The 72089-nt window shown below is 37.7% G+C and overlaps 1 protein-coding gene across 1 annotated transcript; it reads left to right on the top strand.

Moving 5' to 3' along the window:
- Positions 1 to 12731: 12731 nt before the first annotated feature.
- On the top strand, positions 12732 to 52195 carry Chic2 (cysteine rich hydrophobic domain 2). The gene is made up of 6 exons (XM_003471661.5): positions 12732 to 13182; positions 29703 to 29757; positions 29874 to 30029; positions 44669 to 44725; positions 44892 to 44951; positions 49115 to 52195. Exons 1-6 carry the CDS (start codon positions 13064 to 13066, stop codon positions 49163 to 49165), a joined length of 498 nt encoding a protein of 165 aa, XP_003471709.1. The 5' UTR covers positions 12732 to 13063; the 3' UTR covers positions 49166 to 52195.
- The last annotated feature ends 19894 nt before the right edge of the window (positions 52196 to 72089 follow it).

The raw sequence follows: 72089 nt of genomic DNA, 5'->3' as shown, positions 1-72089 counted from the left end.
TCATTGGAAGCCTAATTTTTAAAAATGTCTATTAGGGGGTTTTTTTGTCCAGTTTTAAATCATTTTTTCAATGATTGAGTTACATGAGTTCCTTATGTATTTTGTATTAACTTTTATCAAATATTGTTTCTAAATACATTTTTCCCATCCCTATAGGTTGTTTTTCCATTTTGTCATTCCCTTTGCCCTGCAGCAGCTTCCTAGTCTGATGGACCACTTGTTTATTTTTATTTTTTATCTCTTGTGCTTTTATGTCACATTAAAAAAACTCATTTGCAAGACATTTGCAATGTCAAGGAGACTTTTTTCTATGTTTTCCTTTCAGGAGCTTTATGGTTTCAGGTCTTTCATAAGCCTGTGTTTGTCAGTGTTTTTTCACTATGACAAAATACCTGAGGTAATAAACTTACAAAAAGCTTTAGCTCAGTTCTGGAGATCTAGGCCATGATCCATTACCCTGTTGCTTTGGGATCACATTACTGTGTGAGCATGCATGAACAAGATCCCTGAGCTCCTGGCCAGGAAATGAAAGAGCAAAAAGTGCTAAACAGAAGTGAAACGACTTCAAGGACACACTCCAAAGACCTAAAGATCTACTAGGCCTTACTCCTAATGTTTAAAGCCTTCAATAGCTCCACACCCAGGTCTGAACCTTTAACATATAGACCTTTTGGGGGACATTTAACACCAAAAGCATAACAAAGTCTATAGAGCAGTTTGAGTTAATTCTTATCCGTCGTGTAAGATGAGGGTACAATTTTTTTTTTCTTTCACACTTGGATACCCAGTTTTTTCAGTAACAATTAGTGAATAGACTTCCCTTTCCCCATTGTGTCTTCTAAATTCTTTTGTTAAAGATTGGCTGAAATCAAATATTGTGGGCTGGGGATAGGGTAGAGCACTCCCCTCACATGGACAGGGCCTTGGGTTCAATCCCCAGGGTTGACAAAAAAGAAAACAAAACATGAAACAAAATCCAAAAACCCTGCAAAAAATCTGATGAATTACTCTTATGTAGAACTAAAGTTTCATGAAACAAATTCTGTCAAGTCAATTAATTTAGGGCTTCAACATCCAAGGTATTATGTTGGTCCCAGTGATGTTAAACACATATGAGATGCATGAATTATTGCAGGCTTTGGGGAACATCCAGTAAAACTGAACATGATAGATTTAAAGTTACCAGTGTTGTTGGGCATGATGGTGCATGCCTGTAATCCCAGCACTCAGCAGGCTGAGGCAGAAGCATTGGTGCAAGAGATCACCCTGGGCTACATAGTGGCTAGGCCAGCCTGCACCACATAATGAGAACCTGTCTCAAAAAAACAAAAACAAAAGACTTACCAATATGTCCTTTGAAGGTGTAATTAACTATGAGTTAATCTGGAGATGCAGGAAATAAAATGCATCTTACTTGCCAAGAAAATAATTTAGGCTTGGATGTACAAAATAATTTTCAGTCAACTTTATCAGAAATACAGATTGCTATTATCTTTTTTGTTCTTTTTAATTACAGCATTTGGAAGGCATTTGGATATGTAAAGGAATACAGTGTCTTTATTTAAAAAAGAAAAAAGCACACTCCTGTAATCCTAGCACTTGGGAGGCTGAGCAAAGGAGGATTTTTGTGAGTTCAAGACCAGCCTGGATTACAAAGTGAACTCAAGGCCAGCATGAACTGCATAGCAAGACCCTATCTCAAAAACACAAAATAAATAAATCAATAAGGAGGAAAACCAGGCATAGTGGAGTCTGTATTTCTAGTTATTAAGGAGGCTGAGACAGGAAGTTCACAACTTTGAAGTGAACTTGGGCAATTTAGTGAGACACTGTCTCAAAATTTAAAGACATAACAAAGGCTGAGGATGTTGCTCATATTCCCTAGGGTCAATCCCTAGCAGTGCCAAAACAAACTCAAGAAAAGGGGAGCGGATAAGGAAGCAAAGAAAAAAGCAGAAATAACATCAGTGTTTCCATAGTGCTAAAATATATTCATTGCAATTCTCAATCTCATGATGCGCCAGGGAGGAAACAGGATTATTTCTCCCTCTCCGTTCATTTCAGAGGATCCTAAATTTAAGTAGCTTACTGAAACACAAATGAGTCCTAACAATCTAAAGTTAGCTAAGGTCTAAGATTGCTGGTGTTTCTGTGCGCAAAGATTTCCTCACGTGAAAGAGAAGACAAATACGAAAAAAATTACATAAACTTAATAAGAAAATGAAACTAACCATTTTTCCTCAGGATAATGAGCAATGGCTGAATGGCTATTAAAAAATTAATATCCCCTCCGCCTGGAGCAGTTGACAGTCCCAGGATGATATGTAGGAAACGGGGGAAGTGTTGACTGAACAGTTGTTCTCATCTGTGTCACAGAGCTAATTATAGTACTCATTCATAGAGTTGTGGCAATGATTAAATGAGATAATGTATACGGAGAATGATAAGCACTCACTAAACGTTAATTGTTATTGATGACGTTTTTAATCAGGGAAGATGGAATGCTAGATAAAAATTTGTGGAGATAAATACTAAATGAAAAATACATTTGGTGAGGCATATAGTTCAGTGGCACAGTGCCTGCCTGGCAAGCACAAAGTACAAAAAAAATGTAGTACACGTCATGCTGCATTGTAAACAGCTGACTGTGAACAGTCCTTCTTCAACTCTTTATCTAAAGGATATAGAGATATTTATTACTAACTCCCTCTTTGACAGAAACTGCTCGCCATGACGGATCACATCCTGAACACCTACCAAGCCTTGCAGAAATACAAGTTCTTGCAAGCATCTCTCCCATCCAGTCTGTCCCTTTCTGCCATGACAGAGTTACAGTAGGAATAGTTGTCCACTTAGACTCAGTTTCTGACAATTTAAGAATGTAGTGGCTGAACGGTAAAGGTCAATTTGACTTTATAGTTCTCTGAGAATCAACTGAATAATTCACTCTCTCTGAAAGGTTCATTAAGGTGCTAATGTGTGTATTACCTAAGAGATGGACAGATGATTTATCCAGAGATGAACCTGCAGAGGAGATATGTCTTCCAAATGTGCTCAAAAGGCTGTTGTGGCTGCCCACACTTAGATGTGATCTCAATGTGGCCCAAAAATCTCACTCTAGCTGGATGTGGTGTCACACCCCCGTAATCCCAGCACACAGGAGGCTGAGGCAGAAGGATCCTTGCAAATTGGAGACCAGCTTGGGCTGCAAAATGAGCTGAAGGCCAGCCCGAACTGCATAGTTCAATCTTCCCCAAAAAGACAAAAAAAACCAAAAATCTCACTCTGACTGACTGTAGTTCTGAGAAGTCCCTACAACTTCATCCCCCTAAGCTGCCTTCCTTTCCGCCCCACTGCCAACTTGGGGCCACGTTATTCACAGCCACGTCACATAAGTAGGTGACCATTCTTGTCTGTGTCAGAGCAGTTGATCTAAATCAGGGACCGTCAGGGCTTATCTACATCCTGTGATGCCAGCATATAGTTCTATGCCGGCCCTCTATGTCTTGAGACAATTTTAGGAATGATGAAATTTGGCAAATGAACTCGCAGTCAAAACCTTTTTAGCTAATAATCCTGGAAAACCTGAGACTGATGCCAGTGAATTCGCAAATAAGTGCTTCTTGTGTGTTGACTTTATAGTTAATGCTCATTAATAGAGGTTTTTCTCTATCAGTGAAATGAATTATAGATGTTAGGTAGTTCCAGATCCTACTTCTTACACACGACATGACATTTTGATGAATATCGCTGCCAAAGGGTCAGGTAGTACTTTTAATTCTCATTGCAAGGATGATCAAAAATAGCATTTTGATGGTTATGCTGAACAGAGTGAGCTAGTCAGATTTAACCCACTCAGATTTATGCCATCAAGGAATAACTTTATAAAACTTTTTAATTCTTTGTTTATGGATTGTAATTAAAATAATATAGGAACAAATCTATTAATCTAATCTGAGTTATATTTATCAGTTTTGAGACTTTTACTTTTCTGTTCTCATGGTGAGAATTCTTATAATTTTTTAAGTGTCAACCTTACATATTTTCCTGTATAATATTAAATTATATAATCTTAGAATTTTTTTTTTTACTACTTTCTTTATCAGGTAAATGTTAAGACTCCCTAAATTAACTTTTGTCTTTCCCCATTTTTTTCTATTTTTGCTATATTTTCTTTACCATGATATTTCTTTCCTTTAAACGTAATCATGTTGATCTTTCTTTCTTTTTTTTACTGTTGTTACAAGTATTTTAATTTTCATTGCAAAACTGTGTTAAAAATTTAAACACATGCTATTTTTGAAGCTTAATATATATTTACTCTAACTCTAAATCTAACCCTAACCCTAAACCCTAACCCTAAATCCTGGCTCTATCTTTTTGAGATAAAGTCTCACTGTTTAGTATCGACTGGCCTTGAGCTCACTTTGTAGCCTAGGCTGGTCTCCAATTTGCAAGGATCCTCCTGCCTCACCCTCCTGAGTGCTGGGATTCAGTTGTTTGCCTCCATGCCTGACTGAAGATTAATATTTAAGAAGATTTCTTTGCACTTTGTAACAGTAGACATAAAAATATTTCTTAAAAACAGAAAAGATCTTGAAAAGCATATTTCATCTTCTCTGGAACATCAGTTAAGTCAACTGTCAAAATGAATTTCCAAAGCAAATTTTTCCTTGGAAGTCTAGTCTTGTGAAATAGTTCTAGAAAAAAGAAAAAGAGGGCAAGCTTTTAAAAGTGCAAATTACTTTCAATTCCAATTAACAAAAGTCAAATCAAACTGTCTCAATAAATAAAGGTATTTGTGGGCTTCATTAATGGTTGAAGTCCCGAGATGCAATATGATTAGGCTTCCCCCACTGTATCTTTATAGTCCTATGGGTTCTGTTTATGGCTGGGTGCCAGATTTTCCCCTCTACTCTGTAAAGTGCTTGTATAAAATCCAGCCCTCATATTTTCATATCACATTCTTCAGAGCGCAAGAAAGGATCAGGTTTCTTGAAATTATTCCTAAAAGACAGAGATTTGCTCCTATTAGACCTTCTTGGATCATATGCCCTTTACCAAGCCAATTACCATGTACAGGATAACAAACACTGATCGATGTAACTTAGATCCTATGTTATTCTTCAGAGCAAACTTCCCCAGAATGGCAAAGCTGACTTAAAAACCTATTAATGCATTTGAAGCAAGAAAAAAAAGGAAAAGTATGATAAAGAAATCTGAGAATATTGTCATACATGACCTCTTAATTCAAGCACAGTCTTAAAAATGGGGAAAAAACGAGGAAGACTTTGGACCTGGGGAATAAGCATTAAGAAGATATTGGCCCAGTGGGCTGGAGATTTAGCTCAGCACCCTAAGCACCTATCTGGCAAGCACAAGGCTGTGAGTTCAATCCCCAGTACCAAAAAAAAAAAAAAAAAAAAAAAAAAAAAAAAAAAAGGCCCAGTCATATTTATATATTGTTACAACTTAATACAAGCAATGGTTAGGACATAAATGCATTAGATGAAAGCTCTACCTGCCTTGCTCACCACTTTCCTCTAGCATTTTGAAAAATGGCATAAAATAAGTGCCAAATAAATACTTGTTGAATTAATAAAGCAATGTTTTCTAACAAAGGACCTTTTACCTGAGCATCAGCAAGCTTTGGTCTCAAAAGGAGAATCTATAAAACACTCAATGTGCCTCTCCTGAAAAAATAGGCAAGAGGGAAAATAATAAAGCTCTACGACCCAGGTTTTAAAAAGTGATCAAAACATACTAATCAGTGTAAGTAGAAAAGAAAAAAAAATTGAAAATAAGCATAGAAAGAAAATGATATGAGACAGTATTAGGGGCAACTTTTCCTCCGAGTTCCCAGATGAACTGTGTACTAACTAAATTGTGTACCAGCTAACTGTGTACCAAAGTTAGAAGACCAGAATGATTATAACTATAAAAATCCAACTCTTGGCCTGGGGATATAGCTCAGTGGCAGAGCATTTGTCTAATATGCTCAAGCCTCTGGGTTTGCTCTCCAGCATAAACAAAGTAAAACAAATAATAAATATTTATTTAATTTTTTTGTTTTTTGAGACAGAATCTTGCTATATAGTTCAGACTGGCCTTGAAGTCATTATGTAGTACAACTTGACCTTGAACTTGGGTGATCTTCCTGCCTCAGCACCCAAGTGCTGGGATTTCAAGCATGCTCCACACCCAGCTTATTTATTTAATAGTGATAGGAACCAAATCTAGAACCTTTACATGCTAGGAAAATGCTTCCCACTGAACTGCTCCCCGAGCCCATAAGCATTTATTCTTTCTGACAGTTTCTGCAGGTTAGGAATTGATGAATGGCTTAGAGTGGACTGATGGAGCTCGTTCCAAGAGGTTGCAGTTGAGATGTTATGTGCACCTGCAGTCACCAGGAGGCTTGCCAGTGACACAGCATCTGACTTGGGGTCATTCACGAACGTGAGTGACAGGAGGCCTCAGCTTCCCTCCCTGTGGGTCTCCACAGGGTCCCTTGAGTAACTTCAGGACATGGTGCTGGCTTTCCTTAGATGATTTAAAAGAATCAGTGGGAAGCAGTTATGTCTTTCATTTTATTTTATTTATTTCTTTTTCTGAAATGGCCTTGCTAACTAGCCCAGACTCACATATTTAGCTCAAAGAAAAAAGATATGCAATGGGGAAATCTTTATATAGTCGAGTACCCCACAGGAGTAGCCTAATTTTGTGCCACAGAGATTTGAATAAGAACTAAAAATAAGATGTATTGCATGACTCTTGAGTTGCAGGCAATATTCAAGGGCTTTGGGAAAAAAATAGCCAAGACCTAGTGTTAGATTTTAAAGAATCAAACCTCTTCTGTGAGAAACATAAAATATTTTTATATATGCCCAGTATTCTATGGGCATTTAATTTAATCATGGAGGTGTTCAGTCATGGGAGGAAGCACTATGTGGTTTATCCTGATACACGGTGACTTTTGGACATCATTCTGGTTTATCAGCCTGTGATTCTAGGTATAACCTACAGACCTTTGCAAACTTACAAGACAGTAGCAAGGAGAACAAAGAATCCTGTATTTTGTGTTTAGAGTGTTGGTTTAAATCAGATAATGTTCAAGTATAACTTAGAGTTAGATATTAGTATGGAATCTTAGAGGACTCATAGGAATCTTAAAGATTTATTGTATTTTGGGACAAACTATGAAACTATATATGTATACCATAAATTGATCTAGAAAAAAATGGATGGATGACTTCATATAGGTAGCCATCTATTTAACATTTATTTAGCACTAAATGCTAAACACTGTTGTAGATGTTGGAAAGACAGAAATATAAGACTCAAATAATCAGTCCCTGGTTTCAGATCACATGGCAAAGTGGTGAAGAAACACACCATTTAAGTTCAAATCTTAATCGTACCATTTCTTAGTTGTGTGGCTTTGGGCTAAGGTACCTCACTTCCTTGTGTCTCAGTTTGCATAACATATAAAACAGTAACAAAAATGGTGCCTATGCTGTGGGGGTGTTGTGGAATTAAATGGGTTTATAGGTGCAGAGTACTCAGAGTGGTTTCTGGGGATGCTTTATATGGTATGGAAGCATCTGCCTTTTCCTCACTTAGGCTCTATCCCCAGGACACGCCCAGTCTAGTTCAGATCATCTTCTTGCACTGTCCTTTAGTTGCTGCAGTTTTGTGGGAGCCAAGGAGTATCTCTGTTGCTCCCCAGTGACCTTTGCATAGCGATATTGTGCGAACCTTTCCTTGGTCCCAGGGCACTGGAGCAGCAGTGCTATTTTCTATAAGTTATACAGTAGATACCAAAACTCTAAGCCTGGGGCACATTCTGCAGATTTTAGGCCATTTGTCCACTATTGGGCTTGAGGATATGGTCATCTTAACCCAATTACATGAGCTGGAAAATGGGTAGGGTTGATTTACCACAAATCCTGGGATAGTGACGCAGATGTGTGCTGGACACAGAAGGGGGTGCATGAAGGGTGGGCTGGACTGCTGGATCCCACTGGGGATTATAAAGTGCATCGAGCAGAGTTACTTCCTGGCCTCACATATTCATCATCTCTACTTTTGGGGTGAGTTTCAGACTCATCCCAATAGGCCATCAATTTTCCACAACCCCTGTGACCCCATCTCAAGTCCAGCTCTGCCTTCCTCTCTGACCCAATACACTGGCTTTAGTTTCTGCCTCATTCCAGCCCATCCTCTCTCTGGCCTCAGGAGCTGTAAACATACTACGCATACTGTCTGGAACTTTCTCTTCTGTCTTCTTCCTCACCCTACCCTTAGCTTAACTCATCCGTTTAAATATGTTTTCCTCTGAAAAGAAATCCTGAATTCTCAGAGAGAACCAGATCTATTTACTACTCTCATTGTCTCCTATATTTTTCCACAGATGGATCAGTTATCTAATAGGCATATACTTTTATAATGTTTGTTGTCTCTTCCCAGTGGACTTCTTGTTCCATGAACACAAGGCCTGTGTTTTGCTTACTATCTTAGTATTAAATCTGTAGTTCCTGGTGCATAGGAATCATTCAGAATGTATTTGTTTAATGAATGAATGAAAGAGCATATTTGGATTATATGCCTAGTCACCTTGAGATGTGTTACAAAATAACTTTGATTGTGTCTTAGTCTGCTTAGGCAGCTGTAACAAAATACTGGAGACCAGATGGCTTATCAGTAACAAACATTTCTTTATCATAGTTCTAGAGGCTAGGAAGTCCAAGATCAAGGGCCTGGCAGACATGGTGTCTGGCAAAGGCCCACTTCCTTCATCATAGACAACTGTCTTCTGTGTCCTTACATAGTGGAAGGAGCAAATGAACTCTCTTGGCCCTCTTTTCCAAGGACATCAATATCATTCATGATAGTTGTATTTTCATGTCCTAATTAGCTGCCTGAGCCCTTACCCCCTACTACCATCACCTTGGGAGTTTGGAATACAACATACAAATTGGTTTTGTTTTTGGTATATAACATTTACTCCACTGTAACCAGGTAGCTTAAACAGAAGGCATTCATTTCTCATAGTTCTGGAGACCATCATGTCAAACACCAAGATCCGGCCTGTTTGATTTGTGATGAGGACCCTTCTTGGCTTGCAGTCAGCCATCTTGTTGCAATCTGTCAATGCAAAAAACAAGCAAGACAGTACACTCTTTGGTGTCTCTTCTCATCCTGAGACCTCACCTAAACCTAATTAGCTTCCAAAGGCCCCATTCCAAAGGGGGTTAGGATTATACTGGGGATTAGGTTTTTGGTATAGGAATCTGGAGGAAGACACAGTTCAGGCTGTAGGATATGTGTCGTCTTATTTGATTCTTGACAGCCCCATGATGTAGGTTCCACTTGAGGATGAAGAAAAAGCAACTTAGAAAGTTGAATAGACCCAAGTCAACCAACTAGGTAGTGATAGAACTTGTAGATTTTCATATTTAGGAATAATTGGCTTAAAAGCAATGGAAAATTGCTGCCTGTTCAAGCCATTTGATCTGAAGGTAGATGCAACAGCATGTGAGGCAGCGTGAAGGGAAGCTTGAACAGAGAGGAGTGTTTGTGGGGATACTTAGCTGGGCACAGGCCTGTTCCTGAACATGAGTTTTGCAAAGGTACTGGAGAGCACAGTTCATCCCTACCGGAGACTGGGGGAAGCAGTTTCACAAGAAACTGGACTGTGGAAGGTTGGGGGCGGAGTTTGGAATTATGATGTCAACTTGTACAGGGAAATCTTTGACTCATCTTTCCTCACCCTTTTGGCCTTGTTCCCAGTTTCCACACCCTTTTTCTGGCACTGACTGGTTTGTCAGAACAGGAAGAGAGAGAGAAAAAAAGCAGGCAGTACGAGTTACAAAGACCTCTGTTGAATAGATCTTAAAATGAGAACATTTCTCCCACATAGAATCCGTGTTGAGATAAGGTTGAGATTCTCCCAGACCTCTAGAACCTAGAAAACTCACAGTGTTCTGGAAATATGCAGAAATGTTATAGCTAAATTCAGATAACATTCATAGAACTGCTTCTCTGAAGTAGGTTCTGTGGAAGGTTCTGGAAGCTTAAGCAATTGTGTGCAACTTCGTCTGCCCTTGGAAAGCTGTCAGCTATAGAATGATTAAGGTACTTCAGGACACCAGCCCCTTATCTTGGCCACTGTTTCTATAGAAAGGTGAGTTTTCAGCCATGGCACACTGGGTGCAGGCCATGCTGGGAACAGGCTAAATTTCCTCCCTCTTCTCCTCTTTCTTCTTTGTGTTTGCTGACACTCCTTTGGGTACAGTCACTGTTTTCCTGGTTCCTGCCAAGGAGGAAAATCAGGAGCTTATTCTATTCAGTATGTTGCAGTTGATAGCCATGGGGGCATGCAAGAACCACATGGCATTCTCAAAACTAAGTACTGAGTTACATCCTCTGGCTTACCTTGCTAGGAACTCTGGGGACAAAAAAAGTATATATGTGTGTGTGTGTATTTTTATGTACGGCAGGCTGGTCTTGAGTGAATTTATGTACCCTAGGCTGGCCTCAAACTGACAATCCTTTTGCTTCAACCTCCTGAGCGCTAGGATTATGGGTGTATGCCACCACACCCTGCTCTAGGAGGAATATTAAATGATATATTGTGTGTTTTGTAAACAACACAACATTATATAACAGAAAAAAAATTGGAGTGATTCCTCACAGATTTGACAAGCTGGATAGTGCTCTAAAGATCACCTACTGTCACTAAACATTTGCTGTATTCCAGGCCCTTTTCTAAATACCATAGATATTAAGATTTTTAATCTGCTATACAGCCCAGTGGGATAGGTACTATTATTATTTTTCTTTTGTATTTGAGGAAGAAAGAGGTTAAGTGATTTGACCAGGGTCATATAGTAAGGGAAAGAGCTGAGATTCTAAGGCAGTCATTTCAGAACACACCATTAACATCAGACAAAGCAATCTCTTGCATACTGCATTAACAACCTGGCATGCTCTCTCTCTCTCTCTCTCTCTCTCTCTTTCTTTTAGTTTTGAGACAGGGCTTCACTAAGCAGTTCAGGCCGGTCTTCAACTCACTTTGTAGCACAGGCTATCTTGGAATTTAGAGCAATTTTCCTGCCTCAGTCTCCCCAGTGCTGGTATTATGGATGTACATCACCACACCTGGCCCTGGAATACTCTTTGACACTTAAGTGAGACTCACAACCACTTATCTTACGGATAGGTAAGTTGCTAGAAGGCAGAGACTGTACTTCATTCACACACACACACACACACACACACACACACACACTTGTTCAATGCTTGCCACATACTGGAATATTTGTTGAATGAGTAAACACCTATAGGGAGATATACAACACATCAGCTACATCTACTGTTTTTCCTGCTTTTTTCTTTTTTAAATTTTTTTTTTTTGTCTTTTTCTTTTTTATTGGTACCAGGGATCGAACTCACAACCGCCTGCTTGCAAGGCAGGTGCTTATACCGCTGAGCTAAATTCCCAGCCTCATTCTGCTTTTTTCTTAGTTAACTGTGTCCTGTCTTCTTCTACTATGTCCAACATGAGGTTGTTTGGCACTTCTCACCGTTCTCTTTGGCATTCTTTGCACTTTTTCTGCTTCTTACTGTACTTTTTCTTATCTGGGGAAGACCCGTGTAACCTGACCTTTTAAGATGTGAACACTGTACTTGCCAACTAGGCTGACTGATACTGGTTCAGCAGGACTATCATTTCCTGCCCTGTGGCAGGTCCTCATTACCCCAGACTCTCTCCTCAGGAGCCCAGGCCTGGCTCTGAACTGTATGTAGGCCTGGGCAGGTTCTTAACTATAAAACTGAGGATCTACAATGATCCTTAGGCCTTTACTGGGCACATCAGCAGAATCCATTAAGCCAACACTGTTCTCACACTATTTCTTTTCTTCTTTTTTCTCTTTCTTGAAAGAAACTAGTGTGAAGAGGTTCTCCAAGTGTTTTTTTATTTTTGGTGTTTTGTTTTATTTTTTGGTACCAGGGATCGAACTCATGACCTTGAGCATACCAGGCAGGCGCTTGAGGCACTGAGCTAAATTCCTGACCCTCCAAGGTTTTAATGGAAGAAAACAGATTGTATTTGATGAGGGAGACTGCCAGGAAACTGCTTCTTCTAGTCTGGGGTTCAGAGGGAATCAATTTTGTTTCACAGAGGTGGGATTTCTTGTAAGGAAAACAACAGAACCAACACTACCACCAGCGGCCTCACATATTGGACTGCTAGAGGAAGTAAGGGAAGATGTTTGAATTTGGAAATGCTCTGGAAAATTCTGTAATATAGTACACAGGAATGCCTGCAATGTGTTTTACTGGTCTTGAGTCAGAAAAGTAGCAACTCGTTCTCATCAGAAACTGACTAAAACCGAAATTAAGTTATTAGATAAACCGGCAATCACACGCACGATGAATTCTGTATTGATTCCAGCCAGGGCTTTTGTTTTCAGTGGCTTGTTTGGGTTAGAAATTACTTCGGGGAACCATATGTCCCACTGTATTGTCCCAGCTCGGTTTTGGGGTCTGAGGTCACAACCCCCACCTCTCAAGCGCCACCGCCCTCTGAATGGTGGGCGGGGCCTCCGCGGCGGGATCGCGCACCACAGCCCGGAGGAGGGACGCCGGCCCGGGAGCGCGCGAGAGCACGTGCGCGTGCGCGGCCGCTCGCCCTCCACGCACGCGCCCGTCCGCCCGGCCTCCCGGGAAGTCTCGCGATGCCCTAGCCGGCTGCTCCCGCTGCGGGTGGCTCGGGGTGTTGCTGTGGTTGCCTGAGTTGCTGCGGCGTATGTGGCGCTGGTGGAGGTGCCGGCTCCTGGGCGGATGTTGACATTGTGTTGTTGTTATTGCCGATGGTAATGGCGGCGGCGACCAGCAGGATCCCCTCTCCTCAGTAGCCGGAGCCGAGGGAGTCCGGGCAGCCGAGCCAGCCGAGAGCGAACTCCGCGGCCTCGGAGCCGCCGCCGCCACCTCGCCAAGCCGGTGCCCGGCGCCAGCCCTTGGAGTCAGGCCCTGGGCAGGGGGCTGCGGGCGCAGGATGGCGGATTTCGACGAGATCTACGAGGAGGAGGAGGACGAGGAGCGGGCCCTGGAGGAGCAGCTGCTCAAGTACTCGCCGGACCCGGTGGTGGTCCGCGGCTCGGGTCACGTCACCGTGTAAGGCAGGCCCCGAGGAGGGCGGGGGCCGGGTCCAGGGCCAGGGTGCAGGCTGGGCGGGAGCCCCCTCCCCGGGTTCGCTGCCGCCCAGGCCTTCGGGAGGAGCAGGCCACCCACCACGAGTGAAAACTCTCCTGCTTTCCTGTGTGTGGGTCTCCGAAGTGGGGCAGACCCTGCGCCAGCCCTTCTCCCCTTTAGCAGGCCCTACAGGCCTGGGCAAAGTGTGGGATCCCAAGAGGGAAGGTTTTACTTTGGGGGTCTGCCCTTCTGTTTCGGGGTGGAAGTGTACTTACTCGCGAGTCCTCCCCCGCTCCCCTGCATTTCTCGTGGGTTACCCTGTGGTTGTCTGCCTTAGAGCATAGTGACATAGGGCTCAGACCAGACCTGCAAAGTGTAAGACCCCCTGGAAAGTGACAGTCGGTGGTGAGGTTTCTGTCATGTGTCTGTGTATTTCACACACACCCAAATATTTCCCCAGTTTCTTAACAGTTAATATGTGCGGAACTAACGCAAGTTCCTGAGATTGTATGTGATGGAAGTGTACAGATGAACATAAATTTAAGATGATCACAAAGATACATATACATACTTACAATGAATTTTTAAAAAATCTACACTCTGTATTTTAGTCTGTTCTTGAGGCACGAATTTTCTTTTGGCTTCTTCGTTTAATAAGGGTTCCAGTATTTCTACTGGCAACATCAAAAGACCAGTATTATCTAAACAATAAAAACGAAAGCTTTCTGAAAAGTCATGACTAACAGAGGAACGTGAAGACTTGAACCCAAATAATAAGCTGTCCGAAAGTAGGAAGTTTTGTAATGTTTCTCAGAGAAGTCCAAAGTTTTGTATAACTTACTGCTTCATTTTGGATCTGTTATTTGAATCGTAGATCAGACTTACATGCTTGTCATATATCTCTGTACTTTGCCTCCTCACTCGTAATAAAAGAGCAAGCCAGTCTGAGAGTGTTTGAAGCAGTTTTCATTATACTTTAGTGTAGAGTGGCATGTGCTGTGAATACCTTAGTGAAACTGTTAAGACTTCTCATACAAGGTAGCAAAACCTTTGCACTTTTTAGTGCATTCTGTGACCAGCCATATTGTTGTTTGGATATGCTTATGTAATGCTTTGATTTCTTTAGCATCGTTAGTTTGTACTATATTCAGGTGATTTAATAGAGTAAAGTACTGCATTTACCCTGTCATAGAACCGTGATAAGACAATGGAATTTATTACTACAAGTTACTGTTTTGAGTGTCATCACTACCCTAATTAAGAAATGTAAACAAATATCATAATGAGGGTGTTTTTTTTGGGTTTTTTTTTTTTTTTTTTTTTTTTTTTTTTTGGTACTGGGAATTGAACTCAGGACCCTGTGCTTACCAGGAAGGCGCTGTGCCACTGAGCTATATCCCTGGCCCCCACAGTGCTTTTAATACCTATCACAGAATGTTTTTAGTGGCATAACTTGTCATGTAATTTTTAATATAGTTTAACTTAGGACTTAAGAAAAACCAGAAACTGAAGAGTATGTAGGCACTTCAAGGAGGAATTTCCAAACTTTCCTCCTATCTTTTTTTTTCTCTTACTATGTCAAAGACAAGCTGGCAGAATTTTATTTTTAAAGGTTCAAACTAGGCCTGGTGATTTAGCTCAGTAACCTGCTTAGCAGGCCCTGGTTTGATCATTAGTACCACAAAAATAAATAGATTAATCAATAAGTTCAACTATAGGTATCATATTTCCTGTTTTGAAGAAGAAACTTAAGCACTTTATTGCATAAATGGAAAATATAGGCAAGGTGCTAAAAAAGTACCAAATGAGTGGTAGGTTTGCACTTGGCTACTTGGGGTTAACAGTGAAGAATTACAGTAGTAGTGATTTTCAATCTTACGTGCCCATTAGAACTGTCTTTTAAAAAAAGTAACATGTCTTTGCCCTTCCCCAGGTAACTGAAGGTCCAGTTTTCTAAGTGAGGGTTCCATTCCCAAGTAGTTGGGAAAAACATCCCACAGGTGATTCTAGTGTATAGTCAGGATTGAGAAATACTATTCCAGGATAGGAGGAGCTATCTGGTACTGATAAACAGTATGCCTTTCTACATTGGCAGCTATTATCTCTGTGATCTTCTTTAAAACTTCCTTCTCCTCCCAGTTACCTTGGTTGTAGGTTATGGGTTCAAATCTACCTCTGCCACTCCTTAAATAAATTATCTGTATCTCTTCAATTTATGTAGAAATAGTTATAGTCCCTACTTTGTAAGACTGAGGATTAGATGAGATAATACATGAAAAGAATTCATCAGAATATGATATTGTGCTCAGTAAATACTAGCCTTTACTAATCATCCTCCTCAGATACGTTTTCCACTATAAGAAATTATAGGTGTAAAATTTCAATATTCAGTCAAGTATAGTGGTGCACATTTGTAATCCCAGTACTCTGAGATACAGGGGTAGAAGATCCAAGGCGACTTGGTAAAATCCTGACCCAAAATTTAAAAACAAAATCTAGGGATGTAACTCAGTGTGAAGGCACTGGATTCAATCCCCAGTTCTACCCCCCCCAACCCCCCCCAAAACAAAAAACTTCTATTTTTAAATCCGGCAGTGATTTATTTTTTTCACATGTAGACAATTTGAATTTAAATTACTATGTGAAGTTTTTCAGTGAGGAAAGAATCTGTACACTTTAAACTTAAGCCTGTTTTGTAGTGACTCAGGTATAGTAATAGTAATACATGTTTTTACATGATTCTGTCATGCATAATTCTCAGGTATAATAGAATGAGTAGCCCAGTTAGCACCTATAAACAGTTTTGAAATTGGTGCTTACATGCTGTAGTAACTGTTGAACATACTTACTTTTCCTTGTTTTCAAATAGGAAAAGCTAGTAAAGCAGTCATAGTAAGGCTGTCTAAATAAACTTTTATCACCCCGTCCTTTTTTTTTTTTTTTCAATAAGGACCTGCTCAGGAGTAGTCTGCCCATACCACTGTGAACATAAATGGTAATGTAAACTGAATAACTGAATCATCTGTAATCCAGGTTAGCCTAAAAGGATATAGAGCCGTCTGTAGGTTTTTCACAGATTTTTTGAGTTGGCCTTGGGGTTTAATATTTCTACTTTTTTTCTACCTTAATATATATTGGCATTTCCCTTATTTTAGATATTACTGTATTCTCATAGGATATGAATGGCATGTTATTGTGATATGAAGAAATAGATTGCTTTCTCTTCTCTATCACATAGACAGGTATAGGTTAGTTTTGGAGCATAATCATATATAAATAATGCAATCAGCATATAAAATGTTTCATTTGCCTAAACAAAGTCTACTTTAAAGTGGTGTTTAATGCAGTATTTTTATATTGACCTCAAATAAGCCATTTACTTTGTACTTGTGTTATGATGAATATTTTTTCTAGACACTGTTCTTTTCCATTTTTAGATTCATGTGAAGCAATATGGAGAAATCTTGAACGCTTTTGAGGAAAAGTAGTATTCGAAGGGAAGGAAATGATAAATTGCTCACGAAAAAGTCACTTTTAAGGTAGTGGTAGCCAGAGTAGTTAGTACTTTTAAATTATGATATTTTTTTACCCCATAGAATAAATTTATGGCATGTATTTGGCATTTTTTGAAGACTTCAGTTTTTCACAAGGATAGTTGCTCTAAGGACTATGTTAATCCAGAAGTTAGAATTTAAAAAATAATTTGGGGTCATATTTTCCAGCCTACTTACCATCTAACTGCAGTTATTTGCTCTGATCTTCACACCTCTCCTATGTCAGAATCAAACTTAAGGCTTTTCTAGAATAGGTATAATCGTTGACGTTTAATTTAAGTCATGTCATAGAGCCAAGTTATTTTGCTGAGGTTTGTTTCTAATGTCATTCTATCTGATTTCACTAAATTACCTTGTCTTCTTCATATATTCTCTTCTAAGGTACTGTCTTCACAAATAATATATTATTCTTAGCTCTAGTTTTTAGTAGTGGCTATGGTACATCAACTTGCTTGTCTTCATCTTAGATATTCCATGGAAAATGAGAGATTTAGAAGTGTGACTTGAAGTGAAAAAAATTTGGAAACAATTTTGGGGTGTAGTATAATCTGCATAGAGATATCAAAGGAACACTGTAGTGTTTTAGATATTTCAGATGTAGAGACAGTAAAATATCTGTCTTGAATGTTTCAGGATCTCAAGACAGCTACTAGATTCTGTAGTTAGCAGTAAGAGAACAGGACATGATTTACCTGAATAATAGAATCACTTCAATTAAATGATGTTTTAAAAACTTCATAATTCCCATCTCTTTCATTCAGTATGATTAAGAAAAGATACATTCTTTTCAAAAAATATATTAAGAAAATAAATATTTTTGAGATGAAACTTTGCTGTGGTCGCCAGGCTAGACCCAAACTTTTGTGGTCTCTAACAATCCTACTTCCATCTCCTTAGTGTTAGAACTATAGGTACATACCAGAGTCCAAGTGTTGGTTACTTTCTCTCCTTGCTAAGACAAAACACCTGATACCCCAAATTAAGGAAGGAAATCTTTTATTTAGTTCACAGTTTGTGGAGGTTTCAGTCCATAATCAGCTGGCTCCAAGCCAAGGTGCATGGCACAGGGGCGAGAGTTCAAGGTGGCAGAAGACAACAAAAGCAGCCAGAGCAAGGGGGGGGGGGGCGGCAAAGCGCTTTTCCTCCCTTATATTGTATCCAGGCTATGCCTGTTGGGTGGGTGTAGCACTCATACCACCCGTGTCCTCTTCTTACACTACCTGAGGATATTTACAAAGTGAGGACTCTAGTCCCCCGCTGAGCTGCTGGCTCAAACTTGTAGATTGAAAAAGAAAGAGAGAAAAGACTTGATTTTGACAGCTACTCTTGAATTCCAACCTAAGTTTAATAATGTTACTAGGATAAAGGACCAGGAAAGTAAAACATCTATATTCTCTGAAAGAAATATTTTTTTCTAAAGTGGAGGTTTCTAATCTGTGTAGGTTTTTTTTTTTCCCCATTTTGACCAGACATGGTGACTGTCACCTGTAACCTCAGACTAGGCAGATTGAGGCAGGAAAATTGAATCGGATAATGAGTTCAAAACCAGCCTGAGCTACACAGTAAGACTTTGTCTCAAAAAAAAAAAAAGAAAAAAAATCTTTTGTAATAAGGTTAAAGTTTAAATATAACTTGTAACAATAGATGCTTTTAAGTATCCTCACACCATCATCTTCTATGTAAGATTTTTTTACTGATAGCTTTTCACCCAACCAAAATCTTTAGAGGAAGAATATAAGACTATTATTATTTCTTTATATTTTAGGGGGAATGATTTCAGGCTAGTCTCAGACTCTTAGGTTCAAATGTTTGTTTTTCTGTTTTTTTTTTTTTTTATACTAGGGATCGAACTCACAACCTTATGCTTGCCAGGCAGGAGCTTACACCACTGAGCTAAATCCCTGCCTCTTAGGTTCAAATGATCTTTCCTCTTTAGCTTCCTGAAAAGCTAGATTTCCAGGTATGCCCCTCTGTGCCTATGTCTAAGAATTTTTATGTTTAGTAAGACCTTAGATTGCTTTCAGAAACAAAAGGTCAACATTGACTCTAACCATTGAATTTGATTCTGTTCTCATCCAATTTGGTCTGTAACCAGAATCTTGGGAAGAATTAAGGTCATGAACTAAGATACCACTTTAGTTTCAATAGATAGATTAACTTTTTTGAACTTCACTTTTCTCCTCTGCAGAAAGGGATAATATCTGTGTTAGAGGTTAGGTGTTAGATGAGACATTGTCTAATGATCTGGATTGGCAGTCAGTGAATGACTACTTCTCATATATTTTGATGTTTGTCCTTCCATGTACGGTTTTGGTTAAATTTTGATTTTGTTGGAAATCTGTCTAAAATGTGACATATCCTTTTTTGTTTTAAAATAACATATTGAAGAGAATTGATCAGAATTATCAGAGTGACTAAAGGAATCATTTGATCAGAAGTAGTTATTACTAGGTGGATACAGAGTGTTTTTAGAGGCTTTAAAGTATTTGGGGTTTGCGAACCTTCTCTAAATGGCACTTTGGAGTTTCATGTGTGTGGGCTGTTGGCATTATGTTTACTTTCTAATTGATCTGGTATACTTGGAAATGAGACAGTCAACTTTACTACAATTATGTATAAAATAAAAGGTTTTATTCTAGAATGCTGAGTTTAGGTGCTTAAATTTAGTACTGTACATGGATTTTTTAGGTATTTTGTTTGCTCACAATATTTTTTGCTTAATTCTTATCATCTGTCTTGTTGAGGTTCCCTGATAAGTAATTTAGCAAGTATTTTTTTAAATTCTCATTTTATTGTAGTTATTATGCAGAGCTTTGGGTGTGTAGTTAGGAATGAAACACAGTTTCTGCCTTCATAGAGTTTACTGCTAATAGACAAATTGCATATGAGAAATTGCTGCAAAGGCGACTGATAGAGTACTTGATTGAAAATAATGATGAGGAAGAATTACATTTAGGTAGGGTAGAAGAGTCTTGTGAGGAGCCCCCCAAGTCTAGAGAAGAGCAGGTGCCAAAATTCTAAGCCAGCCAACAAAACTGAACGGGTACTTGTGTAGTATGTCTAAATGTGGAAAACTGAGTGTATACAGCCTCGAAGGGCCATAGAAGATTTCCAAAAGGATTATAGTGAAATTCTAGATGAGACTGTGATAACGGTCTTGGGTTAGAGGGGTGGTGATGAGGTGAAAGACATGTTACAGATTAGAGCAAACCATCAAATTTCACAACTTTCCTCTGAGAGAGAAAGACAGCATTGGCTACATTTGCCATCAGATTCCCCAGTTGTATGTTTTGTTTTGTTTTGGCTTTGTGGAGGGTGAGATCCCAGACCAGGTGCCCTTATAATGATTGGAGCTGCCTTGACACACTTCTGCTTTCTGATCGTTTGCTGAAGGGCCGCTAATGTACCAAGAGAACAGCATGTTGTAGGAGGAGACAGTGCCTTCCATTAAGATGGTAGGTTCTGAAGTAAGGACCTCTGTAAAGTGATACACTCTAGCTATAAGAAGTATAATGCTTATTTGTTCATCAGGGTTGAGGAGAAAATCTTACATTTGAAACTAAGTTGGAGCCACAAGGACTAAAATATTCTTACAAGGGCCCGAACAGTTTTTTTTTTTGTAAGCTCTTTTACATTTTGCTATCTAGTTTAGAGTTGTGCTAGAGTTGTTCTTTGCAGTAACTTACTTACACATTTTTGCTGTTGTTTGCTTTTTTTTTTTTTAACTTATGATAAACAAATGTGTATCAGTGCATGAGCTTCTTTTAGGAGAGCTCCTTGTTTTAGTCTGTTTGATCTTGGGTTGTAATAGACTTACAATGAAGTCTGGTTAGTTTGGTAAAGGAGTTCTATGTGTTCTGTCTTTGTGTACCTTTTTAAAAGTATTCAGTTGTAAATGTTACTTGGATTGGTATTTCTTGGTAGTCTTTTGTATCAGTCAGCTTTCCATTACTTTAGCAAATACCTGAGGTGATAACTCATAAGCAGAAAAGTTTTACTTTAGCTTACAGTTTGGGAAGTTCAGTCTATGATTGATCGGCCCTGCTGCATTGCGCTGTGGCAGTACATCTTCTGGGCATGAGGTGGATCAAAAACAGCACTTCATGGCCAGGAAACATGGGTCCCACTGACTAGAAAATCTTTCACCAAGCCCAACCTGTTAAAGTTTCCACTACTTCCCAGTGGTACCACTCTGAAGACCAAGCTTCAGACATAAGGACCTCTGTCTGGAGGACACTAAAGATCCAAACTGTAGTATTTGTGTTAGAACCAGTTCACCTATGTATTTTTCTTAGGTGAACATAATTTAGTACCATTGCTTTGCTCCTAAGTTTTATATATATGAAATATGTATAAAGTAGATATACAAAAATTTAGTCTGGTCCAGGTAATTTAAAGTGGTTGAGTTAGATCAGTTGATCCCTGTATAATCAGAATTTAGGTAATGCATTGAATTTTCTTACTTTTTTTTTTTTTTTTTTTTTGGTCTTTTTCATTTTTATCGGTACCAGGGATCGAACTCATGACTGCCTGCTTGCAAGGCAGGCGCTTATGCCGCTGAGCTAAATCCCCAGCCCCAATGCATTGAATTTTCATAAGTAAACATTTGTATAACTGTTTAAGCAATGCAATCTGTTAGTAATTGAAAATAGTAAAATGCTAATGTTAGACTATGATAAGACTGTGATGTGATTTATGACAAGGTAGTTCAACATTTAAGTGTTTGATTTCACTAGTTTCTTGCATATTTAGAGCTGAATAAACCTAAACTGTTCAGAATGTGCTCAGTTAGAAACTTTTGACTTATTCTAAGACAGACATGTATGCATATCCAGGGGGTTTATCTTCTGGAGAGGAAGGGTACACTTTTGGTTCCTTCCCTTCCTCCTTGACCTACATGGATATTCAGATGAATTTGACGCAGCCATGTAAATTTAGAAGTCATAAAATGTCAAGATCTGTTAATTTCTTTGAGTTATGATTTCATCTCCATAAATAACTAAAAAATCTGATTCCATTGAGCTGAGAGTTCAGTGTTAGAAAATCAATGTTTTCTTTATTTACTATCTCTGTAGCCAGTGTGCTCAGTTTGAATATGAAATTTCCAATTCATATGTTCATAGGTCTTATCATACCCATGGAAGATTCAGTTCTGTAAATATATCTGTACAGGTTAAGTGTCTCAGCATCCACTTATCTAAAACTGAATTCACAATCCTGCCTTCAAGTCAGCTTCAGTTGCATGAGTCCTATCCCCAGCTGATGGCAGATCTAGTGTCTTGTTTGTTTAAAACAAAAGATTTTGACACATTGATATTTGTCTCATATCTATTGTGTCAGGAGGTCCATTGACTCTGTCTTTAGAATCTGGCCACTTTTTGACTCTTAATTGATGATGTGAGTTGCCATATTTCTCTTGAATACCTTTCTGTATACCATCTTTACTCTTCCCTCTCTTTATATTCTCACTGGTTCATCTACCATAGTGGGGTTTTTTTGTTTGTTTGTTTGTTTGTTTGTTTTTTTTTTTTTTTTTTGTCTTTTTCTTTTTTATCGGTACCGGGGGCCATAGTGGTTTTTTAAACCATAAATCACATTGTGTCTTTTTCTCTTGAGGCTACCCATTTTTTTTTTTCATCTTAATATCCTATAAAATCTGTGATTAGGCCCAAAGTTACTTCTCTGACTTCTTTTTGAAATACCTCTCTTCTGCTTGGTTGCCCTGCTCTAGTCACACAGGTTTCGTTTCTTTTCCTTGATTTATTTATTTCAGGCAAATTCCTAGCTGAGGACCTTTGCACTGGCTGTTTCATCTTTCTGGAATATCAGATATCCAGGGGCCTGGTCCTTCATTTTCAAATCTTTCTGTTTTGTCTTCCTAATAAGACTTACCATCCTTCCTGTTTAAATTTACTTCTCATCTACTATTCCTTACTCTGAGCTACCTTTTTCTCTTTTCCTAGTATGTGCTTCCTCTGTTAGAATTTGAGCCAGACTTTCATTAAATCCAAACTTTTGACAAACTTCTCCAGAGAAAAATGCTCAGTAACTTTCTTTGGATAAGAATTATGTTTTGGGGCTGGGGATTTAGCTCAGCGGCATAAGCACCTGCCTTGCAAGCAGGCAGTCGTGAGTTCGATCCCTGGTACCGATAAAAAGGAAAAAGACAAAAAAAAAAAAAAGAATTATGTTTTACCATTTGCTTATATATAGCAACTCTCCATTTCTGCAACAAACTCAGAAAATCTTTTTTTTTTTACTCCCTTATCTATCTCCCCCGCCCGCTTTTTTCCCCCTTTTTCCATTTTGGGACAGGGCTCAGTATATACCTCTGTGGTAAGAATTTGAACCCAACACTGGCAAACAAACAACTTCGGGACAGCATTTGGCATTTGGCCACATATAACAGAGAGGTCTGTTGCCATATCTAAAGCAAATAAAACCATTCCTTTCGTAGTTTGTCTAGTTGATAGCTAAAGCTGAATTTTAGAATCTAGACATTGTAGGCTGAGGATATGGGTCAGTTTTAATGTGCTTCCATTCTCAAGGCCCTGATTGCATCTCCATCACTGCCACAAACAACACGCAGCAATAGTAATTCAGGCCTTCTCTCCATTATGTTGACCTTTCATCTTCACTATAATAACTTTTTATACTTTTCAGTTGTCACCTTACCTGGATTCCTGACCAAATGCTTGCTTGATTGTATTATCTGAACCCTTTAGTAGTGCTTAGCTTTCTTGAAACCAGTGTTTCTCATGTGTACTCAGTTTCTTCCATATCACCTGCTGATCTTGGATGGTAAAAAGTTAGAAAAATCTTTGCATTTAACGTTAGCCAATTTGATCTTTGAGTGCTTTATTTGTAAGCCATTTAATGAAATACTTGTAAAGTCAATGAAATCTTGACATTCTCTAATTATCTGTCTATTCAAACTGATCAGTAATGAAAATGATAACCTTTACTAGAAGGAAGGTAACTCTAATGAAAGACAGACATTTATATTATTTTATGATAAAGTAGCTGAGGTTGTAATAGGGCTTTGTGCCATGTATTATTGGTGCTTTATGTATATAACCCATTTAATGAGGTAGGCAGTATTAGTCCTCGTGCGCGAGTAGGGAAACTGAGGCTCAGAAAATGTAACTAACCTGATTAAAGTGCTTAATTACTTTATTGAACCAAAGCAACAAACTAGCCAGGCTTCAGGAGGCTAGAAAGTTATGCCTCAGATGCAGTGTTGGCTGGCGGATGCAGCGCCACTGTGCTTTGCCGGCTGTTCTGTCACTCGTCTCACGTTGTGTGCCCTCTTCTCCCTCGTCCCGTGCTCGGTCACAGTGATTCACCTGCTTTCGGTTCCAGCTGCTGCCGTTGCGGTGTGAACTGGCAGACTGTGTTCACCCTGTGCCTCACAGTTCTGCTTAGTGAGTTTCTGTTTGTTTTTTGACTTTCAGTTATTCATAGCTTCACTGTATACTAATTTCATTTGAATGTCTTTTTTTGTATTTCAACTTTTATCCATGTTATTCAACGGGCTGTCTTGTCTTTGGATACCTCAAGAAAGAAGTTAAGGTTGTCAAAGTTAGCCAGTTCGTTTGGACTCTGCCATTCCATCTGGTGCCAGCCAGCTCAGGGATTAGCTGTACTTAAAGCAGATGTCCAGTTGTGGTCCAACCAGGCAGAATGTAGAGAGCCCCTAGTTAGGCATTCACAGTAACACACTACTGTGTGGTGTTCATGCATTTAAACTGTGATAGCTTTTCAGATTGTAATTAAAAGATTTCTATTGCTTTAAAGCTTTCATTATTAAAAATAACACTTTAGAAGCAGGAGAAATAAACATTAAACAAATACTTGAGGCTAAAGATAAAACCAGTTGAAACAATCGATGCTTGTACTTCTGTATTTAAAAGTTAGAATTCACCAAAAATTCAAAATTTATCTTAATTCAAAACAACAATGCAATAATGAAGTATAAAGATGTTAATATGAGACAATAATAAGAAACATGGAAGACTTAAAAACTAAAGTAAAAAGGATTGGGGATTTTACAGACCTGAATTATAGAGAAGATTGAAATGTATTCAAGAAAATGTGATTAATGAACCTAAACTTCTCTCATAAAATACCTAGGTAATACCAAGCAAAAATTCTTTTTTTTTTTTTTATTTTTACCTCAACTTGTAAGAATGGACCAATCAAAAATTCTAATAGAAGAAATAAATTCCAGGGGATGGGAGTTTAGCTTAGTAGCATAAGTGCCTGCCTTGCAAGCACACTATCGCGAGCTCGATCCCCGGTACTGATTAAAAAAAAGAAAGAAAGGAAGAAAGAAATTCCAGTGGTATTCCATGTTATAACCTGGTTTGAAGTATTTACTTAGCAGTCTTTTTTTTTTTTTTGTCTTTTTCTTTTTTATTGGTACCGGGAATCGAACTCACGACTGCCTGCTTGCAAGGCAGGTGCTTATGCCGCTTAGCTAAATCCCCAGCCCCAGCAGTCTTTATCCATTACTGAAAAATAGGCTCTGTTTTTAAAAATATTGTGAAAGAATTGTCTTTAAAATTCTCTTTCCGTAACAGTGCTGCAGAATACTTGATTAATTTTTTAGCATGGCTTTGAACTCGGCATTCCTCCTGCCTCAGCCTCCTGAGTACTGGGGTTACAGACATGTGCCACCATGACCAGCAAACCATTTTCTTCTAGAACGCAGTAAAATTTCTAGAAGTAAAATTATTGGGTCAGCTGACCTGCAGGTGGGGTAGGAATATTTCTAAAGACCCTTTTTATAACCTGTCAGATTAGATTCTTAAAGGTCATATCAGATTATAAATTTCTTTCTTTAAGGAAAGTGGAGATCATGGTTAAGTAATTTTGTACTTTTTATGTTATTTGCAAATTTCTTTTACTAGTTGTCTTAATGTTCTGTTGAGATGCTGTAACCTACTTAACCATCCTTGTAGTGTTGTGAGTAAATACTTTTGTGAATGAAGTTTCAGTGACTTGTTTATGCATAAATTTTCATCCACATTTCAGATTTTTTTTGTTGTAGAGATTTGGTTTTTTTGGGACTGGCTCTGGCTATGTAGTTCAGGCTGTCCTTGAGTTCACTATGTAGCCCAGGCTGGCCCCAGGTTTACAGAGAGTCTCCTGCCTCAGCTTTCCAAGTGCTGGAATTAAAAGTGGGTGCCACCACATGGGGCTTCGGGTTATTTTTTTAGGTTACATTTCTAAAAGACAATTCACCATGATAAAGATACAAATATCTTTAATGCCAAATTGATTTCTGGAGTATGGTGGTAACAATTTATAATTCCACTGACAGTATATTTTGCATCTTAAGATCTTGCTAATATTTTTTAAAATTTTATTAGTCTTTTAGATAACTAAATTAAGATGTTACCCAACTTGAATCGTACCATTTTTTGAAACTCTTTTCTTCAGTTAGATTTTATTGGTGCATTTTAAATCATTTTAAATTAAATGCTCCTTCTATCTTTTTAGATTAAGAAAATGGCAGATGGGCTGGGGATTTAGCTCAGTGGCACAGCATCTGCCTAGCAAGCACAACGTTATGAATGAGTTCGATTCCCAGTACCAAAAAAGAAAAGGAAAAAGAACATGGCAGGTTATTAAAATCTGAGAGCTTTCTACCCTTGATCATTACAGGTCATTTAAACACATCAGGTTATCTATCATTTGGCCTTTGCCATATTGTCCCAGGCCATTGTCCTTTATCTTAGAACAAAGTTATTTTTGCTATATTTGAGTAATTTATAATCTTAATTTAAACTGAAACCTACATCCCGTTCTCATTATAACATCTTCTGTTTCTTACCAAATGGGAGTGGGAGACAGAGAAGTAAGGTAGTATCAGAACTGAGTATTTATATCAAAGCAACACCCTAAAATGGGAGACACCCATTATCCCCGCTGCTTGGAGGCTGAGATAAGACTAGTGTAGGTTCCAGCTCTCTTGGGCAACTTGGTGAGACCCTGTCTCAGAATAAAAAGAAACTTGAAATAGTTCACTGATTGTTTGCTTAGACCTTAGCCTGTGCTAGGCCCTAAGTTCAAGTCCAGTACTGAAAGTTAAACAAAATTAAAGGTGACATTTTGCAATTATATTTGCTTTTTGCACTTATATTGGCTTTTCCTATCCATTTAGTAAGATAGTCTTGCCAAAACTCTACCTGATACTTGTTGTTTGGCTGACCTAGATTTAAAAAGAGAAAGAGAAAAAGAAAAAGCTTTGGCAGAGATGAAAGACATAGCAAAGGAAGTATTTGCTGTTGCCCGTGCCAAGTAAGACATTCTGATGCTCTGGCTCTTTGCTAGGAGAAAGCATACTATGTGAAAGAGGACTTGCTGAAAAGAGTTGTTTTCAGCAGCTCCGATGGGGCAGTTTCTTCAGTGAAATAGTGTAGAAGAAAGCCTGGATTGTAGTGTTTGAATAATGAATGGGAGCCGAGGTAAAGATACCGAATGTAAAGAACTCTTCCAGGACACTGAAGCAGGAAGAGAGATGAATGCCATCATACACTGAGGGAGAAGAAAACACATATAAAACATTCAGCCTGGGAGGAGTTATGTGGGTTTGTAGGTAGAGAGGGAGAAATATAGTGGGTCGCAGGAAACTAAAGGCGATGCAGTGGGGAGCAAGTGGAAGTGCTCGTTCACTAAGAAACAAGGTACAGACCCCAGAAAGATGAAAACCAAAGGGAGGCGAGGTAAAGCAGTTTGTTCAATGAACTTCTTTCTCTTGGACTTACTAGCTGTGGTTATTTGCAAAAAAAAAAAAGGATGTAAGTTTTGAAAAAAAAAGTTGAGCACATAAAGAGAAGGGCAACAACTGGAGCTTGGAAAAGGTAATCCGATTAGGAAATACATGAAGATTGCTTTGGTAATAATTGAAGGTAAAATAGTATGTGATTTTTTTTTTTTCCCTAGTAGCTTCAGCCAGAAGGAATGAAGCGAGAAAAGTAAACAGTTTAATTGCTCCTGGTGTGTCTAAGCACATTGTACTGATGGTTGCTGCATATGGTTAAAATGATTGACAATGTCTGGGCGTGGCTGCCGTGTCTGTAACCCAGCTTTTTGCGATGCTGAAGCAGGAGGATGATATGGCTAGCCTGGGCAACTTAGTGGAGACCGTGTCTTTTTTTTTTTTTAATGAATTACGTAGTTCTGGCAGATAAAGAAGGAAGTAGAGTTAAAGGCTGCAGCCAAGAGATGTGGGAAGCAGTGAGCGAAAACCAGAAACTAAGGAATTTTGTAAGGATGGAAGAAATGAAATGATTAAGGTAGTGGTCAGAGAATTTTATAAGTGTAAAATTTTAGAGATAATAGAATATTGAGTATATTACAGTGAATGGATTTGTGAATTGGATGAAAGTGAATTTTCTCAGAATAGATAAGAGAATTTCTAAAAAGGCATCTCAATAGGATTTTTAGTTAAGGGTTTTGTTGTTGTTGTTGGTTTTGGTTTTGGTTTGTTTCTGGTTTTTTTAAAGTGAAGATACGATTGCCTGGTAGCAGCAGATCAACCTGTTGGGGGTACTTTAAAGGGGAGCATATGTGGAGGAAGGGGAGCATACTGGATGAAGATGGAAATTCAGGATCGCAGATTGGAGTGGTTTATCCTTTCAATTATGGCTGCGGATTATAGGAATGAGGATACAATGAAATGGAAGTATGTGAGTCCAACAGTCTGTTTAAGGCTCCATTTAGACCTCCATGTCAAGTTGCACACCTCCTTCAAAGTTTTGCCTAGTAAAAATTATCTCATTATATAAAATAAAATAACTTTGTACATTATTAGTATTGTTATTTTTGATTCTTTTGAGAGAGGGTCTCTTTACATAACCCAGGTTAGCATCAGACCTGAGAGGTACTGGGATTACTGTTTTACACTGCCTTGCTTGGCTGTGTACTTTATTTCTTAAAAATAAAAAACATGTTTCAGAGACGGTCCATAGTATTTGTGATTTGAATGAATTCACTTTTCTCTAAGTACTAGATTTCTAATAGATAAGAGCAAAGGGGACTAAGTTTATTATATGAGAAAAAAGTTTTATCAATTCTAAAGCCATACAGTATTTCAACCATGATTCAAGAAAAATCATTTAGGAAAGAAGAATAGATATAGATATAGTAGATATCTACATTTTCTTTTATGCCATCTAATCTATAATAGTCAAATAGGTATTGAAAGGTATCAACACGATTCTTTCTACTTTGTCAGTCTCCACTTTTTTGGTTTATACTTTTCCTTCTTTCTTTCTACTTCTGCACTCTTCACTACATTTTGCCTTCTCATTATTTGTGTTTATCCAGGGTAACTTCTAACTTAACATCCCTTGCTTATCTCCACCAGTAACATTCCAAGCTAAGAAATTTGCTATCCCATGTATTAAAGTAATGTACATTGTTTACCTTTCACTCTTCCAGTAGCTTTTTTTTTTTTTTTTTTTTTGTGGTACCAAGGATCAAACTTAGGACCTCACACTTACCAGTGAAGTGCTTGAACGGCTGAGCTGAATCCCTGGCCTTCCCTTTCACTCTTTTCTGCCTCTTTAAAGTATACCAAACTGTGGACCCAGACTCAGGGAAAAGAAAGAGTTATAGAAGCCAGAAAAAAAAAATGAAAAAATGTGCTTTGAAATTATAGGTGGAAGCTCAAGTCAAAGGAAGTGTCTGATTTTTTATTTATGTGTTTCTGATTAGTTAACATATAGCTTTATAATGTTACAGGAAAGTGGATTCAACTGCTAAAATAATTGCTTGTTAGATTTCATAATGGCTTATAATGATTTTGTGTCTTAGACTTTGTATCACAGCCTTCCTTTGTATATGAATATACATTGTTTACTTGACCTTAAGTTAAATGGTATAATTTTGTTAACAACAGTGATACATAATAACATATTCTTATTTTTTGAAAAATAGATTTGGATTGAGCAACAAATTTGAATCAGAATTTCCTTCTTCATTAACTGGAAAAGTGAGTGCTTCAGTTATTTATTGTTTGTTTGTTTTAAAATCTGCTAGCAATTCAGAAAGGATGTATACTACTGAAACTTGTTTATTGACATACTATTTTTTGAACTTTTTCGGCAGGTAGCGCCTGAAGAATTTAAGGCCAGCATCAACAGAGTTAATAGTTGTCTTAAGAAGAGCCTTCCTGTTAATGTCCGTTGGCTGCTTTGTGGCTGCCTTTGTTGCTGCTGCACTTTAGGTTGCAGTATGTGGCCAGTTATTTGCCTCAGTAAAAGAGTAAGTTGAATTATATATTTTAATTTAAATTTAGAAGTGGTTAAATTGTGCATTTAAGTAGTGTTAACTTTTGTTTTGAATAAACTGCATTATTGTGGCTGGCATGGTGGGACCCACTTGCAATCCAGGCACCCAGGAGCCTGAGGCAGGAGAATTGCTTCAGTCGGAGGCCAGCCTGGGCTACATAGTGAGTTCAAGGCCAGCCTGAACTACAAAACAAGAACTTGTCTCAAAACAAAACAACCCAAAGCTACATTATTCTGTATACTATTCAGAAATACTGATCTCGAAGGAGTGACGCAGTAAATGTTATATATCTAAATATTATAGATAGCCATATAAAAATTATAGAGCATAAGAAATTAGGAGTAACAAGACAAACACAGCATTGTCTGTGTATGTACTAATAATGATGGAACGTAGTGATTCCGTGAGTTCAGCGCTACCATTTTTCCATTGTCTCACATATCTTTGCTAGCCTCTCTAAACCCTGGCTGATGCAACTATAAAATAGTAATGCTCACCTGCTACTTGGAAGGGATTGTAAAATATTTGTAAAGCGTTTAGCTGGATAGCTAGAGGTAGTGATTAGTAAATATTTATAATTAGCATTATTACCAATAAGTTAGTACCCATGGAAAAGAAACAGTGATTATTTGTCAGTTAATAACACTGTAGAAAATCTTCTTTTGCTTTTTGTATAAGCTTTTTATAATGAATACATGGAACACAGACTTTTCTAATCAGAAATATTAAAGTCATAATTTTGACTGCTTATAAAAAAACCCCTCAAAATGTTGATAGAGATATGGTAACTTGGTGTAGACTAAATGCATTATTATTTTTTTTTTTTAGTACTGAGGATTGACCCAGGGTCTTGTGTCTGCCCTCCACTCTCCACCATTGAGTTATACCCCTAATCTTTTTTAATTTTTTGGCCCAGTATCTCACTAAGTTGCTCTGCCTGGCCTTGAACTTGAAATCTCCTGACTTACCCTCCCAAATACAATACCTAGAATTGGAGACATATGTCACTGCTTTTGGCTTGTTAAAATTGTTTTTAAAATGGTGTTTACACATAAAAATGAAATACTTTTAAGTTGAAATTCAGTGATTTGGGCTGAGGATTTAGCTCAGTGGTAGAAGTGCCAGCCTGGCAAGCGCAAGGCCGTGAGTTCAATCCCTGGTACGAAAAAAAAACAAAAAAGAAATTGAGTGAAATTGTATTGCAGTCTTTCATCACCAAATAGTAAGCAAATGGGAGCCATACAATAGATTATTTTAGCGCATACTTTTTATTGATATGCTATGAAGGAAATAATGTCTTACAATTATTTTTGTAATACTTAATATCCAGAATATTTTCTTTTTTCTAATATATCTTTTTTTCATGGTTGTCATCAGATCACTTCTAGATTGTAGAAAGCTTTTTTTCTTTTCCTTGTCTCTAGAGGTCTTTGGCTCCGTAGCTGGTTGCTGACCTTTAGTTTGAATTCCCTTTTACTGTTTAAGGTGTTCCCATTGTTGAAGTACTGCTTTATCTCACTGAAGTTGACAAAATTGCTATTATTTAATGCAGAGAACCTGAGGGCTTTAATACCTAATTGATCTTAGAAATCCAGCTTTTTGTGTATTGTTTTGAGATCCTCTGTGTCTTTACTTTGAAAATAAGGAACACAGGATCTTGAGATGTATATAAAAGTGACTTGAGGAAACAGATAAATATCTTGCACTTCTCCACACATCCCTTTCAATTTAAAACCTTTGTTGAGATACTTTCACTAATTTGATATGTAAGACAGGTTGAGTTTTTTGGCTCATTCCATCTGTACTTCTAGCACGCCCATTTCACTTGGCACTATGATAATTAGGTCTAAGTATATATGATTGGATGCAGCATTTACTTGTACATTTAATTTTATATGGACTTTACCATTTGAGAACATGAAGAAATATAACTACTGCTTAGGAAAAAAGGCTGTGCATTTCCTGTTATGTGTAAGCTGTTATGTAGCTGTGAAGGATGATACTTTATGGGTGTATAAAAGGTATTAGGGGTCCCAAAAAAAAAGCAACTTTTTTTTTGTCTGCAGTACTGCAGACTGAACCCAAGGCTCTTGCAGTCAGATCCCCAGTCCTCTTTTTATTTTTTATTTTGAGACAAGGTCTCACAACGTCTCAGCTCCCCATAGCGTGCTTGCTCCCACTTCAGCCTCCCAGGATGCTGGGATTACAGGCATGCACCGACTGAAAGGGGAGTTCTAAAGACAGGCAGAAGAATTCAGAGCTGGAATTTTTTTACCTTTTTATTTGTTGCATTGATTTTGGTAGTCTAGCTTATGAAAACTATTTTAGAATAATTTTTATATATATTTTAAATTATTTAATGAATTTTCAGTGTATAAAATACACAAGGTTACAGAGGAAATCAATTATATATAAAGTATTCTTCACCAAATACTGAAAATTTCAGATGTGTGATTTATAAATCTGTGTTTGGGGGTTGGGGATACAGCTTAGTGGCACTATGCCTGCCTGGCAAGCACAAGTTCCTGAGTTTGATTCTCAGTATTTAAAAAAAAAAAAATCATCTGTTTGTTTATTAAAATTAATGCACACAAAATAAGATAGCAGACTCAAGAATCTGTTTTCTATGAGTGGTAAAGGCACATGTCTTCTTCAGTCACTGCAGTTCATTACACTTATTCACATCCTAAGGAAATATAGTACATTAGAGCTAACAGTTGAAAAATGAAGGTGAATTTTAATTCCACCTACATTCATAAGCTCACAGAGTTCTGTGGAGATACTCCTTACCAAGAATCTTTGCTTTGGAGGTACTAGTATTTTACAAGACTAAATCTCTACCTGATTGCAAACAAGTGAACCTCTTTTCTTCTCATTGGAGCTATAAAATCCTCTTACAGAGTTAAAATTGCATCCAGTGCACGTAAGAACCAAAGGAGGATCTCATATGCATGAATTCATCTTCAGCACTGTAAAACAAAATGTTGTGATGTTTTGCCTATTCAAAAATTATTTCTTCTTGCTGAATTTTAAGAGCTTTTAATATAATCACAACCAAGCCAGGAGTGGTGGTGCAGGTTTATAATCCCAGCACTCAGGAGGCTGAGACAGGAGTACTAAACACAAGTTAAAGGCCGACCTAGGCTACATAGTGAGTTCCAGGGCAGTCTGAACTACATAGTGAAGACCCTGTCTTAAAAACAAAACCACAACACAGCTAAAAATTCCTTGTCAAATGGAAGAAGTATAATTTTTGTAGTCTGTAGCTTCTCTCCTTTGTGTTCTCTTAATATCTTTGGCAGAGCTAAAGTTTTTAAAGTCCAGCTTACCATAAAAAAAAAAATGTTCTTTGAATGTCATATTTAAGAATTTCATAAAGTCATGAAGATTTTCCCTTTTGGTCTTTTCTCCACTTAACATTTAGACCTGTAATACGTTTTAAGTCCATTTTTGTATAGATGTGATAGGTCAAAGTTCATCTTTTTTGTATATAATCCTTTAGATTTTCTAGCACTATTTTTTGAAAAGTACATTTTTCTGTTTAATTTCCATTGCGTATTGTTAAAAATTAATTGATCATATTTGGGTGGGACTGTTCTGGACTCTACTATGTAATATTCATTGTATGTCTGTCTTGATCTTAATATCACACTTTTATTTACCATAGCTTTATAATAAGTCTTCAAATCAGGTAGGTGAGTCTTACAAATTTTTTTTCCTTTGAAGATTGTTTTAATTATTGAGTTCCTTGCCTTTCCATGTAAATTTTAAAATCAGCTTGTTAATATCCACAAAATTTTGAAAATTTTTCTTTTCTTTTTTCTGTGGTACTGGGGCTTGAACCTAGGGCCTTTGTTTTGAACTACAGCTCCCCACCCTCCTTTGGTTTTTACTTGGAGATAGAGTATCTCACTAAGTGCACCAGATTAGTTCAAACTTGTGATCCTCCTTCCTCAGCCTACCAGAATGCTGGGATTACAGGTTGCACCACTGCACCCAGCTAAATTGCCAAGATTTTAGTTGGAGATTACATTCAACTTGTAGGTCAATTTAGGAAGAATTGGCATCTTAATACCAATCTTTATATATTGCATTTTTGTTGTTTCTCAGTTCAAAATGTTCCTAACTTTCCCTGGTTGACTTGCACATTAAGAAATACATTGTTTAATCTCCAGATGTTTAAAGGTTTTCCAGAAACTTTTGTCAACGATTTCTATTTAATTATGTTATTGTCTGAGACCAGACTTGATGTGGTTTCACTCCTTTTTAATTTGTTAGGTTTATTTTATGGCCTTAAATTTACTATATTTTGGTAATAGTTCTTAAATTTTTATTTCTATTTTAGCAGCTTTAGTGAGGTTATAAGTGACATAGAACAAACTACACATATTTAAAATGCTCATTTCACTATTTTTGTCACATTTATTTCCATTTTAGCAGCTTTATTGAGGTTATAACTGACATAGAACAAACTACACATACTTAAAGTGTTTATTTTATGACTTTTGTCACATGTACATGCACACATACACATGGTTACATCAAGATAGTGAACATATTTAATGCTCCCAAAAGTTTCCTTGTGCCTTTTTGTCTTCCCTCTCATCCCTTCTAGATGACCGATATTCTGTATGTCACTGTAGATTAGTTTGCATTTCAGGATTTTTACATAAATTGAACCATACATTTCTCATTCTTATTTGTCTTTTTATTCATTATTTTAAAATTCAGCTATGTTATTAGTTCAGTAGTTGCTGAATGTGGTGCTGCATGGGTGTAATCCCAGCACTTGGGAAGCTGAGGCAGGAGTAGAATGGCTTAATCATACAGTATATGTATATTTACATATACATACACATATTCCTGTTCTTTTTTAAGAACAGAAAACTGCCAAAAATGAGGTACTACTATTTGATATTTTCACAAGCTGTGTATCATGTGATAGTTGTATGGTTTTCTTGTTAGTTTAAATATGTTGAATTACATTGATATGAATTTTTGGATGTTAAACCAACCTTGTATTCCTGGAATGAATCATACTTGGTCATATGTATTTTTATATTTTATGTTTTTGTTGGACATGATAGACTGGGAAGTTTTGGTTTTGTTTTGTTTTCAGTAAGTTTTATGTGTGTTCATGAGAATATTTTTCTGTAGTGTTTTCATTGTAATATCTTTGATTTTGGCATCTGGTTAATGATGGCCTCATAAAGTGAGCTGAGAAATATATTTTTCTTTAGTGTAGAATATGTAGTTTTTTCTCTAATTTTTGGAAAACCATCAAAACCAGTAAAACCAGCTAGGGCTAGAGTTTTCTTTGTTGAAAAAGTTTTAAAACTATTAGTTCAGTTTCTTTAATTGATGTGGGACTTTGAAGTCATTATTTTTTTATTATTTTACTTTTTGTTGTTTTGGTACCTGGCATTGAATTTATGATCTTGTGCTTGTGAGAGAGGCGCTTGTACTGCTGAGCTAAATCTTCAGCCCCAAGTCAGCTTTATAGTTTATGTTGTTTGAGAAATTTATCTACTTTACCTCTGGCATTGACTTGTAGGCATAGAGTTTGTATTTACTAATTATTCTTTTAACTGTCTAACAACTCTTAGTCATGTCACTTTTCACACTTTTGAAATTGTTAGTTTCTTTTAATATTTTTTCCCTCTCTTTCCTCCTTCATCCCCCTTTTTTGTCTCTAATTAATCTGATTGGGGCATTCTCAGAACATGTTCTACCACTAGCTATATCTCCAGTAACTTGGATTTTATTTCTTCATTAATTCAGTGATTGTTATATTTCTTAAACAGCAGCAATAAAATAAATACAATGTAATTTCAAATTGTGATCAGTGCTTAGAAGACAATAAAACAAGAATCCTGTCTTTAGTGTATGCCTGGTAAGAGCCTGAGAAACTTACAAAATAAATAAAAAGCTTCAACTTTACAAATAAATTTTATGTTATTTACTTTGCTCATTTATTTTGCTTCTTGTGTCTGATTTGTAAAATTTTAGAAAATTTATGTTCAAGTAAATGGACACCATTTACTTAAATGTGCTTTCTTTCAACCTGTCTCTGTTTTTGGAGAAAACATTTCATAATTTTACCTTGTGTTGTGTTACAGTATTTCTTTGTTGTGTGTTTTCTATTCTAATTAACTATTTCAATCATTAAGATTGTGCCCAGATGGGCTGGGGATTTAGCTCAGCGGCATAAGCACCTGCCTTGCAAGCAGGCGGTCGTGAGTTTGATCCCTGGTACCAATAAAAATGAAAAAGACAAAAAAAAAAAAAAAAAAAAAGATTGTGCCCAGGTACATCACATTCCAGCTTTAGTGACATTACAGATGAATATGCTGTTAATCTATCCTTTCTGAATAAAGAACAGTTTTCGACTGTTTATATACTAATTTAATCCTGTTAGTTGTCTTTTTCTAAAGTGCTTTACTCTTGCTTGTGATGACAGTATGTAGCTTTGTAAAACTGCTCTCTGTATGAATTTATTATAAATATTGTGTGTCCGTTCCTTTTGTCTCTTATTTGCATCAGAGAATAATTCACTTATTAATAATAGGATAGTAGTTTGTGGTGCCTAGGACTTACACTGTGATGCTAAATACATTGATTTGGAATATGATACCAAGGCTGTCTCTTTAAACCACGGCTCTTACTTGCTGAGATGAAATAAAATGAAACACATTTCAAAGCACCTTACTGAAATTTTAGTTATAATTCTTATAACTGCTGATATTATTGATTTGAGACCATAGAAAATCTTTGCATGTTAGCCCATTTGCTCTGACATCGTAAATATAACAATTGACAGGGGCTGTCATGTGTTCTAGTGATGTTATTTTTCATTGCACATTTTTTCTTGACCTTTACGTGCTCTCACCACAGAACATTTTCAGGAATGTGATCTTTGTTGTAGGATGAAGTTTTATATTAGTATAATGTACAGTAATAGTAATATAAAATACAATTTGCAGAAATTTTTATTAGCACTATAGAAAACTTGAATTGTAGGACTGTATATAGTTGGAAATATCTTGACTTTACATTTTAAAGTCACATTGTTTTAAGAATATTTGTACGTACTTTATATTTCATTTATAGTATCAGTTACTGCAAATCGCCAAGTTCTTGATATTTGCGCAACTTAAAATGTAAAATCTAGGGCCAGGGGTTTAGCTCAGCGGCCTAAATGCCTACTTGGCAAATGCGAGGCCATGAGTTCAATCCCCAGCACCAAAAAAACAAACAAAAAGAAACTAGAATCTGTATTTATATACATTGGAATAATATACTTCAAGAAGTAAATTAAGACAACAGTAACTATTGTATATCTGATTACCAAGGCATAATATAATATGCTTACTCTCTTGTAATTTAATCTTTACAACAGTCCCATGTAGTAAATATCATGGCCACATTTAATAATGAGTGTTTCTATACACTGAAGATTGATGTAGTTTATTTGTAGTGTGCGCTTCCTCAAATTCCAAGAGAACATACTTAGATTTCTATTTAAGGATGAGGAAACAGGCTTAGATTTAGATCAGTAACCTGTTTGAGATCTCTCAGTTTGCGATAGGAATTTCAGTCCTACAGCTCCAGGACTTACTTTTTTCTTCTTTCTGTTGTTCCATAGGGATACAAACTCAAGCTGTTTTCTTGTTCTCATAATTTGATCTTATACCTAATGTGGAGGCCTAGCTGGGGACACTTTTAGGCTTGGAGACATTTTACAAGTTAGGAAATCCATATCCTATGCTGATTTATTACCTGTTTGTCCAATTGACTGATAAATGGAAGCAGTGTCTAACTGTTATCAATTTTTGTGATGTTCTTTTTAGTTTTTCATCAGCTTTAACATATTTTTTCTGCTTAATATTTAAATAAACTTGCATTTCTTTAAGAAATAAAATCAGTAAAGGAAGAGGCTATGAAGTAGGTAAAGTAGATTAAGGAGAAAAGTACATTTTAGTAAGGTTTTATGTGAAGTTACACATGAACAACTAAGGATCGATGTATTCCTTTTGCTTTTGTTCTGTTTTTATAAAAAACAAATGAGCTGGGCCTGGTGTGGCACGAGGCTGAGGCGGGAGAACTGTGAGTTCAAGGCCATGGAAGTCCCAGGCCAGTCTGAAATACAGAACACGATATTGTCTCCAGTACATGCATACATACATACATACATAATTCAGAAAAATTATTTATTAAAGATTTTCACTACCTAGCAAATAAGTGCATATGGCTTTTGGAAAAGATCCCTTCCTCCCAACACTACATCATTTTTTGTCATGTGCATATTTACTCAGAGTGAGAATGCCATAAAATGAGTTAATGGAATGTAGGAGGGACAGAAACCAACTGTGAAAGAGCTGGATTTCCTTTATCTAACCTTAGGTGTTCAGTTTGTGGTTTCTTGCCCCTTTCTTACTATCTCACCTATTATAAACTAAAGGGATAAAGAAATAGGTTTAACCTTTTGGAAATCTTATTCATTGTGCAAAAGTGGTCTGTAACAGATTTTTCGTAAGTGAAAGAATACATTTACTGCTATTTCATTTAAAAAATGAATTGACCTTGAAATACAGGAAACTGTCTCTTATATAAATTAAGACCAGTAGTGTGAACAGCACTGATAATTTGTTTTTATTTTTCGGTTTGTTTGTTTCCTCAAAACACGGTCTCACTGTGCAGGTCAGGCTGGTTTTGAACTCAACTGCCCGAAATCTTCCTGCTTCAGCCTCTGAGGAACTGCCAATGATAGAACTGCAGACTTGCACCACCACACCCGCCTCTTGACAATTTGCTTTTAATTCAAATTAAAATATGCAACTAAATTTTATGAGGTTACTCATAAAAGTGTAAACTTTGAGCCTTAAATGTACAGAGGTGCCAATTAAACTGTAAAGATATGTTAGAAACTTCAGGAAATATAGTTGCAGGTGCTTGTAATCCCACTCTGTAGGCATAGGCAGGAGGATTCCAAGTTCAAGGCCAGCCTGCTTAAACTATCAAGGTTTTTTTTGCTTTAAAAAAGTAAAACCTCCAGTATGTAGCTCTGTAATAGGATGCGTGTGGCATGGACAAGGTCCTGGTTCAATATCCAGTACTACCAAAACAGACCAACAAACAAAACTAAAAGACTTTTAAAAACTAGTAGCTGGTCCAGTTCTTAAACTCTTGATGAAATTCATAAAATCTTAAATTTTTTAAGGTTATCACCTATATGTCATGACTCAATACACTTTTAAGTTGTAGACTGTAGGTTGTTTTTGTTTTTTAGTGATGTCTCCTTATGCCGCCAGACTTGGCCTAGAACTCCTAGGCTCATGTGAGTCTTCTGCATCAGTTTCCTGAGTAGCTGGGACTGTAGATGCATACCAGCACATTCAGTTTAAGAGGATTTTGTTTGTTTTTTTGAGACAAGATCTCCCTGCTTAGTTCAGGCTGCCCTTGAACTCACTATGCTATAGCCCAGACTGGCCTGGACGGCCAGCAGCCTCCCTTAATCTTCCCAAGTGCTAGGACTGCAGGGATGTACCACAACACCCCGCTTTAAAAGGATATTTTTGATACACAAAATGTTTACAACTGCTTTGCTTATCTCTAATACTAATGTTTTTCAACAAACGTTAAAGTATTGCTGTAATGATAGAAAGTGTTCACATAAAAATTTCCTATATATACAGGGAGGGAATTTGCTTAACAGTTCTTTTGAGAATAAATTTGTTTTTGTTTATCTTCTGGGTGAAAGCAGTTTATCTCTTAATTTTGAGATAATGTATTTAATCTGCTCTATGTTATTGTAATATAAGATTTAACATAAATCCAGAACAAACAAATGAATCAGGTCATTTCTCTTGAAGTTTCTCCTGAATTAGAAAATCATTTATTCTAAATCATACAAGGTTTTCTTCTAACAACTTGTAACTAAAACTTTCTCTTATTTTAACAATTTCATTATGTACATGTCTCAAGAAGTTTATCATTCTTACTTGAAAAACACTTACCAGTTAAGATTATGAATATACCCATAGCTCTTTTACCTAAAGCTTAATCAATGCATTATAAACTTAGGTGTTTAAAATTCAGATTTGTTTTAAATAAGAAATTAAACATCAGAAATACACTTTTGACATGTGGTGTTATGAATAAATTAAATTCAAATGCATTTTAATAGTGGGTTTAAAATAGCTAAACTCTTATAAGTGACTATAAGAGTTTGCAAAATGACTTTCAAGCAATCATTATAAATTAACCACTGGTAATAAATATACTATTAAGTCTTAAGATAACAAAATAAGAGAAAATACATTCAGATGTTCTGGGTAGTTCCTTGCTGCTCTGAAAGAATTATTTATATCTTATGGCACATAGTTTATCTACAGGTGTAATAATTTTTTATGCCTTAGAAAGTTATATGTCTTCAGAAAAAATAACAAAAATACTTCATAATGAAATTTAAATTTGAGCGAAAGTCTAAGTAATTTAAGTTTTTTTTATTTCATATGAGCGTTACTATTGTAACTCATTCTTAGAAATTATGGGTGATGACATATTCAGTTGTTGATTAATAGTTGATTAATCACCTCCCCATTTTGTAAATCATTTACTTTGTTCCACTTCCTTATAACTTTCATGTTTAGCTCACTTCCACATTATAAAAAAATTTCAAAGGAACCAAAGGCAGTAAAGACAGAAGCCGAAATGTTTATCCTTATTTTTCTTCTACTTACTGCTTTATTTAAATCTATTTAATACTATTTTAGTAACTGAAATGATGTTTCCAAATTAGTTGTTAATTTTTACTATAAAATAGCTGAATTGCTACATTAGAATTAGTTCACCACTGATATATAACCACCAAGGTGTTGAAAATATTTTGTTGTTGCTGCTTTTCTTACAAAGTCATTGACAGTGAACTCTGCTAAGGGAGATGGGTGGGAGTCAGATGCTTGGAGGCTTGACCAGGTTAGTGACTGGCATCATCCCCACACTGTTTTGCTTACGTAGGATTAGTTGGTGGTCTTGGTCTCTTAAATTAAGAACCTGTGATAAAATGAGATTTTTTGCTGATCATCTTAAGCAAATGAAGACTAAAGATTCATTGATAAAAAACCACTAACCTGTCCTCTCTCCCCCGGGGTGTGAGCTCTGAAAAGAATTAAGGCCCACTGGAGGGGAGCTTGTACTGCAGCCTGCACTGCCCTTTCCCCTGTTCTTTCAGCTAAATAGAAGGTTTTTAGTTCCCATGACTATCAATCTGGTGCTTTTCACAAGGCCTAAATTCTTTTAAGAAAATTAAGATGTCATATTTTTAAAAGCTAGCCTAGAAAAATGATATTTTGTTGGTATTTCATTTTGACAGTCTATGTGATGTATTTTTTCTGTTGCATATTAATTTGCTTGAACTTATGGTGAATTTGGAGGTCACTATATGCATGTAAAATTCAAAGATAGGCTTTTGTATGGATAGGTTTGCTTGTCTAGTTAGTAATTTTTAGAGATTGGCAATGTTGAATTATATATTTCATCAGAAATAACTTTGACAGCTCTGTGGACACAAACTCCTCTTAAGTTTTACTTCTGGATGACTGCAGTTATAGTGTGCTTTCTTTTTATTGTGATTTAAAAGCTTTATAAAAGCTTTTATAAATGTGGAAATGTCATATTTTTTACTATCTGCCAAATTGGTATTGTATTTAATCTTGAAAATATATTTTGATTTTGTTAACTAAAAATAATTGCAGAGTATTAAATATTCTCAATAGTTAAAGCTTTCTTTCTTTTTAATTTGAGCTTTTGTTGTTACTAACAAATAATTTGTGGCGCACTTTCTTTTCTTTTTAAATCACTGCTAGAATCTATATACTTGTCACCTTAGTGTGCTAGAAATGTTCCACTCCCATCAAGGGTTCCGCTTTGGTTTTGTGTGTTCTCACCTGCTCCTCACTGTAAATCATTGTGATGTCAAGTGCAATGATTAATTAAACTGCACGTGCAAGTGGTCTTTTTTTTTTTCACCTGTCAAGCAGGAAAAAAGTCTTACAGGAACAATTAGATGGCACCCATTCATAGCTTTTATTTAAGTTTGTAAGTGTATAGAGATATTGTGTATTTAGATGCTTATGCAGGAAATGGTAGAGCAGGGTTTGTTTGTTTTAAGAGTTCTTAAATATTCTAAGATACAATTATTATAGTAAAGCCTATCATTAAACTCTTAACTAGCAGCAAAGAATAAACTCAGAATTCCTACTTAAGCATTTTGGAATTTAAGACTCATACTTTGTAATTATCTTTTATTCAAGTACTGGTATTGATTGAAGTTAATTAAATACTTTTAAATTTCTAAAAAGTACTTTTAAATTGATTGTATATGTGTTTTTGCTTATATGTATCTCATATTGAGATCCATTCTCATTAAAATATATTATGGGTTTAAATTTGTGATGTAATGATGGTGGCAACGTTTTTTTTCTTCCAGTAATAAATATTTGTAAAACGTAATGTTATATTTTTGGATCTTATTTTTATATAGTAATATGAAACAATGAACTTAGAAAGCTTACTGTTTCTACCCTAGTTCTTTCATCCCTCCTTACCCCTTTTAAACTATCAGTAAAAGTAAAACCTCAAATTGTATAGTAATCTTAATCTATTATTAAAAGGCCCTGGAAAGGAAGATTACAAGGTAGATTCAGGTTTTGAATCGGTTTTACCATTGGTTTAGCAGCGGGTGGGCAGGCAGATGCCTGCTCATAGTAGAACCTATTGCCATTTTTCACCATTGATAGAGTAGCCTTTCAGAGTCAATGAGCTCTGTCAATGTGAGCTTGTCAAGGCTACAACTTCATAGACCTGAGAGGCGGTTTGAGAGGTCAGCCCTTTTCAGGTTCGCTGTGATGCAAATGAACTTTAATGCTTAAACAACTATTGGAATTTTTATGTCTGCTTCTTGTTCTTTTTTCTTCACAAAGTCATTGACGAGACATTCAGTGCTTTTTAAATTGGAAGTTGCATTGTGCTAAAGACCTAGTACAGATTTACGGAGGGCTGAAAGCAGTTAGATCATGTTCTTTTCATGGTGCGATTAGAATCAAATCGATTTCCCTACAGCCTTCAGCATTCAGATGGCAATTTTAACAAAGCTTGGGGGCTAGACAAGGGACAAAACGACTGAACTGAATGTTAATTACACTCTGCAGCCTTATTTTCTTTTGATTTGGGGCTGACTGGCAACTAAATTAACAAAAAGTGTGACCATAACTGCTGCCCTATTTTCATTTAAAAGGAGAGCTGCCTCTAAAAGGCTATCTTTACAAAGAAACAAGTGAGGTCTGCTGATCATTGTTAACAAGGGCACTTTTTTCTTTAAAATTCTTGCCAAAAAGACTGTTCAAAAAAGTAATGTAATAAATTAGTCATTGATGTATTATTATCCCAAGAGGTAGTTGATTTTCTTATTTTTGTGGTCTAAGCATGGGAAATGTAAAACAGTAATGGTTATTCATTGGTAGCTGTGAATTATAATTGGTACCTATGTGTCTTTGGTGTGTCTTTACCATGTTCAACATGCCAAAAGGTAGCACTGGAGCTGCATTACAGTAGATACTTTAAATAAGCATTAACATCTTATTATGTAACATTTAAACTTCAGAACCAGCTTGATCCTAACAATTTTTATGTAGCTCCTCCTTGATTGCCATGCAAGTTTTCATATTCGATTAATACTTATTTATAGCAGTACCAAATTAATCGCAATAGATGCTTTTATATGCCCTCTCAAGAAAGCTGCAGCTGCACTGAGTTGCAGTGGTCCTATGGCAACACTGTTACTTTTGCACCTGCAGCTGTGTCCATCTCATCCTAACACCTGGCACCATGAATTATCCTCTCCTTTATTCATCCTCCCAAGCAAGAAACATTGCTTGCTGCATAGTATATATTGCAATAATCAAGTGAAGCAAATTTCTCAGTTGATTCCGGAAACGGTACTATTGGATTAAGAATTTGTTTTCCTACCAGATGCCACTTTTTATGTTAGTTTAAATAAAATTTTGGGTATTTAAGAAATCTATCTAGAATCTAATAAACTGACTTTTCAATATGGGCAGTATTTAAATATTTCAAGTCTTTTAAAATTGATTTGATTTTTACAGATTTTTTTGGAAATTATGTTTCATTTCTGGATTTACTCTAAAAGAGATACGCATTTTACAACTTTTTGTTTTAAAATATAGTATATGGTAAGGAACTTCATTTCTATTTAAACATTGCAAAAATAAATTTGAAAAAAGTAAGAATTTTAATTTGTATCGTTTGATAAGTAACATTAGTCATTAATAAATTGCTTTGATAGTTTTACATCAGAAATAGTAAGTTTGAAACAATTTTTAAAAGATACATATGCTTAAAAACAAAGTCATGTTTGTTTAAAAAGCTACTGTCTCTTCAGGTTACTGTGTAGTGCTGGAACATTGAAGCCATACAGACCACCCTATACTTAGTCACTGTCTTATACTTCTTCCCTTTTCACACACAAGCAGCTGCAAAACAGTTTTTCTAAAACCAGTCAAGAGTAAACTTTTTCCTCATTTGTCTTCCAGACACGAAGATCGATTGAGAAGTTATTAGAATGGGAAAACAATAGGTTATACCACAAGGTGAGTACCACAGGGAGCAGCTTCGTACTGTTGGGGTCTGAATTGCACAGTATGGAAACAGATGCTTTTGTTGAACTAAAAATATGAAAGGTGGACAAATGGGTTAGTCTGTGTGCTGCAGTGAAATAGAGCTCATTTTTCTTCTTTTACTCTCCTGCTTGTCTAGCTGTGCTTGCACTGGAGACTGAGCAAAAGGAAATGTGAAACGAATAACATGATGGAATATGTAAGTTAAAGGGCTGTTTTGTGAGTTTCTCTATTAAATGATCATTTATTTTGCTTCTGATCTTATTCTTTCCATGATTATTAATCAGCAAAGGTGTCAGGAGCTTAATCTCCTGACTGCAAGGATTTTCTACGGTTCACAGATGCATGGGTTTCATGTGCAAGACTGATTTATAAAGTTATGAATGACTTGAAAACAAGGCTTCACTGTGTTCTGAAAAATAATAAATTAATTGCCAAGATAAAATAGCCTGAACGTGTGTTGATGGAGTGTGAAATTTTAGATGCTGTATAAAGAATAACCACAACTTTGGTTACGCAGCAAGTCAGATATGGCTTTTTTATATAATGCTAATCAAGTTTCCAAGTATGGAAGAAAACCTTTCAGCCAAGCCACTGGAGCTTAACAAACCTTTAGCCTTTAGAGACTTAAACTGCCTGTATACCTTAGTGGTCTTTAGAAAAGTTTTCAAAGTGTTACTAGAATATGGCTTTATAAAAATTACTTTAAATAGAAGACACACTGATCATCATGTTTATATTTAATTTTGTGTGTATATACAATGAATTTTAAAACTTAAATTTACAGATTCTCTTGATTTACTTGAACAATTGCTCTTCTTTTGAGAAGTTGGGAATACTATAGAAAATAGGAATTTTTATTCTCTTTCAATATGAGTGATTTAAAAGCAGAAAGGTTATTACATTAAATGAAAAACAATTACAGCAGAATTAATTATTGAAAATTAAAACCAGAGTTTTTGTGAAGTACCTGTTGTATTTCTGATGAATTTTGTCTATTCTTTGAGACAGTGTAACCATCATAGAGTCTATGTGTGTGCATAGAAAATTGATGGAAAGTGTTTAAATAGTTGGGAATTATCATACAATAATTTTTCAGTCCTTTTATTATTATGCAGTCAAATCCTATTTTTAGCTTTGAACCTAAAAAATGTTTTTTAGGTGTTTCTTTTTTTCTAATAAACTAGCTCTACTGAGTGAACTGACCATATAGATTTTACCTTTATTATACCAAATGTTAATTTATGATGAGAAAGGTATTTAATAATTCTTTATAATTATTTTAAAAAGCACATTCAAGTAACATGCTCTCAGGTTGACCTGTGAAAATACTAGTCTCGCATTTTCATTGTAGGTGGCTCATATATGTGTTTTTGAGGGAGAGCTAAATAGGAGGTTTAACGAATCTTGGGAAAAATTATTTGCTGCATTATAATTCAAAAATTAAGCCTAAAATTGAGGTTATTTTTGTGCATTTCAAAACTTTGGAAAGAAAAGCAGTAGTACTCCTGAGCTGACATACTGGTTATAGAGTACTTGTGTAGCATAACAAGGCTCAGGGGTCAGTGTTGACCACTGCAGAAATGGAAGTTATTCCTGATGCTGTGATTTCCAAGTAGAGCTGTATGAATGTCATTCATTCATAAAATATACTATTTTTATGATCTTTTATTAACCAAAAAAGTGTAATAACCTAAAACTTTCTTAACATGCTTAGTTTGTAGTATAGATTTCTTTAATTTACCTTCAATTTTTAGGTAGTAAAGCACTTCCAAAGTCATTGTTATTTTTTGCATCACCATAAAAAGATCTCCAGAAGAGTAGAAAACAAAAAATACCTTTGCATGACAAAAAGATGTCTTTCTAGATTTTTTTCAGTGTGTGTATTTGTGGTAGCTGAAAGTAGGAGTAACTTAGTCTCAAAGATTCCCTAAAAATAATTTTTAAAAATTTAATGATTTCAGCCTTTTTACGATCCTTCTTTGTCCTTGAGTATTCTGTAACTTGCAGAAATGTCGTATTGGTTAATGAAAAATAATTTTTATTGATCATGTTTTAAATACTGGAGAGAATGTAGAAAACATATTAACTTGGTACTTTTTTTAAATTCAGATAAGCTAGAGAGGTGCAATATAGAAGAAACAAGACAATAGCCAGTTTCTTGACTTGTGAAGAAAAAGAGTTTGCAGAGTGATCCTTAAAAACTAGAACATGTCTGTAATCCAAACTATTCCAGGCCTGAAGCAGGAGGATTTCAAGTTTGAGGCCAGCTTGGACCACTTAGTGAGGTGTTCTGTTTTGTTTTTTTTTTTTTTTAAAGTAAGGTAGATGTTGTAGAGTGCTTGCCTATCATGCATGAGACCCTGGGTTCAGTATTTAGTACTGAGAAAGAAAAAAGAATAAGAATTTAAATATAGTCAAAAATAGATTTTATTTACTTAATTTTATTTATCAAATTTTAAATTTATTTAAATTTAAAATAAATTTTATTTATTTTTTGGTACTGAGAATTGAACTCAGGGCCTTGTACTTGCCAGGCAGGTACTGAGCCACTGAACTATATCCCGGCCCGTGTTTATTTTAAGTTACGTAGGGCATGCTGTAAAACATGATGCCCATAGCTATGGACTGAAATCCTTAGGACCACTAGGTTGAGGACAGGTTTGAAATACAGATGTATGCATTGGCTGTTAACTCATAAGTAGTTTAAATAATCGTATTTTAGACGTACAGAGAATCTTGTCATCTAGTCCAGTTCCTCTATTTTACAGGTCAAGAAGCTGAGAAATGGAAAAATCTAGCTCAAATGAAGAAACTGTGGGAGAAAGTATTTTTAACAGGAAGCTAGTGAATATTTTATGGGAAAATTATAGGTGAGGAGAGTGGCAAAGGTAGCATGTAAGAGCTTAGTACAAGATAACTAGAGTATGACCAAAATATTTTTTATTGAAGTACCTTCTTTATTGAGGCAGATCAGAAGTGATAGAAATTAGTAAAAATGAAGGTTCTTGGCTCAGATGGCTTTTAGATTTCAGATCTGGAGCTCATATTAAGACATGCTGTCTGAAAAAAAACAGTAAGTTTACCAAACTTGGAAATTGTTCAAATCAAATAATTTTTGTTACCGTTGTGCTTGTTTGTGATTTTTTGTTTAAGATAGAGACTCATTAGGCAGCTCAGGCTGCACTTGAACTCACTAAGTGGCCCAGGCTGGCTTCAAGCATCCTCCTGCCTCAGCTACCTAAGTGGTATTATAGGGGTGTACCACTACCTCCATCTTCAAATAATTTTTTGATCAGCATCTATTCCAAACAGAGTTGGAGCAGAGGAAAGAATTAATTGTAATTTAGGGCAAATCAAGTTTTGAATAAAAATTATCTGGGACGAATTTTATATTTCTGTGTTACTGTGAATTTTTTGTTTATTTTTCTTTAGTTTCCTGTTAAAAGTACATTTGGAACAAACTTCAATTAATTTTGCTAATCCCAGAAGAGGACTTCAAAAAGTAAATTAGTAACCTTTATGTAGACCTCATATGTCCTAGTACGGAAAATGAGAGCCTCTGTAGAATAAATGTAGAGAGTGCCCTTGGAAGAGGGTAGGTGAGAAAGGAAGCATGACGCGAAATGAGAAGTACTTGGCTGGTTCCAGTCAAATAACAAAGTAGAAAGGGCAAGATTTTGGCAGATACTCATTTATTTAAATACTACAAAATCCGCAAGATCACAAAAAATGGGATCATCTGTACTCCTTTTTTTTGGTATCAGGAATCGAATTCATGACTTTGTGCTTGCCAGGCACGCGCTGCGCCTCAGAGCTAGATCTCTGGCCCTTGGGATCATCAGTATTCTTAACAGTAAAGTAAAGGTAATAGGGCCGGGATTTAGCTCAGCAGCTTAAGCGCCTGCCTGGCAAGCCTGAGGTTGTGAGTTCAGTCCCTGATACCAAAGACAAAAAAAAGGGAAGATAATAATACTTGTCTCATAAATTGTCAGGATTAAGCAGACTCGCAATGTGAAGCACCTGTGTGCAGTTGGTGTTCTCATGCGAGCGTGCACGGCTGGGGTACAGTCTGTATTGCCCATCTCCCCTTACCTTCTCAGACTTTGGTTATTTTATCTGTCATCTAATATATAGAGCTGAGGAATTTTATGTGTTTGATTAAAGTTCAGAAATTTAAAAAGAAAATTCTCAGTGATAAGGTTCTGGGTTATTATATAAATAAATGTCTGTTCTAAGGATGCAAAGCTGTAATTGTGAAATGTGAATGGGTTTTCGAAAAAGCTATGATACACTGTAACTAAAGTTTTAAGATAAAACTCTGCTTAAATTTTAAAAATGTTTTTTCTTTTCCTTTTGTAGGTCATCCTCATAGAATTTTTACCAAAGACACCGATTTTTCGACCAGATTAGCATTTACTTTATTTATAGAGACTTTCCAAGTATGTTGTCTTTCCAATGGTGCCTTGCTTGGTGCTCTCCTGGTGGTGACATAACATCGGTTCTACAGAACTATGTGGTGTTTTTTTTTTTTTTTTAATAAGTGCATGTTCTATGTGTGCATATTTGTCAAACTTTGCAAGTTATTTCATACAGATGTTTAATACTTAAGTTATTGTGCTCTTTTCTGTTATGTATTCTGATTTTCAAGAATTACTTTTTTGTATTCTCAAAAAAATACATTTGAACTTAGCATAAAAAGTGGCCAGCCTTTTTTATTTTATCACCAAGGTACATACAGCCCTTTATTTATAAATTCCTTAATAGAGAAAAACACCTTTGTAAGGCTTTACTTACCTATCCTAGGAAACATATTCATTGTATTATTTTTCTTTTTAATAATTATTTTAAAATAATAATTTTTCTTTAATAGCCTTTTGGAACCCAACATGTCTTTTCTCATACAATTTGTAGTGCTTTGTTTACAGCAGATGTATCTGTTAACATATAGAGACCTATCAAAAATTTAAAAAATACTTCTGTCTTCAAAGGTGTTAAGGCAGGATTATTTTTATTAGGCTAGATAAATCAGTGAATGGTATGCATGCATCTAATGGTTACTATAGCTCAGGATCACAAAATATAGTAGCATTACAATCTGTATATTTTTTATCAAGATGATATTAATAATGGCCTTACTTAGGTTATTTTTATTGTTCATCAAACCTTATATACAAAAGTATGGAAGTAACAACTTTTAAAAATTTCTAAGGAAACTATTTCTCCCAATCTAACACAGTTCCAGAATGAATATGTTTCTAAAGAGTTTTGGAAAGAAAGAAAACTTCTAGAATTAAAAGTAAGCTGGTCTTCAGTACCCCATTGATATTTTACAATGATTATTACTAAGAAATGGAGGACATATTAGTACTGTGTTTACCCATTCACTTTCAATCTGTTTATATATGCTTTGATTGAGTGACATACAAGTCTGAGTCACATTAGCTTATTGCTTTTAAATATACATGGACACATATACATGTACACATACATATTTTTCCTCCTTTTGGTTGTACATATCTCCATGCATTTTTAAACTTTTAAAATTTCTGAATGACCTCTGTTAATTTTTGTTTTTTATAAGCCTGCAATTACACAAGTTTTAATGTGTGTCAAGAACTTGTTCCTTGCAACTGTGGTATCGAGCAATAATGTGAATAACTTTTGAAATTATATAAACTATGCTTAATAGTTTGTATTAAGAATTGGTACCACTATACAATACCTTTTTTCCTTGTATTAAATCTTTTAAATACCAGTTTCACTAGTTTATGTAAATGTATTTTTAAAAAATATATTTCTTTGTACTTCTCTAAAGTACTGTACTTCTATATAAATTTGAATAGTTAAATGCCAGTATCATATACCATATATCCTAATGTCATATATCAGACATTAGGAACTATCTTAGAGCACTTTTTTGTCTGAGAATTACTTATTTTCATTGGCCCCCTAAACATAACTTGAATTTATAGAGCACTATTTCCACGAAGAGCTCAAAGTTCAAAGAATTCATTCCTCGCTTTTATTTAGCTTGTATCAGAATGTATCTTACTACCTTAAAGTAGTACAATTCTTTTGTTTTAGATAGGGTCTCACTATGTGGTTGCGGCCGGACTTGAACCCAGTATGTAGCCCAGGCTGGCCTTGAACTTTCAGTGACCTCCTGCCTCAGCCTCCTGAGTGTTAGGATTACAGGCATGTGCCACCACTCCTGACCTGAAGTAGCACTATTAAAATTAATGCTATTCAAAAACTCCAGTATTGCGCTGTGGTTTCAGTGTGAAAAATAATGTATCTTCATATGGCTATGTGGACTGCAACACAGTGTTTCTGTGTAGAGTTGTGTAAATCCATAGTCCTGCAGTGACCAGCTTTGTAAGAACTTATTAGGCATCATTTTTCTTGTTAGCCAGTGATAATTTCAAAATTAGTATATTCCTTTAATATTTTAACATAATTTTTATACTTGTTATTAGTACAAGATTTTGAAACACTTTTGTAACTTTGGGAGGTGTGTCACTTGCACTCTTACACCCTGTATCTGTAGAAAAGAACCCTGAATGCTTAATCTGTGGCATTACGTAAGCCACTTATACCTTAAACAATGCTTTGAGCTTTCATTAGTAACCTCCAGTGTGTTGTCTTGAGTCATGAATTTAAGTGCTTATGTTACTGAAAATTAGAAATGTCAAAGAATCCCATGTTACATGAGTATCAGTCCAAGAAATGGTGATTGTCCTTTGGACCCTATTGTGATTTACAGTTTGTATTGCAGGACATGAATCATAGCTCCTTTTAAACAGGCTGAGAAAAGATACTGGCAGAAAATGTAGCATACACATCCTACATAGGCTAAGTAAGTAACTTCCTGTCTCTTTTTGTCCCTTACCAGCATTTTACAGGCAGTCACCGTTCCTGTTTAAAAACATTCTTTTCTCAAGTAATATACTTCACAAATCCACCCATCCCACAATCCATGACTATGGATGTCCGAGTTAAAACAGATGCTCTTAAAATGTCTATTGTGTTTAGGAAAACTGATGTGAAACATTGGGCTTGAGTAGACACCGTCTTCCTTGCAAGGTGGTTGCTTATCTGTCTAAAATGTTCATCACATTTTTTATTAAGACTCTTTAGTGACTAGACATAGATATCAGTCATTTAAAATGGAAACACATAATTTTGGTCTAAAATCCACAAAATAAATTTAACAAAACTTGGAATAATAGAAAGTAATTTCTTATTAGAAAAACTAGCTTTTTTATTAGATAATTTTAAATCAGGAAGAACCACATTTCTCCATGGTTGTATTTTCACTATTATTTATAGTTTCTGTTTGTTTCTTTAGGTTAATAAACATAGGCCAGCCATAAAAGACTTTGACAACATTCCAATTGTTGGTTGTAAAATTATATTAAATATGTATATTTAGGTCCCGGTTGCATGAGTCCTAATTTCACTTGTTTTATTAACATTATGTACAGAGTCTCTTTCAGGTTGCTTGGTATCTGGCTTCACAGGTATACCTGTTAGCTATGTGCTGGATGCTTTGTTGTGAATGCTTGCGTTATCAGTGGTACTAAATCAGAAAGGCAATGTGTTTAAGACTGCCTTTGAACTCCAGCGTGTGTGGACCTTCTTTGCTTTCTGTCTCTCTGAAGTACCGTGGATCTTCCCTTTGGCCTTTGGATGGCCCAGTCTTTACCCAGACCTGAGCGTAGTTCAGTTGCCTTTTTGTCTACTTCCTCAAAGCTCCCTAGGAGAATATTAATTCTTTTGCATTCTTAGCTAGGTATTTAGAAGGCCAGCTAACGTGAGTCACACTAAGTGATGATGGCTGACAACTCAGCTCTGCAGATTTGGTACTTGAATTTTACAAAAGGAGTTTCCTATTTGGTGGAGTGTACAATTGGTGTTTTTCTTTTTAACAGATTGTATCTATCCAAACTTTACAGAAAAGGAGTAGTAGAATACACCATTTTTGAAGGAAGTTGGTGTCTTACTTTCGGGGAGTAAGAAATAAACCTATCCTATGCCAAATTATTACCCACCACAGTGGTTTATTTTAAATATTAACCCTTTATAAAATGAAATTTCTATTTTTTCACTTATAGCCAATTTATGTTGGTTTTGGAATATACCTTTTATAGAAGTTGAGATTTGAAAGGGTATCTATAAATCTGAGTTACTTTGTCTGCACATGTACATGATTTTTCAATTGCAATTTAAGAGAAGCCTAAATAATGTTTATATTATTAACCATAATTCTGTGTACTTGTTTCTCTGATAGGGATCAATATTTTTCTCCACAGAGTGGCCTATGAGCCAACAAAATATTCAGTGTTACATTTCTTGGTAATAACTGAAAAAAAATGTAGGATGCTGATACTGATTTTGAATTCATTTCTGATGTGCTACACTATCAAATTACTTGGCCTCTTTGGTTTATTTTCATTTGCAAAATAGGAAGATGCTATGGTAAGTACCTAGATATTCAATAGTAATGATCGAGCTTTTCTGAATTGTCTATAGCATCAGAACAAACCTGAGTTATGGTCAGATTTTACATTTAAATTGAAGAGACTGAGAAATCTCTAAATACAGTGGATGGCCTTGTGAGTTTAAAAATTGAGAAAACATTAAATATTGCACTCAAGAATCGTTCCTTTCTTCTTTTGATTTTTGGAGACAGAGTCTCACTTTGTAGTTCAGACTGGTCTTGAACTCACTGTGTAACCCAGGCTAGCCATGAACGCATGGCAGTCCTCTTCCCAAGCGCTAGGATTATAGGATGTGCCACCACACATGGCGGAAAAGTTTCTAAGACATTTTAAAATATAAATCTGAAATACTTGAGCAAAATCATGTCTTCCCCCTTTTCACATTCCCTCTACTTTATAAATATACTGTGCTCACAATTTGCATGTAACTGCTTTTTTCTCTTTACAAAAAGTAGACAGTACTTTGCTTTCCAAACTCTTACTGGAAAATACAAATAAACTGACTACACAGGGCTTACTAAATTTTTGGCAAATAAGCTATTGCAACTTTGTTGTTGATTTTTAGAGAAACAATACCAACTTTCAAGAGAAGGTAATTGACCGTTGTTGTTTCTACTCTCTTAATATAGTTAATTTGTTTACTTTTTTCTTGGGTACTGGGGATTGGACTCTTTCCCGTGTTCTGTCTGAACTATATTCCCATTACTATTCACACACATATGCACATGCCCTTTGTTTTTTGAGACAGGGTTTCACTCAGTTGAGTTTGAATTTGTGATCTTTCTCAGTATCCCAGAGTACTTGGGTTACAGTCACAGTACCATCATACCCTGCCCTTGTCCTTAATTTAATAAAACTACTAACTTGTGCTTTCCACTTGACTCACTATATAAATTTAAAATGTAGAAGTCTATTGCACTAAAGACCTTTATCTAGTAACCATTTATTAATTTTTTTGTTATGAAGTCTTTACAAACAAGAGTTTGTCTTCACTCGGGTTATCAAAGCCCTTTTTCTATTTTCTTTTCTTTTTACATTTGTTGACGCTATTAGTTTATGCCCTCCCTGAAGAGAGATAGCTGTTTTGAGACTTGGTGGTGGCAGGTGATAGAAGCAAAGTAAACAGAACCAGTAAGTGGTCCCTTTTATCTGCTTTCATGTAATTCTAATAACAGTCAAGTGAGTCTAATAACATTACAAATAAAATGAATATAACTTTGGTAAAATATAAATTTCAAAGATGTATTATATCTTTGCTCTCATTATTCACAAATTAAAATCATTACTGAACAAATATGGTCTAGTTCAACTGAATTCTTCTGTTGAAGAAATATATAGAGAGGTCACAATTAAGGTAGAGTTGGGGCGCCTGACATTTGGCCCCTGACATTTGGTTGGGTACAGCATTTTTAGTTTCTAAAATTAAGGTTTCATTGGTTGCAATTTTCTAATGAGCAGGAGAACTAATATAAGCCAGGGGAAATTTTTAAAACCTCTTTGTTAATTAATGAGGTCCTAGGTCATTTTATGTGGAATTATAAAGGTTTATGAGACTGGCCAGGCTTTGTGGTACATGCTTGTAATCCTGACTATTGGGGATTTGAGGCCAGCCTGGATGATTTAGCAAGACTTGTCACAAAGTAAAGAAAGAAAGGCAGGCCGATGAGCTAGGGATATAGCTTAGCATTCTCTGGGTTCCATCCCCTATATGAAGAAAAAAAAAATGGGGTCTGGAACTTAGAGGTCCTATCATTAGGAAACTGACCAAATTAATGACATCTGTTGAAATGACTGATTGTGATTACACACAAACAGTTCCAGAAACGTGACTTATATAGATATCCAGCAAGAAATAATTCGGCTGACACGATTACCTTAGGGACTGTGTACAGTGAATTTAAAGAACAGTTTATGTGTCCATGGCCTTATAGTTGGGAAAAAGAATAGGAAAAGGGTGGGATTAGAGCTCTGTGCAGAGTACTTCTGAAGCATGCATGAAGTCCTGGGGTCAGTCTACACGCTGCATGGAGCAGAAGAAGAAAGTGCAATTTATGCAGTAACCCTTTCTCCAAAGATTATAGTTAAACCTAAATTGTAAAACAAATGAAGCTATTAAATAGGATTATTAATTATCCTGTTTAGGTTTTCAGGTAGAGGCAAATAAAATTTTAATACTTTCAGGATACATATTTGGTATAGTCTATCAAATGGCTGTTTTTCACAAAACTTTCAGTTTGACCCAAATTCAAGTGTAACCCTTTATAAAACAGCTCCATATTATATGGGAAAGATGTGCACAAATTGATTCTAAGAAAATAAACCTGACTTGGTTCACTAGGACAACTATTTGTAGACATTAAAGATGTTTTTGCCTCAAAATACAAATGTTGAGTCTACACAAGGTGTTTAGAAACTAAGAGGTTTTAAGAATTATTTTTTGTATTTCAAATCATCTCAGTATTGTTTTTAAAGCGAATCCTATTTTCTGATTTTCTTCTCTTTCATTAACTTTTTCATTCTAACAAAATGTGTGACTATCCTCAGAAGTGTGTTAAATTTTTTTCACAAATGACGAATCCATCAAAAATGCCCTTTCTGCTTGCGGTAGTTGGTATCTTCTAATTCACCACAAAACCCTGAAAGATAGCCCAACCTTTTGTACCTATAGTCTTATATATTGTTAGGTAGCCATTCAATTTTCTTCACGTAGTGTGTGAGATGAATATTTCTTGAGATTTTTTTGTTTGCTTTGCTAAAGAAATCAACCAAGGGAAAAAAAAAAACCTTCAAAAAAACAAAACAAACAAAAAACACCCTGTAACTCATGTGAAGCATGCAGGGTGTTGTAATTTCAGTTTGCAAAGCGGTGTGATACAATGTTGCTGAGCCAAAAGCACACGATAGATTTAATGTAGCCAATTGTGCACTTTTGAAAAAAAGAGTAACTGTTCCTGTGAGTTAATTTTGGATTTTTTCAAAATCTCTCTTTTAGGCTTTGTGCTGGATTCTTCCAGACAAATGCGTATTCCATGTGGGCCACTGTTCTGCTAAATGCTCTCAGTTCTCCTTTTGCAATCAAGATTATGTTGCTAAGGAGATTTTGCTTTTATTGGTGCCATTGATTTGTGTTAATACGTTTTGAATACCTCTTGGTATTCTTCTGTAGACAAGGCCAAAAGAAAAACTTCCCCGAGTTTCCCAATTTACATTACAAATGGAGCGGTGGTGTAATGAAGCCGATATAAAGTGGGCAGTTGAAAGGGAACTAAAGAAGGGCACTCAAGTGAGAAATGAAGAAATGTGCCCAGTGCAGTCTGTGCGCTGCCCTCAGTCCAGCTGCAGGAACTGGCTGCGCCAGAGGTAGAGCGAGCGAGCACCTCCCTCTGCAGAGACCACCCACTCTTGGGTGCCTGGGCTGGTGCACTGTGGATACCTTGCGGAGGGACCACTGTAAGGCCATTTTAAAAGGAGGTGTTCTGCCAAGGGGGCAGGAGGTGATTCTCTTTCCTCTTTTTTGATTCTTTTAGAACATGACTTAGGCCAGACTTCCTGTGCCTTCTGACTCGAGGTTGTTTTGTAAGGAGGTTCTCTGTATTTCAGTGAAGTTGATAAGACTCCTGGGGAAGGAGACTTAACTAGATCAGATTAGTTTACATTATATGCTAGATTGGAAAGGCTCTCTGTTCTTACTGTAAAGCTCAAAGCTCAAAGCTAAATAGGCTGGTCCACCTAGACTGGCTGGCTTCAGCCAGTACACATCATACCCCTCTGGTGGCTTGCATGGTTCAGACAACATGTGTGACTTTTTTTTTAAATCTAAACATCGTGGGTGCAGTGTTGACTGATGGCTTACAGTTCTAGTATTAGAAGTAGCAGCCTTGATAGGCTCAAGTGGGAGGATCACTTGAATCTGGTAGAATTTGTTAATTTAACAAAATAGAACTGTAAATTATTGGCTCTTTAATGTTAGGTGATCTGGGCAGAAGGAATATGTTGGAGATTTTCAGCTATCACTAGGGAGTATGAAATCTATAAAAATATATGAGAAAGTTTTTTCTGTGTTTACCAAGTCATCTCAGTAGATATTTTCCCCCAAAAGGTGCTTATTGCTTATCAATCCAGACTTCCAAGACAAACGTGATTTTGTTTTTTCTTTTTGGTCTTTTTGAAACAGGACCTTGCTATGCAGTTCATTCTGGCCTTGAGCCACTTTATAGCCCAGGCTGGTCCCCAATTTGCAACAATCTTCCTGCCTCAGCCTCCCAAGTGCTAGAATTACAGGTGTATGCCAATACGCCCGGCCCATGACTTTTTTTTTTTCTTGTATCACAGAATGTTATTTACTTGTACAATATTTCTGGGACTTTTCCCCCCTGTAATATTTTTTAAGCTTTTAAAATTAATTCTAGCCTAAAAGGTAAAGTTATAGAAAAGATAGGAATTTGTATTTTCAACCTAGTGGTTTTGGCTGTATTTCTCTGTGGTGTATATATTAATGGTAACATTCTTCTGTTGTATAATGGAAAACTTAGAAACTGTAAGAATGGAAAAAGCCAAGGATTAATTACAGGTGAAATTAATTATAGGTGATAAGACATAATTTTCCATCTGAGAGCTTTATTTTAGAAGATTGGAATTAATGCACTGAAGTGACTCAGGTGGTTTTTTTGTTTTGTTTTGTTTTGTTTGGTACTGGGGATTGAACTCAGGATCGCAGAGCTAAATCCTCAGCCCGACTCGGGGTATTTTAAGACTTATTTTTCAATGAATTTTAAAAATTTGAATTGACACAGTTGTACATATTCCTGGGGAACAGCATGATTTTGTACCCTGGAATATGGTACCCAATGATCAAATCATGTCGTTTCTTGGGCTGGGGAGGTAGCTCAAGGATAGAGCATTTGCCTGGCATGGACAGGGCCTTGGGTTTGATCCCCCAGCACCCCCCACACACATCCATACACCCACACCCACACAAAACAAGCAAACATTTATCATTTCATTGTGTTAGAAGCATTCAAAATCCTCTTCTACTTGTTTGGAATATGCAGTGGATGGATATTGCTAACTACAATCACCCTGTTTTCCTAAGGCGCACTGCACCTTAATCCTGTTATTTTGGTACTTGTTAACAACCCTTCACTGGCCCCTCTGCCGACCTTCCCAGCTGTGATAACCATTATCATACTCTCCTTTGAGACTGACTTGCATAGCTTCTGTATGTCATAGTTTTCTTCCTTTGTCCAGTGTATTTTAACTTATGTCTTCCTGGCTTGTCTTCATTGCGGCAAAAGACAGAATTTCATTTTTTTTTTTATGGCCAGATAAAATTGTTACTTCAAAATTTAAAATTATTATGGGCAACACCTATAAGAATCGGCGTATCTGTTCATGTACATACAGTGTGAACAGTGTGATGTTATTGTGAGCATCAAACAATTAACAAACTCACTAATTATTTCCCACAAATACTAGAGTTTACTGGAGATACCCTAAGATGTATGAGTGGCAAGGCCAGCTTTTCAGAAGTTGTTTATAACATAACCCTTAGTGTGCACCGGATGGTTATCTTAGTGTGTGGCGCTGGGGATCAAACCTAGGCCTCCCTTGTGCTAGGCTAGTGCTCTCCCACTGAGCTCTGTGAGCAGCCTTGCAACATGGTAATTTTGTAAAGAATGTGAGAAGTACCCATTCTGCCCTGATTATCTGACCTGTGTCTCCTATACCTACTAGTGTCAGCTTTGAATCATTCTAAGTTACTCAGTAAAGATGTATCTCACAGTTTTAGTGGTTTCAGTGTATGGTTGCCTGGCCCCAGCACTTTGAAAGGGGTCTGTGGAAAAGAGGAAGTGTGTTGTGTGGCAAAGCTGCTTACCTGCCTCAGGGCTGGAAAGCAGAGGGAGATGGCTGGGGCAACACAATTCCCTTCAGAGGCAGCCCCCAGTGAGCTCATGTCTTCCTGCAGGCTCCACCATCTCCCTGGGAAGACCCCTTTTTAACAAATGAGCCTTGAAGGGACCTTTACATCCAAACCACAGCATGCTACTCAGGGCTAAGAAGAGTGAGAGCATCTCTAAAGGATTAAATGTGTCAAAGCCATCAACACCTAGGCCAGGAAAGAGCTTCAAAGAAACCATGCCTGTGGGAAAGCATCTTCTTTCCTAAGTTCATCAGCATTGGATCTCCTTTTAGCTATATCGCTCATACGAGTTTTAAAAAGCTGCATCTGAGAGTTGAAAGGAACCTCAGATGTGCCCAATGATAAATGCATGAGAATCAACTGGGCTGTGGTAAAAAGAAAACCAAGTGAGAAAGTCTTAAAGTTTTGTCTTTAAATACACAAGGCTGTACCCTTCCTCCCCATTAGAATTTGGAAAAGACGGAAGAAAACATGTATTTTGCCTGTTTTTCTCAAGACATCTCTCATTCTAACCTAATTCTCTTATTGCTGATGATTGAACTCAGCTTTACATAGCTAGACAAACACTGTCACTGAAGTATACCTCCAGCCACCCATTGTAACCTGATTTTACAATATTAGACCTAGGATACTTGGTGTAAATTGCTAGTGACTGCAGGATGAGAACCTCAGGCAGATTACTTGTTCACAAACCCAGGGTTCTTTCTTGCATCCAAGACTATAAATAGAGACTGTATTTGCAAAGAGCCATTAAAAATTGTACAATTAATCATTTGAAATCCATACAAGAAGACATCATCATCAAATTCTGGAAGAGCATCACTTGTGCCCAGAGTTCCTAAAAACCAGTCATGGCCTCTCTCTGCAAAACATGGGTTGGCCATCTCTGTCGGTGATGTATAGTTCTCTCTACTGCTCAGTCTGAGAACTGTGACGTAGTCATTTAATTATTTATTGCTCACCGTGTGAAAACATTTAGAATGGCTGGCAATCTACCAGACCCAGAGTTAACCATTGAATAGCCTGATTAGACTGCTGGGTAGCCAACTTCACATCGGATTAAACACATTCTCTTAACCATGAATAGCTTGGGACCCAAAAACTTGATCTCATTATTAAAAATGCAGTGAATGTGTTCTGTTTTTAATGAAAATTATTGTGTTTCCTTGCCACCATACTGAATGGTTATCAAATGTATTTTCTTGGTGGTGGTGAGTCAGGAGTGAAAGGGACAGTGAAGGATGTGGGGAACTAATACATGTTTTAGAAGGATTCCTATAAGCTTGAACACAATACAGCCAAAGGATGGACATTCATGAATTTGGTACTGAAAAATTTACATTTCATTAACATTTTAAATTACAAAAGCAGGACTACAGACACTTGTATGTGCGTGTGTTCCCACTGAATTTTCCTATCAGGTAAACAATATAGTACTGACTATACTGTTTTGTTTTGTTTTGTTTTTTTTGCCATTGATTCCCCTTTTTTAAAGTGTAGCGTAACAGTAATGTCATAACATTAAATTCAGTGATGTGCTTTCTTCGTGGATCCATGCACATGAACTCCGTGCAGTGTTCCTTATGTAGTAAGTGAAGGGTACTCTGGGTTCCAGTGTTCAGCTGTGTGGTGAAACAGCTCTCCACACTTTGCAGCCCATGTGGATAGAAATGAAAGAACTTGAAAATGAGTGGCAATATAAATTTGTAGCTGGCTTGATGGCAAATACCTTCCTGCACTCCAGGAAGCTGAGGTAGGAAGACTGTGTTCAAGCCCAGTGTGGACAATTTGTCAGCTTAACACACTGTCTGAAGAAAAGGGGGAGGAAGGCAAAGGAGATAGTTCAGTGCAAAAGCGCTGGGTTCAGTCCATAGTTCCTTAAATAGATGGATAAAACAATAAAAAATATCCAGTGACTCACTAGAAATTATGATTGAATTAATTCCGTTTGCCATTCTTTCTCATGTTTTGGGAAGATCTGTGAAGCTGCAAACAGGATTTGAAAGCGATGAGGGGAAGCAGTGGCTGGTACAATTAACTGACATGTTTAAATTAAGAATCTCAAGCTCTAGGGAACAGTCTATCTAGCAGAATGCCCTTCAGGGTGATTGACAAGCTGGTGCCTGAGAAATGACAAGAAAGGCACAACTTCTAGTTAATGACCTCAGTACAAATGACATCATGGCTTTGGGCCGTGATTAGATAAGGTCTTTGGTCTTGTTTGTTTAAGACAGGGCCTTGCTTGTATAGTTTAGGCTGGCCTTGAACTCACACCATGTGTGCCAGGCTCCCTGGAATTTGTGACAGTCCTCTAGCTTCAGCCTCCTAAGTCCCAGGACTGCAAGTGTGCAGTGCCACAGAGAGTCGTGTGTGTATCATACATGTAAATCTGTGGAGTTGGGCACCTATTCAGTGACACAAGTTTACAATGTCTAAAAGTAAAAATGTTACTTTTTTTTTTTTGAGATAAAGTCTCATTGTGTAGTCCAGGCTGGCCTTGAACTCACAATGTAGTTCAAGCAGTCCTCAAACGGCCAGTGATCCAGGGCTGGGGATTTAGCTCAGCTGCATAAGCGGTACGTACAAAAAAAAAAAAAAACCAGTGTCAGCGATCCATCTGCTTCAGCCTCCTCAGTGCTAGGATTATATGGTGGTGTGTGCCCCCATGTCTGGCTTACATTATTATTTTGTTTTTTGAGTGCTTTTGTTCTTATTTTTAGTTACAGTCTTACTAGGAAGTTCAGGCTGGCCTAGAACTCACTCACATACCCAGACTGGCCTGCAACTCATGGCAATTCTCCTGCCTCAGCATCTTGAGAATTGGGATTACAGGTGTGAGCCACCATGCTTGGCTTTTAATACTTTCATAAATACGTGTTTCTCCGATTGCATTCTGGAACTCTGTCAGATGCTTACAACACTGGAGTTCTCCAAGAAGCAGTGAGGGTGGAGGCTTCCGAGCTGTGGATTACTGTCTTCTGACAGGTGTTTCTCTTTTACACTTTTTCAGCAGCGTCTTTCAGCACTCTGCGTCCCTTTGTTGTAAACGTGCTCGCCCTCAAATGCCACTGTTTCAGACGTGAATAGGTAAATGAGTAATATCTCGGTTCTTTCCTGTTTGCCCTGTTGAACGACTTTTTAGTAAGTTCATGTTAAACCCTTGTTCACTTATCAAAGCTGCATTCTTTAACTCAGTATATAGAAATAGTATAAGTGAAATTCAATGAATGCCTCAAGATCAACTGGAGAATGTTAATTAAACAGGAAAATGGAATGAAGGAAAGATGCTGAGTGAAAAAACCTACATACTCGAACAGTAGGAGAGAAGTTGTTTAGTTTAGCTTGGAGTAAAAGAAAAAAGATTTAGTTTATGTGTTGTTTTCCTTGCACTACTGGGGGTGGAAACAGGCCTTAGCACCTGCTAGCCCAGTGCTTTACCACCATGCGCATCCTCAGTCCCTCGTTTGTTTTTTCCTGTGACAAGTTTTCACTAAGTTGCCCAGTCTGGCCTCAGACATGCAATCCTCCTGCCTCAGCCTGCCAAATAGCTGGGATTCCAGGGATGTGCCATCACACCCCACGGATTTTGTTGTTAAATAGTTGAGTCCCAGAGATAGAAAGTCAGTAGTCTTATCTTGAAATAACATTTGGATTTCCAAAGTAGAGTTTTATTTTTTTTCACAAAATGGACATTTAGCTTTCTTCAGTAAGCGGCTCTGAATCATTTGAAACTGTTCCGTAATAGAATTGTTAGGGTTTAAACACAAATTTTATAGAAATAGTATCAAATATAACTCAAAAAAGATAAGATTTTCTACTACAGGAAATCCATTTGCTCATAGGATTGCCTTTCAGAGATAACTTTTCCTGAAAAATGGAAACAAATTTTTTTAAAAATTGACATTTGAGGCTCCCTCCTGCCAGGGGCTTCCTGTGTTGCCCAGATTGGCCTGGAATCAAGTTTGTCCTGCCTCCAAGTAGTTAGGATGATAGCCTTTATTATTGTTTACATTTTAAAGCCACTTTTAAGCATGTATTTTCTTCATCTGCGATTTTATTTTTTATTTTTTAAATAGATGGTTAGCTTACCATTTTTGCTGAAACAAAAGAGTATAGGTCAGTTTTTAACAGTCTATTAGTGGGATTGTCTAGTACCTTTCAGTAGATGTACTACCTCTTGGTTATCTCACACTAGCTGTATGATTTTATTTCCCCTGCTCTTAGCACCTGCATGTATAGCTTCAAACAATACATTTATTGATTTCTTTGCATCAATTCCAAGTTCAGAAGGTATAAAACAAAGTGGAGCCTGCTTCTGTTCTGTTCGACTGGTTTCTCTGGGCAATCATTCTGCTGTGAGTTCTGTTTTTGTTATTATCGTTATCTTCCTCCTGGCTGCCTAGGAGACATTATTACACTGGATCCCCAAATTGAGGGGGCCCTAGTCGCCTAGATTAGCAGATGAAGACTCCCCAAAAAGCATGTCATAGGTTACTTCTGAAGTCATCTGAAGATCTTTGCATTTATTTCTTGGATGTGAAATTTTCTTTGAAAAAAAATCCAGGCATTATCTTTCAATCTACAGATTTTAGGAAAATAATCTGAAAAGCAATTATCCATCATGTAGTACATGGCTTATTAAATGATCAACATAGCAGAAATAGAAACATAATACTAATGAAGCTGGAGACTTTGGAATCATCCTCAGGAAAGTTAGCCTTTACAGTTTGGCAAAGGAAATTTCAAGGTTATGTAAACATGGCCCCTCCCAGAACTCATGGCATGAAGAAGGGACAGCAAGGACAAGGAGATCACTTAGCTTCGGGGACTTGGAGGGAGGCCGAGAGGGAAGCAGTGGCCTCTACAGGAAGGCATAATTGCCTTTGCACTGGGAGGAAAGCTCACCTGCTGAGGCTTGGGAAGCCTGGAAAGGAAGAGATAGAAACACACTCTGTTCTGCCATCTTCCAACCATGCCACCTTGAAAACAGTACTTAACAACTGTGTGCCTTTATTTCCTCCTTGGTAAACCTGATTTCTTAATAGCCTCTGCTCAAACTGCTTCAAGGATGAAGTCGTCCCTGGGCAATACTACTCATCCAAAGCCCCCAGAGCACACAGGAATTGAAAGTTGAGTTTCCTGTTTGTTGAAACTAGCATGCATACCAGGAGATCAGAGGTGTTGCAAGGCCTAGTTTTAGGTGACTTGGGTAGGATTCAAGGAAGTGAGAATTGGCATTCGATTTGGGTTTTCTCAGAAAGTGGGGAAATTTTATGCCTAGATTTCTTAGTGGACTGTAGTTAGGTGGTCAGAGAAATTGAGCAAAGTACCATATGTGGTGATACATGCCTGTAATCCCAGCACTTGGGAGGCTGAGGCATGAGTTTGAAGCCTTGCTGGGCTACATAGTGGGTTCAAGCCAGCTGAACTATGTGGTGAGACCTTGTCTCAAAAACAAAAAAAAAAAAAAGTGAGTGACAGCTATCATGGTCAGGAAGCAGCAGATCGCCCTGGTGCTCCGAGTGGCTGGTGTGCTGTGCTTTTGTACTGGCTCTGTTCTTGTCTTCAGACAAGATCTGAAGAGGTCTTTTCTGTTTGTCTCATGGTCAGATTCCACACTCTGTGAGATTAAGTCCTTGTTCAAGGGCAGAACCACAGGCTGAGGTGATGATAACAGCCAGCTCCTGGGAACTGCTGGTCTGCTTTTCTCATTCTCATCTTGTGACGACTGGCGCAAAGGTAGACCTAAGAACTGATCTCTGAGGAATCGGGATGGCAAGTCCAGTGCTCACACGCGTCTGACCCTGGCACAAAGAATACTTTGACCTATTTCTTTTAGATTACCAGTGGCATCTCAACTTTATTGGCCAGCACCTGCCTACTTCTTTTCTATGTGAATGCATTTGTCATACATTTTAGAATTTTACTTTAATGTTTTTATATTTAGAAAAGTCAGAATGTTAGATTTCTAACAGTGGATTCTTTGATCATGTTTATAGCGTTGTAAAAACATTTTAAAAAATCTCATTCCAGCGTCTCTTACAGGAATCCACTGCACTGGTCAACACCACAACTGAACTTAGACTTATTAAGTACGATTATTCATACAATGTCTTTGTTCCCTGCTAGACCGAGCAGGCAGGTAGCAAGCAACCTTGTTATTCTCTAACACTCTGTACAGATGCATTGCAGAAATGCTTGTTGAATTACCAAATGAGGAAAAAAAAAAAAAAAAAAAAAGACATTGTGCTTGGGAAGAAGAACTGAAATGAATGTATTGAGTGACTTTTTTTTGGTACCGGGATTGAACTCACTATCTTGCACTTGCCAGGCAGGCACTTGTGCTGCTGAGTTAAACCCCTGGCCCTTGAGTGACTTTTTGGTGTCAGGTGCTATGTTAAATACTACATAAAAGTTATTATTAAGTCCTCACAGAAGTCCCAGGACACAGAAGTCCTTGCAGAATAAGGACTCTTGACTCAAATTGAAGTTTAGTAATTTGCCCTTCTGGGAAGTAATGAAGGGTTAGTTCCAGGTCTGTGTCATTCATCAAACATTTAATAAATACATGTCTCAGACTGGAAATGCAATCTCTTATAGCCTTTCAGTTGCAGTTCTCTGAAATCCCATCACTGCCTCAGCTGTGTCAGTCACCTAGGAGTCCAAGTGATTTTGTTGGTGTTGTGTGTTTGTTTGGCAGTGCTGGGGCAGGAATCCAAGGCCTGGCACATCCCCTGCAAGCACTGTGCCACTGAGCAACACTCCAGCCCTCCAATTTTTTTTTAGACAGGTCTCACTATGCAGTTCAGGCAACCTTGACTACACTCTGTAGCCCAGGCTGGTCTCAAACTTGCAATGATCCTCCTGCCTCAGCCTCCCGAGTACTGGCATTATAGGCCCTCCATTTTTTTAAAACACCTTTCTCCCTATTCTATGACTAACATTTCAATGGGGCTGCAGAAAAACCTAAAAAAAGCAGTGCTGACTAACTTCAAGTTTATTACCACAAATTTCAGTTAGAGACTACCCAGAGACCTTACTGTACTTTGTAAATAGGATTTTTCTCTTACTTTCCAAATTACTTGATGATAGTGCTATTTTGTCTCCAAATTTGCAGCGCCAACCTCTTACTACTGGGTCACTGAATCAGCACACAAGCACTTTTTCCGTTTCCTGTTTTTAGCTTCCTACTCTTAAACAGTAAAATTGTCCCTGGACCACATGTCCCCCTGCCTGCTCTCGCACACCTTTGCAGACAGCTTCTCAAACGTTTCCTCAAATGCCCTGACCAGGTTTTAGTTCCCCCATCCTCAAAACCGCTCTTGTCAAGATTATCACACCTGCAGGACATGGCAGCACACACCTGTAATCCCAGCAGTCTGGGAGGCTGAGGCAGGAGGGATGCCAATATGAGTTCAACATGGGCAACTAGGCTACTTTAGTGAGACCCTGTCTCAAAGAAACCAAACCAAACCAGCACAAACAAAGCAGGGAGAACGCAGGGGACTTACCCCTGTGCAAAGGAGCTGGGTTCAATCCCCAGTGCTGGGCAGTGAAGCGATGACCAGAGCCTCCCTCTGTGGTCAGTAGCCACCTGTTGCTGCACAGCATTCTTGCAATGCCTGCTCCGTGCCTCAGTCCCGGGTGCTGTCAGGCCTTGGTGTGTGTGAGGCTGCTGCGTGGTAGGTTGGGCACTTTGGGCGGCATCCGCTCCCTTGAGCTGCTTTTCCACCCTCGTTGGCATTCTCCAGGGCTCAGGCGGGGACTCTGCTTTCTCTTTTCCTTTTTGTATCATGTCCGTGGCTTCATGGTTCAGACCGCATCACTGCACAAATGTATGTCACCAGCTCTGACTGTTCCACTCACCTAAATCCAGATCCCCAAGTGCCACTTGACCCTTCTCTACTTGAGTAACAGGCATTTCACCCCTAAATTGGCCTTTCTTGCCTTGTGTAGTGCACCTCTCCTTTCTCTTTGTTCAAGACAAAATCCAGAGCTGTCTCACACCCGTCTCCACCTCAAACAGAGCCCCCAGTACTTTTCGTTTATTACTCGTTGCCTTTGCTTTTGCCTGAATTGCGATTCTCTTCCCCATCCTGAATTCCTGCCTCTATCTAGCCTTCCAGTTCCTGCCTCTGCGTGTCCAAAGCCACTATTTCACCACTCGCATCTCTAGTCTGGCCACCTCAGTTTTGATCATTGACAGAAGCAGGTGAGGCCTCCCTCTGAGCCTTGTTCTCCGCCCTTGCCTGGAGTGCCAACTCCTGTCCCACCCAGATCTCTGAGGGGAGACACCTTGTGTCCTTCCCGGTCCCCAGGGCTGAGGGAGGGCTCCGCACTGTCGCCATCCCATTGTTCTACTTGGATTACACTTCCACCGCCCGGGGTTAGCCGATTGCTTTGTTCATCATTTGGATGTCGTCTGTTAGAGTATCAGCACCCTCAAATCAGTGGCCTAATCTTGCTGTTCCCGGCACCAGCACTGACTGGGAAGAGACCAGTTGACTGAATAAATAAGTAGACCTTGTAAGCCTATTTCTCTTAATATAAAACTTTCTCCTGCCCTCAACTTTTTTTTTTTAAGGTAAGGCCTCCTTGTGTCTGGCCTTATACAGCGTGGCTGCCTCTCTGTCTAGCACTTTTTTCTTTTTGGGGGAGCTGGAGATTGAACCCAGGGTCTTGCACATGCCAATCAAGCATTGTACGGCTGAGCTACACAGCAGCCCCCGTTCCTGCGCTCAGATGCTAGAAAACTACCTTGGTTCTCTCATGGCTGTGAGTGTCCCTTCCACGTGCCCTCATCCCTTCCTCAAGCTTCAAGAAGTTTGCTTCCATTTCACCCACACCAGCCACTAAGAAACACCAGTCTTTCAAACCCTTCAGGTAGGGTCAAGCTTGGAGCTCAATAGTAGAGCAATCGCCTGCAGACCATGAGACCCAAGGTTAGATCTTCAGCGTGTGTGCATGCGCCCACCTTCCGAAAGAAAAGGGTGAGGAAGCATTTGAGTCATCGTGAGTGGGAGCTCAGCAGGAAGTGCTCAGTGTGGACCAAAGCAAAAGAGGCGGTGGTGTTCCACAGATCTCCTTCCACACACTTGAACATTTGTGTAGCACTAGATGTAAATAAGCAGACATTCTTCCATGACGTGGCCAACAAAGGGCAGTAAGGTACTGTGCGATGTGAAGGGAGATGAGACCAAGGCCGGAGTCGCTTGGCAGATGTGTTCATCTGGGGTCGTCCTGGTTCCCGACCACACCCAGCCTCCGGGGAAGATACACATGGGAGCACAAACACCTCTGTCCTTTCTGTATGTGTCCAAAGAAGAGCTGAGAGCAGTCCGAGTGTGGGGTTCTCCTGCCCACAGATGCATCTTCCTTTCTCCAGAATGTGGAAGGGAGATTTGTACATATGAGAACTCTTCTGAATTCTTAACAAGTTGCTCATGGGTTGAACCTTAGCAATCCACGAATTCAGGGCAGTTTCGATTTACACTCACCTAGCTAGAATTTTTACTAGGTCTCTGCCTTATTAGATGTGCAAATGGAGAGCATTCTAGTCAATATTGTAGACCATAAAACGGGGAATTGCTGAGCATGGTGGTGGTGCACACCTGTAATACTAGGTGTAATACGTGGGAGACTGAGGCAGAAGTGTCATGAGTCTGAGGCCAACCTGGGCCACGTAGGGAGTTCAAGGCCAGTCTGAACTATATCATAAGACTTCGTGTTAGAAACAAACAAGGCAGGAGAACTGCTTTGAGTTTGAGGCTGGTCTGGGCTACACAGTGAGACCCTGAATTACAGTCTGAATTATATAGTGAGACCCTCTCTCAAAAAACAAACCAAGAGAACCAAGGCAGATTAGAAAAACTATCAAAATGCTTATTTGTATGAGTTGTTCTATCCATGTGATTCTTATCTGTAAACATGGGGCATTAAGAATTGGAATTTAATTAATTATGTATTGAAAACGTTTTGCCAAATGAGTTGGGAGCTGAATCACTCTAGAAAAAGAAAAATTAATAGTCATGAAATTTTAATTACAATGGAATTATTTTTTCTTTAATGATAGAAAATCTAAACCTTTCTACTTTTTAAGGTGATTGGCTTATTATAATGAATTGGAATATATCAAAAGTAAGTGAAGGATAATTCCAAGTGTCATCATAACTTAATTACTTCAGTTAAAAACACACAGTTCCACTATGTCACAGACCAGGTCCTACTGCTAGTGATAACTAGAGAGAGTGGCTGGAACCCATTTGACCAGTGTCCTGGGCTTCCATCATCTCTTCCGACACCAATTACAGAGCTGTACAGTGTGAAGGTGATCTGGCAGGCTGCAGGCATTATTTTGTGCTCATTCTAATAAACCCAAGCCCTCAGTCCCCTAATGCCACTGCTCTCAGTCAATCTACACTCCACACTTGCAGAGCCCCTCAGAGCTCAATGCGGTGCCCCTCATGCATCGGCCACTCACCTGAGAGTCACCAAAGCACGCAGACCAGTGTCCTTTCCTTGGTGCCTGACTACAGTTCTGCTAGAGGTATAACTATATTGGGGAGGAGCCAATTGCAGCACAGAAGGGATTTCAGAGGGCCCACCTTCACCTGGAATTCAAAACACAGCACAGGGGCCTGGGATTTAGCTCAGCAGCATAAGCGCCTGCCTGCAAGCGTGAGATCCTGAGTTCGATCCTCGGTACCAAACAAAAAACAACAACAACAAAAAACACAAGCTGGCCCAGTGACAGCTACTAGGAAGGCTCAGGCCAGAGGATTGTGAGTTACATGGTCAGTGCTGATCTCAGAAAAAATGAACAACCTTAGAAGTACTAAGGCTTCCCTACAAAGAAATAGTGCCCATCAAAGAGAACACTCCACTCTGGAGAGTGCATCTTAGTGGCAAAGAGAACTCTCCTGTATCTCTTTTCCCTTTTAGACTGTTGGGACTCAATATGAGATGGAGATAGTGAGTATATTAATTTATTTGTCCTCCACCACAATTACAAGAAGAACAGACCGAATGCCAAAAGCAAGCCAGACTGTCCTCTTCTCTCCCTCTCTCCCCGCTTTCTTTCTGCAATGGGCTAGAATATATAATATTTAAAAATCAGCCTGGAGTTCTTAAAAACCAAGACTCACTAGGAGGGAAGGTGGTGATGGGGCACAGAGCATAAAGGAGGTGCTTCATTCCTCCAGGAACACTGCAAGGCCACTGGGGTGGGACCCTTTCCCCGGAAACACAGAACAGAGGGCAGAGGCCTAGGGGACCACAGGGAATGAATGAGACACTGGAGGGCGGGAAGGAGGAAGGCAAGGCAGGAGGAGGGGACTGGCAGCTGCGGGTTTGTGCATTTCCACGCTGGGCTCTCCAGCCTTCTCCGAAAGCCCCTCCTCTGTGTGCAGGGACAGAGCAAAGGACAAGGGGCTTCAGGGCACCGGGGAGGGGCTGTACTTACATATCTGGTGGCAGCATTGTCCTCAGCTCAGGAGAGGACTCACAACAATGTGACTCCTATTAGAAATGAGAACAAGTACCTATTGTTTAGGCTTAAACAGCTCAGAGTGTTTCTTCTAGAGATAATTAATTTAATTAAAATGGTCCCTGAAGCCAAACCGAGGTTTATAGTGAGAGCACTATACACATTCCTTCCAAATTCTTTCTAAACAGGCCTATTCAGAGCTAACAGGCTACCAGCCCTGCAACCCACTGGGTCTCCCGTTGGAGTAGAGCCTGGGACGGGCTTCCTGATTGGGGGTGGCATTCATTATTCTGATGTAAAGAAAAGATGGCCTTTTATCCAGGCACTTTGCTCCAAAATGACGTGGGCATTTTTTTCCCTCCTGATGGTTTAAGGAAGAGGACAGCTTGGCTACTGACAGCATCCAAACCAAAAGTCCACCGCACAGCCTCAGTGCAGGCGCTCCATGAATGTGTGGATCGATGAATGAAGACCCTTTGGTTGGGAATAGACTGGCTTTGTGGCCTGTTCCACTCTGTGGTAAGAAGATGGAGTAGTATTTGAGCTTCGATCTGCACTACCAGACTGTCAGGCACCTGATGGGGCCTGGTAAGACACGGTGGTGTTCAGTAACAGCTGGTTTAGGGTGGAAATTTTCAACACATTCATTCCTAAGCACTAGGCCAGTGTAGGTAGGAGGCTGAATATAAGGACCAGCAGGCTGTGGAGTTAGGGACACTGAGTTGCTGGGTGCCTGCCTCTCTCGTGACTTGACCACAGGCATTTCTTTAGACTTCTCCTGGCCTCAGTTTCTTCCTAAAGCAAGATAATATGAAGCTTCACATTTTGTGATGTTTAAGTAAAACATTTCACTTACTCAGCATGGTACTAAATGCTTTCTATATGCCAGGCATTGTTCTTGGTGTTTGGGGTGCATCAGTGAATGGAATAAAGATCCTTATTTTGGCAGGGCATGGTGGCTCATGCCTGTAATCTCAGCTACTTAGAAGGCTGAGGCAGGAGGACTGCAAGTTTCAGACTAACTGGGGCAGCTGAGTGAGACCTTGCCACAAAGTAAAATTTTAAAAGGCTGAGGATAGTGGTGGTGCATGCCTGTGATCTCAGCACTTGGGAAGTTGAGGCAGGAAGATCACCTGCCTGGGCTACAGAGTGAATTCAAGGCCAGCCTGAACTGCACAGTGAAACCTTGTCTCAAATAAATAAACAAATAATGAATAAAAAGGTGAGGATATAGCTCAGTGGTAAGAGTACTTGTCTAGCATGTGCTAGATTTGATCTTCAGTACTATATTACAAAAGAAAAGAGAAATAAAAAGCATTATGTGTTTATGTGAGGGCAGGGAATAGGAAGCACAGTGAACAAACGCATAGAGCAAAATGTGTATGATGTGTCAGAGCTTCCCCAGCGGTGCAGGGTCAGAGGTGTGAG

Source organism: Cavia porcellus, unplaced genomic scaffold (genome assembly GCF_034190915.1).
Source record: "Cavia porcellus strain 051 isolate PalLab524CR breed Dunkin Hartley unplaced genomic scaffold, mCavPor4.1 scaffold_30, whole genome shotgun sequence".
In the NCBI taxonomy this organism is placed as follows: domain Eukaryota; kingdom Metazoa; phylum Chordata; class Mammalia; order Rodentia; family Caviidae; genus Cavia; species Cavia porcellus.
Note: the sequence above shows the minus strand (reverse complement) of the source record. Positions and strands in the feature narration are given on the sequence as shown.

Coding starts and splice junctions, on each gene's coding strand:
- Chic2 (XM_003471661.5), top strand. CDS start 13,064: ATGGCGGATTTCGACGAGATCTACGAGGAGGAGGAGGACGAGGAGCGG. Junction 29,758..29,873: donor CTTCTTCATTAACTGGAAAA/GTGAGTGCTTCA, acceptor CTTTTTCGGCAG/GTAGCGCCTGAAGAATTTAA. Junction 44,726..44,891: donor ACAATAGGTTATACCACAAG/GTGAGTACCACA, acceptor CTGCTTGTCTAG/CTGTGCTTGCACTGGAGACT.